This window comes from Desmodus rotundus, chromosome 1, assembly GCF_022682495.2.
Source record: "Desmodus rotundus isolate HL8 chromosome 1, HLdesRot8A.1, whole genome shotgun sequence".
Classification (NCBI taxonomy): Eukaryota; Metazoa; Chordata; class Mammalia; order Chiroptera; family Phyllostomidae; genus Desmodus; species Desmodus rotundus.
In genome coordinates this window covers 210,645,997-210,708,456 of record NC_071387.1, presented here as the reverse complement: position 1 = coordinate 210,708,456, position 62,460 = coordinate 210,645,997, and the positions used below count along the sequence as shown (strand labels likewise).

Here is a 62,460-nt window from a genome sequence, read left to right as displayed (position 1 = left end):
GGCGTGCTAACAGATTCCGCTCCGCGCACACACACGCGGGGACACACACACGCGGGGACACACACACGCGGGGGCACACACACGCGGGGACACACACACGTGGGGACACACACGGGGACACACACACGCGGGGGCACACACGCGGGGGCACACACACATGGAGGTGTCTCCACAAACACCGGCGGTGGTAGTGACAGCAAGCAAAGCGGCTCGCGGGAGCCTGGACGAGTGGGAGCCACCTCGGGACCCCGAGCGTGCTCACGGAGCAGCATGTGTCCAGCGGCCAGGGACTGAGTGCTCCGGCCACAGGGGTCTGCTCGCAAACACCAGCCCTGCACCACAGCGCACTCAAGGAGACACTATTAAACCACACCAGGCTTGTTCAAAACCCTCTCGCACTTGGAAAGGCACTTTTAAAACACTTCTACACAGCCCAGCTCCCAGAAGAGACTGATCATGGAACCTGAAAACCACTTAGAGCTTATGACAAAAAGGTCACTTATCGGTACCTGGACTTCTATACTCCAAAACAAGAACTCAAAATAAATGAGCTAAACAGCCATCTCAACTAGAAAGAACATATGCAAAAAAGGAGAAAAAAAAAAAGAGCAGTAATCAATAAAACAGGAAACAAACGTACAAGAGAGTGATTTGACAAAGCCAAAACCAGGTTCTCCAAAGAAACCAACAGGAACCTGCCAGAGTGAGGACGCGCTGGAAGACCGATGGGGGGCAGGGCGGGAGGGGAGAGACACCAATGGACCATATTGGTAATAAAGAGGAAAAGGCAACAGCCTTGAACACAACGGAGCTGCTGTTCAAGCTGTACGAAGTTCCAGTTATGCCAGATGGAAAGTTCCAGAATCTGCAATTCGATGCTGTGCTTCTAGCTAACAATAACACAGTACTGTACACGTGGAAGTTTGTTAGGAGGACATACATCATGTTATGTGTTTTGTAGCACAATAAAAACCAAAAACTGCCATGGACAACTTTATACTCCGAAATTTAAAACTTAAATGAAAAAGTTCTGAGAAAATTAACTCACCAAAACTGACTCAAGAAGCAATAAAAATCAAATTATCCTACAGAAACTGAATCAGTACTTAAATCTATGCACCATGCCTGATACAGTTTTACAGGTGAGTTCTACCAAACTCTCAAATAACAAATCGGTCCAACATAGCTCTGGCTGGTGTGACTCAGTGGATTGAGCGCCGGCCTGCAAACCAAAGGGTGCTGGTTCGATTCCCAGTCAGGGCACATGCCCAGGTTGTGGCCAGCTCCCCGGCAGTGGGTACTCAAGAGGCAACCACACAGTGATGTTTCTCTCCCTCTTTCTCTCTCTCTTCCCTTCTCTAACAGTAAATAAAATCTTTAAAAAAAATGAAATGAAGGATACCTAATTAAAATAAAAAACAATTTACAGGGAATCAACAGTACGGTGGATAAAGCCAAGAATCAAAACAGTGATTTGGAACATAAGGAAACAAAAAACTACCAATCAGAACAGTGAGAGAAAAAAAGCAGCCAAAAAAATGAGGATAGTGTAAGAAGTCTCTGGGACAAATTCAAGCATGCAAATTTGCATCATGAGGGTACCAGAAGGAGAAAAGAGAAAGCAAGGAATTGGAAACCTATTTGAAGAAATAATGAAAGAAAACTTCCCTAAGTTGATGAAGGAAATAGACATACAAGTCCAGGGAGTGCAGAGTCTCCCAAACAAGAGGGATGCGAAGAGGTCCACCCCAAGACACGTCACAATTAAAATGCCAAAGGTTAAAGGTAAAGAGAGAATCTTAAAAGCAGCAAGAGAAAAGCAGTTAATTACCTACACGGGAGTTCCCATAAGACTGTCCGCTGATTTCTCAAAAGAAACTTTGTAGACTAGAAGGGACTGGCAAGAAGTATTCAAAGTAATGAAAAGCAGAGACCTACATCCAAGATCACTCTACCCAGCAAAGCTGTCAGTTAGAATGGAAGGGCAGATGAAGAGCTTCCCAGACAAGAAAAAGCTAAAGGAGGTCATCATCACCAAACCGGCATCGTATGAGATGTTAAAGGGTCTTAAGATCAAAAAACACGGACAATAAAATGGCTACAAATCTATCAACCACTGAATCTAAACAAACAAAATAAACAAACAAGCAGAACAGAGACAGAATCACGGACACAGAACATTTCGATGGCAGCCAGACAGGAGTGGGTGGGTGGATGGGCAAAGAAGGTAGAGATCAGGAAGCACAGAGTGGTAGTTGCAGAACAGCCATGGGATGTGAAGTCCAACACAGGGAACAGAGTAGCCAAAGGACACACACATACGACCCATGGACACGGACAACGGTGTGGGGATGGCCTGAGGGAGTGGGGGGGCTGAGTGGAGAGGGGCAAAGGAAGAAAAACTGGGACAACTATGATAGCATAATCCATAAAGTATAATTTCTTTTAAAAAAACAAGGCTGAATAATGAAGTGTAACCATCACATATTAATGGCATGGCCCAAGTGGGAATCGTAAGTGCACAAACGTCTAAGCAGAAAGAGTGGTAACTGTTACAGTGGGAAGGAAAGACGTGTGCGTGGGTGTGCCAGGGAGGGGAGGGGTGAAACATCACGCTCCAGCCCAGGAAGTCAAGCGAGGAGAGCAAGGGCCAGATGGTGTCCATTATAAGCTGCCACGTTACTATTCGACATCTGAAACCCAGAGAGTGGGAACTTTTCGACTGAACCTGGGACAGAGTTCCACTACCCCAGATGACTCAGACGCCCCTGACCGTCATCGAGTAGAAGCAAGATGTGGTGGTGCAGCGCTCCGCTTCTGTGAAACCGACAGCGGAGAGAAAAACGCCTGAATGTAAATGAGATTGTGAAAAGGGTGTGAAGGAGAGAGAGGCGAGTGAAGGACACGCAGGGCAGCGCCCCCGACAAAAGGAGCATGTGTTGCTGGCCGCGGTGCCCTGAGAGCAGCACGCAGGTCTGGGGGCGTTTGCAGAGACCCGAACGTCGGAGTCAGCAGACTGTCCCTGCGGGCGAGAGCTGGGGGCCAGGACTTCAGATTATTTTATTTATTTTCACCTCTGTATTTTTAAGTTTGTGGGGTGTTTTGGTTTTGGGGGGTGCAAGAGGATATTCAGGTGTTGGTTTAGTAGACATTCATTGGCCTAGCACGTATCTCTAATGAAGAAAACGTGTTTGGTTAAAAGAGCTACAGAAGTGCTCGCTCTCCAGGAGAAGGTGCGCAGGCACCTGCGTCTCTCACTGCCTGACTTCCTGTCCCTGCAGCTCCGATGCTGCAAAGGGCCCTGGTTTTAGCTGGTGGCTCTTCCAATCTAGCTTCTTGAAGATTCCACCACAAAACAACGTTATGCTTTGATATGCAAAAGAAGTAAACTTTCACCCTTTTACAAAAATCGTATTCTCTCTGCACCTCAAGAATGAGGCTCCTCCCCATTCCACAGGGAGAGATGCAAACGGGTGTGCTGACACGTACAGGTGGCCCCTACCCACTTGTCCTCTGGCTTCTGCAAGCGCACACGCATGCACACAGTTCGAATGGTGGAGGCAAAGTCCGCCTTCCGCTCTTTCAGCAGCAGCAACTCCAGGAATGCTCCACACCGAACCACGGCACTGAGTGTTGACGAACAGCAACCACAGCTTGACAACGGCAGAGGCATCTCCACTCCACTCCACTCCTCGTGAGAGAATCGCTCTCAACTTACAGTGACCACGGGAATTACGTTTGCGCTAACCCTGAGGAGCTCTGACTTCCAAGTCCCCCACAGGCTTCCCACACGAGGGTGGGCTGCCCAGCCCGGCTCCCCTGACTGTGGAGGGCTCCATCTGGCCCTCTCGCCTCTGATGAGGGAAATGACGGGACTCGCTGGCGCCCCAGCCCTCTCCCTTGCTCCGGTTACTCAGGTTCACAGAAGGCGGCCTGAGGGCTGCCAGGGGCCGGCGGGGCGGGGAGGGTATAAGTGTTTCATGGGTGTGAAGCGTCAGCGTCAGTGTGGAGAGATGAGAAGGTCCCAGAGGGGAATGGCGGTGATGGCCGCCCGGCAGCGTGGGCATGTGCATCTCCCAGCACGGCTGGGAGTCCGAGGCTGTGGACGGCTGACCGCACACACTGTTCCGCGCTGTTTCACGCAAGGGACCTGAGCGTCCACGGACTCTGACCACGCAGCGTCAGTGCCCCAACTCCTGCCTCGCTCAGAGTCAGCTGGACTTAATGCCACTGGCCTGTACTCTTTAAAAAATGGTTAAAATGGTCAATTTTACATTACAATTTTTTAATGCAGTAGAAATAGCATTTCAGCCTGCTTTGGACTTCAACAAAATGCAAGGCCACCGGCATGGGGGCACCTCCTGAGCCCAGCCCTGTCGCTCCCACCCATCTCGCCATCCGCGTCAACACCACCCACACTTGGGTCAGCCAGCGGGACAGGCGGCGGGGGACCGACTGTGTGTGTCTTGTTCTCCTGGGACTTTCCTATACTCAGGGTCAGGTACCAGAGACACTGCTGGCACCCGCAGGAATGGCGGGTTTGGTACAGACAGTGGCTGTCCGGGCAGGTCACCGCCACTGTGCCGGCCCCACCTCCGGAGTCCAAAGGCCCACCCTCTCATCAGGGCCCTGGAGAGGCCCTGGCGGCCTGCAAGCTGAGCACGCAGCCTCCAGGCTGCGCCAAGGCCTTAGGCTAACCCTCCCAGCCAAACAAAACCCCTACATCACTGGACGCTCTCCTCTCTCCCTTCTCTGAGCGGAAGCAGCCCCCATCCCGTCCTCCAAGGAGGACGGATTCTCTCTAGGACATTTTGAAAACACCCCTCCAAGATGCCTACAAGGCAGCTCTCGTTCACGGGACAAAGCCCTTCACCTGAAAGGGCTCCACCTTCCGCCTTCGCACCCACCTGAGGACGAGACCGGGCTCCTGTGGAAAGTGTCTCCGTTCGCCCCAGAAGAACACCGGTCCTGTGAGGAGGAAGAGAAGACGAGTTTTCTACCCGGAATAACGAGAACGTGTCGTCTACTTCAGATACTAGCAAGTCTGAATCGGTGGGCTTTGTTCAGAACAAAACGATCGTGGCCTGTGAGATTTCCTGGGTCCCTGGATGTCCCTTTATCAACTGCCCCAAACCTTCACGCTGACTCTGTATGGAGAGCACATGAACACACCCCGTGGCACAGAGGCCGGCAAACTGCAGCCATGAGCCGAGGCAGGAAGCCGGCTGGGACCCGAGGGCCACCCTCCTCCATCGGGCGCGTCTGCTGCTGCTTCCGCTCTAGTCACACAGGCTGGAAGGTCCGCAAGGCCTACAGGACCCACCGTCCAGCTTTTTATGGAAAGAGTTTGCTGACCACTGGAGTGGAGGCTTAGCCACCCGTGAACTTGGGAAGTATAACCAAACACTATCTGTGAACGAGCGCTGACCGAGTGACACATGACACAGCAACGCTGCCCACGCACAGCCCAGCACTGGGAGTGCAGCTCGCACGCCCACTCGTCGGCCTGGTGCAGAGGAGAGGGGAGCAGAGCGCCCCCTACTGCACAGGGCCCGAGGCCTCATCCTGTGAGACTCCCCTCGTGTCTCTGCACAGTGAGACACGCGAGTGTGCTCCAGCCCCCAAGCAAACGCCCTTCTGCCTCCGGGAGCCGCCGCCTGAACCCAGGCCATGGCTTCCTTTCGCAGAAGCTTCCCCAGGGAGCCGCGCTCTGGAACTCCCATGGCAGCCATAATCAGCGCTTCCACAGGGGACAGGGCGGCAGGGCCTGCCTCCACGGCACCCCCTCCAGCACAAACCCAGAGCTGCCGGGAGGGCACCACGGCAGGTGGCCCCAGGTGACTTTCTCGAACGTCATTCACAAGAGACACGAAATGGCTTGCGTGAAGCTTGCGCATCTTCTGGTCATTCTCCCTGGGAACAGAAAGGCGCTCGAGCCTTTGATGCGCACGGGCTTTGGGCACAGAGAGAAGCGCAGGTTGTGACATCACAGACGCTGGAACCAACCGGTGACCTACTCTTCCCTTCTCAAAGGGAAACCCTAAAGACACTGTTTCTTCGTCAGGGGCCAGAGCAGTTCTGGGTGAAGAGAGCACCAGAGAGGGCTGGTTTTGTAACAGTTACAGAGCTGACACAGGCAGTGGAAGACTCCGGCATAAAGAACTGGAAACCTGCTATCAGGTGATCTTCAGGCTTGGAATTTAATATCCCACGTACACAGAACTTACCAATTTCAAGGAAAATTTTGAAACGTCAAAAAATTTGTTCAATATTATCAGTTCATCATAAAATTCTTAACCCTTTTCATCACCTTAAAAAGAACTGACGTCCTATTCCCCTCCAGCCACTGCCCCCTTCTCCAGCCCCCCAAGTCTAGCCTCCATCCTTCCTCTGCTCGGAAAGGCGAGGAACCAGGAAACGACGGACTGGATCGCTGCAGGTGGTGCATCCTCGGGGCGGCAGCCTCCCTTGGCCTCAGGAGCACACACCGCCCTGGTTCGGCCTGCCCCTGGCCGCCTGCTCCGCAGACCCGTCAGATCCCTCGCTGGCCTCTGATGCTGGACGGCCCCAGGGCTCACAGCTCCACCACCCGAGTGTTCCTCTGTCGAGCTCTACTTTTCCCAATCTCATGCCTTCAAGTCCCACTAACACACAGAAAACGCCAAATTTGTTTCTACAGTCTGATCCCTCTCCAAAGCAATAGCTCCATGGGACCCATGGACCGGCCCCCTTTCCAATGCGGGGTTGCACCGGCATCGCGTCCTGAACACGACATGCAGAGAAGCCCCACACCGTCCGCCCCCCAACCTTGTCACCCCCATGGAGTCCCCCCAGGGAATGGCACCTGCTTGGTTGCTGGAACTGGAAGACCAAGCCAGCACCCTGGAGTCCTCTTCCTCTCACGTCCAGCCCGTCCCCTCAACTCCGTGCCCACAGCTCCGGCAGGACCCAGCCCTCCTCCGCTTCCCTTTCCTTCCCCACCTTCCTGTTCTACCTGCTGGTCTCTCTGGGCGTTAGCCACACCAACCGTAGGAGGCTGAGCCCTAGTCCCGGAAACCTGCTGCTGTTATCTTACGTGGAGAAAGTCCCCACACACGTAATCAAAGACTGTCAGGTTCCTGGGGGGCCTCCCCGACCTCACAAGTGTCCTGGTGAGAGAAAGGCAGAGGGCGTCCACGAGGACACAGAGGGGACCGTAGGAAGGCGACACCGACAGAGATGCAGCCACGGAAGCGAGGGAGACAGCTGCCACCCTGGAGATGCAGGGACGCGGATTCGCTCGTGGAGCCTCCAGAAGCCTCGCAGCCCTGCGGACGCCTGCGCGGCTGACGTTGGGCCTGCGGGCCTCGGCGAGAACCCACTTCTGTCGCTGCGAGCCGCCCTCTCCGAGGTCACTCATCACAGCGGCCCTGGGACACTGCTCCTCCTGCTGCCCTGGTGCCCTGAGTCTGTCCCCTCCCCCTGGGGGCCTCTGCAGGGGGTGTTCTGTTGTCCCCGGGAAGCTTATCTTCTCCACCCGATCGCAATTCGCCCACCTCTGTCTGTCTGTGCCTCTCTCTGTCACACACACACGTCTCTCTCTCTCTCTCTCTCTCTCTCTCTCTCTCACACACACACACACACACACTTTCCTCAACTTTTTTCACGGCACCTCTCACTGTTGGTAATTATTGGGCTCTCGAGTGCACCTGTCCTCTCCCCGCCTGTAGGACACGGCGCCCCTGACAGCTCACCTGCGGACACGTCACTGTCCACCGTGCACAGCCTTTCCCGGCATCCGAATGAACCAGGTCAGAGATTCTAAACATGTACACGTGAGAGCACACGCAACCACAAGTGTTCCTCACGTGCAGCTGCGAACCATGCATTTGTTACAGTAAACAAACTTCTCTTCCCTGTAAGTACTCTTACTGTTTTCCATTATGGAATATCCTAGCTTTTGTAAGTCTTTTGTCTCTTCCAAGCGAATGAGTGCTGCTATTCACATGCTGAGTTGTTTTTCTGTTTAAACACAGCAGGTCTGCTACTCAAATAAACTCCCAGCTGGACAACTTACGAACCTTGAAAACACCGTCTCCTGCCCGGTCTAAGGCCCAGCGCACACAGCCCTGTGGTTTCCAGCCCGGTAAGGGCCTCTGCAAACACCACTTGCATTTTAGGCCCAGAGCCCCTGAAAGGCATCGGAGCCTCCCATCAGCCTGCACCAAATGCCAGGACCTCACCTCCCGGTCCAGGACCCGCATCAGAGAGCTGAGGGAGGCTGTCCAAATGCACTGAACAGACGGGTCACACCCGACGGTGCGCCACACACTGGAAAGTCTGAATGAATGCTGAGTACAGCTCTCCTCCCTCGGTCTCACACAAATTAAAGTCCCACGACGCAGACAATGCGGCCCTCCACCCCTCCTCTGACAGTCTGGACAGGGTCAGCCCATTCACGCCCAAGTGAAGTCCGGCCCCTCCTTCCACTCCTCCGTCAGCTGCTGTGTGCCATTAGCGGCTCCATCAGCACGGGCAGAGCCGACGACTCCGACCCCGAGCCTCACGTGTCGCTCGCAGACCTGAGTTCCAGGGGGCTATCGGGTCACACAGGACAGAGCAAAGCACCTCAAAGTTTAGGAATAACCACCAAAGCCCAGAAATAGATGTGACTGTTGCAAGAGCTTATAAAGCCAGTCCCTAATCTCTGTGTGAAAGCATTTTCCAAGTAAAAGCAATTGGCCCAAACAAAAATATGTAGCAATCAGAACTCATGCTGAGGCCATGAACCAGCGGCCCTGGTGGGAGCCACTGTAAGTACAGGCAGCACACAGGCAGAGAAGAGGAGAAAGAACCAGAGGCTTGGCTCCACCTCCTCCTAGGGGCCAGCCAGTCCCCGTCCCTTGACCAGATTCTGCTGTCTGGTTTCTGCCCATCCTCCTCCGAAAGCATTCACTTTTCACTCTCTCTGGACCAGCTCAACCAGCCTCTCCACCATCTTATAACCTCCTCGGGCCCTGTGGCCGCTCTGCCCTCGCCCCCCTCCTTTTGGACTCCCGGAGGAGCACTCCGTCCATCTCCCACAGCTGGCCCTATTCGGCACGTGTGATCTTCTGTGCCTCCACGAAGAGAGACACCATTCTCCAGCACCTCGCTGATGACTAGACTCAGAAATTGCTAGACATCTTCCTCAGGCCCCAGCACTTCAACTTCCTTAGGTCTGCCAGCTCAGTGACGTCCAAGGACCACACTTTCTTCCACTACTTCAGAATCACAGTCTTGTTGTGAGCGGACACGATGCACACTCGCTGACCTCAATGATTATTAGACCTTGCTTGTGGACGGAGCAATTCTTTCAAGCTGTTTCCACTTTAATCATGAGATTACGTGCCTTCTGCGACATGCCACAGCGAAGGCCCCAAGGTCAGAGAGAAGTGACCCCGGTGTGGTCCCCTAACGAGAGGCACTGCAGCCAGGAAGCAGGACCCACGCTGCTCCGCTCACCCCAGCAGCGTGCAAGCACCTGTGTGCTGAGTTGTCGGCACTGCACACGCCTTAGATTATCACGGGGGTCCCCACCTCACACCCCTCACTGCTCTGTCCTCAGGTGGCACACTCGCTTCAAAACAGAACCAGCACACGCTAACAGCGACCAGAAGAGGAGTGTCCGATTATTCAAAATTATATAATCACGTGTCAACATTAAATCTCCGAGCAGAATCCTGAGGCGCCCTCGGAAAAGGCTGATCCCAGGTGTGAAGGTGACGCCAATCCAAGGCGGTCTCAGAGACACCGCGAGTTTGACAGAAGGGGACTCAGTCAGAAAAATCACAACTGTGCCTCTGAAAGAAACTAGGCTGAATAAAAGACCTCAGATTTCCGCTACATAAAAATGTCATTTAAAAAAGTCACGGATTCATCCCTAGCTTTGGCCCTTTTTATTCAACCAGGGCAGGCAAAATCCTGTTAACTGCGCCATGTTCCTCCAGGTCAAACAGGCCAAATAACTCCCGCAAAACCCAGCACCAGGCGCCACGTCTGCAGACAGGGGGGAAATCTGCTACAAACTGGACCCACACAAATATGTATGAAGAGTCATAAGGTGGATTTGTTAACAGAAGTTATATTCAAGTGAATATTCCCAGTATCATGAAACGAGGTAGGTTAGCGAATAGCACAGAAGTTCTAAAAGGCACACTTGAAAGACCTGAGTCAGCCACACTTGATTTCAGACACCTTTCGCGATAAACACGCAGGACACGCTACGAGGCGGCGCACTGTTTGGAGAACACTCCCCGGAGACAAAATCTTAGACAAAGAAAAAATAGAAATCAGACAGCTGCCTACTGAAGTCCACTGAAGAGAGTGCGTCTGTGAATTAAACTTTGTATTATAACAATTCTATTGAGAATCAGGAGAAAAAAGAACCATAAAATATTCTTTGACCAAGTAATTCCATTAAAAAAAGCTCCCAAATTAAAGCAAATAAGCTATAGATATTTGTGGTACTGTTACAGTGAAAAGTTCACACCAACAGCAAATCAAATATATTTTAGCACAGCCTTTCCATGAAATGTTATGTAACCACAAGAAATTATTTTTAGGAAATCAATATGGAATGGTGAAAAGTGAAAAGGCTAGAATCAAAAATTGCAACTGCAATTTTACTATTATTATAACCTATATAAAAACATGTTTGGGAAAAACAGAAGGAAATTAACTAAAATCTAATAGGAGTTCATCCAAAACCTTCCCCCACGTGATTTTTCCACTTTGATCAAATCTGTAGCATTTACTAACTGTAAACTTTAAATTTTACTACCTTCTCAAATACGGGAACATAGGAAGACAGGTGGGGTGTGATGATTTCTGCTTCCCAGTCTTCGTCTCCCATGGTGGGTTTCTGTTCTGTTTTTGTGAAAACACAGACACATTTGGCCTCAATTACATCAGAACCGTGTCTCCAGAAGCGTCAGGGATCATCGCCTCACAGACACGTGAAACTTCTCAGTTAGGGGGTGATCTTCCCGCCGGTGTTTTTGGAAAAAAAAGGGACTAAGTTTTGTTTCTTACGGGGAGGTTGCATTGATAACCACCCTTTCCGTCTTTGAAAGTTGGTTCGACCACTTATGTAACGAAGGACCTGGGCAACCCCCGTGACGCTCCGGAAGCTCAAGCTGTGCCCCAAAGAGGCTGGTCACCAGGTTTACCTCCTCCTGAGAAGGGGCCCCAAGCGACGGGGAGGGGACGTTTTCAGGTCCCTTAAAAGGTAGATAAGGTGTTGGGCTTGGGATTATGACAAGTTTCTTAGGGAAGAGGGGCCAGAGACCAACGAACGCCTTGGAGTTGGCGGGCAAGGCGACAAGGGTCCCGAAGAAAGGCCAAGGCCCCAACAGAGGTCAAAGGGTTCCGAAGCAGCTTCTGCGCTGACCACCCCGCCCCTCAGCCGCCCTCCATCGGGACTCGCCCCGCGGCAGCTGGAACCCCGGGCGGGAGGTGCGGCCTGCAGGTGTCCACCCGCTGTCTCACCCGCCCGCGCCACGGGCCATGGCCGCTGCTCACCCCTTGCCTGCGACCCGGTCTCAGGTCCTCGCAGAAGACCCCTAAACGGCCACACGTGCAGGACGCCGAGCTGCGTCAGCTGCGTGCTACAGCCATAAATGGCTCCGACGGCACGCGCCGTCAACCAATCAGCACCAGACGCGCGAGGCCCCGCCCACACCACTCTGCCTTCCGCTCCACCATGGCCCCACCCACCACCGGCTGGGAAGTCCTTGACTCTGCGGCCCGTTAGGCCTAAGGGGGCAGGGCTAGCCGTAGCCACTTGTTCCTACAGTCTTGGGGAAGAGGGCCCTCGGTGTGCAGAGCCCCTGTATTTCCCTGTGCGAGCGCCACCACACACACACACACACCCTTTCCTAACACCGAATGCGACAGGGGACAGGGGCTGAGCTCGCTCCTACCGTGTCTCGTGCCCAGCACTGCTCCCCCCCACCCCCTCCGCAGCATGGCAGTTGGCCCCTCGGGTGATGTCTGAGGCTCCTGCCTCTTGTCCGGGGACCCCGGGGCCTGGTGGCAGGGTGACACTGCCCGCCGATGTCCCAGGAGGCTGCGTCCTACCGAGCTGGGGCCCACGTCTTGGCAAAGGAGCTGCCCTCGGACGCAGAGGAAGTTGTGCTAAGTGGGTGGTTCATCCAGGCTTGGATGTGTGACCCCCCTGACCCCAGGGGCACAGGTCGAACCAGAGTGGCCAGGATCCCTGACGCGCCTCCTGCTCCCATCGGTCACGTTGTGTGTAGGTGATGTCCAGCGGCTTTTGCCATAGTTCCAGGAAGCGTGGTGCTGGGGACACAGCTAAGGGAGGAAGTCAGCGGAGCCGGGGTTCAGTACACCGGCGGGCTCGGGGACACGGCGCCTCTGGAACTCTTCCAGCGACAGCAAGGCGACAGTTACCAATGGGGTTACACATAGCACTGATTTTAGCAATCTGTGGACAATTTTCACTTTGATAGTTATTTTTAGTGTTTGTACTTAATAATTAATGTGTATGAGAAAACTATAGCCCATCAAACCTGTGATTTCAGAAAATAATTGCTCCTTATGAAGCTAAAATATGAAGTTTTTTAATTAGTTAAATAAAAGCTTCATCGTATTCACTGATGCAGGAATGGCAAAATCCATGAAAGGGGTATTGAAAAGACGGTAGTGTGGTAACCATGGTTGTGGAGGGGAAAGCCTGGGGTCTGGGGAAGGTCGCTGGAGCATTCTCAGTTGTCAGGTGGAGCCCCCTCCTCTGCACCTGTTCTGACTCCACGCTCACTTAGCCCCTTCCTGATTAGCACTTCTCAGCTCCCCTGGGGCATTCTGATGATGAGAAAGGAGGTCCAGTGGACAAGACTTAATTGCTCCCCATTGAGAATTAGTACATGGAGGTTCTGGCTTAGAAATTGGTCTTGTTGGAATTTAACTGGTGTTCCTAGAGACCCTGCTTGTAGTCAGCCAGGCCTCCTGAATGCCATCTGTTCAGTGGTCCCTAAGCACTCCTACCAGGCTATTTCCATAAGAGCTTGAAATGAGTGCAGGGTAAAAAGTCAAATGCTGGGTTGGGGTCCCTTGGACAATCCTTTCCTCAGGGGAATTCTCGGCCCTTTGCAGCAAAAGTGTTTCATCAGTGAATTCTGGAATTGGCTGAACAGTCACTAGAAAAGCATAGTAAACAGAGGTCTAGCCCTTTCCGTTCCCACTCAACGTTAGCATTCCTAAGAAAGGTAGCTGGCTGTTCTGTACCAAATGGCGGAGGAAGAGGGATTTGTGAATGTCATCATCTTCAGTCAAGGTATGAAAACAGGGCTAATTCACCCTGAGAAGCAGGGACCAGGCCCCATTGATGAAGAGCGATGAGTCTCTTCTTGTCTACGCTTCTGAAGATGGAAGAGTCACAGCTTCCAAACGGGAATGGAGGAAGCAATCACTAGCAGTTGGCTGGAAAGTCGGCATTGGTGGTCTCTGGTTGTCCATTTATTAACCACGTGAACTTGGGCAAGTTATTCCAGACAACAAAGGCCACCAGACACAGTTCTGGATGTTAGGCCCTGCTCCAGGCCAAAAGACATCCACCCACGGAGTTGTAGGGTAAAAAAAATGTACCCTTGCTCTAGGTTGTCTGACTGATTTAAGACAGCTAAATTGACATAAGACAGATTAACAGGAGAGAAATTGAATTTTGTACATGCAGGAGCCCCATAAAAATATGAGACTTAAAAAGTGACCAAAGCAGGAAGTTTTTAAACCTTTTACATAGAGAAACCATAAATTCATGAAGAATTGACAAAACAAAACGGTTCGGTCTTGAGTTGCTACCTTGGTGAAGAAGTAGCAATGTTTGTCCATATACAGCCTTCCGAGCCCTGAAGTCCCTATCTTGTGATAAGGATGCCTTCTGCCCTCTGGGTGTCAGGGGCAGGGCGGGGGCTACCGCTCACATGGGAGATTTATCTCAGGAGTTCCAGGGGACAGAGGAGGGTCAGAGTGTCCTTGCTCTGCTGTTTCCCAAGCACCTTTAATTCATACCCTGTGCTGGGGTGGCATGTTCTACTCCGCTTCGGCTTGCTGTGCAGCTGTGCAAAGGCAAGAAGATTACCTCACGTGCAGGTATGGGGTGAGCACGAGGAAATATTACTGGGAAAGAGCCAGGGGCACAGTCTGGCATGCTAGCTTACATTCGCTTATTATATTCTTTAAGTAGACAGATAAACCAAAATGTATTAAATGCCTATCTAGGAGAAAGGAAAGAGGGAACAGGCTGAGACGGGTGAGAATGTGCGCTAGACTTCTCTGAGTGGATTTGATTGTGAACCCATGTGATTGTTATGCAAAATCACAAAACGAAATCAAAATCTAAAATGCAATCTTAAAATTTAAAGCAAAAAATTAACAAATACGCATAAATAAATATGTATTAAATTAATGGATTAACCACACAGAGAAGAGTTATTTCAAGTGATTTAAAATACGGTAATTTGACCATAGGTTCCCAGTAGGATATATTATAACGCAAAAAGAACTACAAGAAATAAATGAATTGTACTGTTAGCAATAGAATAGTATATAGTTAATGCTTTTGTGAGAGAAAAGAGATTGAAATAGAAAACAAAGAGGTGAAGAAATAACCCTATATTCCTAAATTTGAATTGAAAATATCAGTATGAACTAATGATATATCTCCTTTAAAAAAAAAAAAAAGGATTTCCCAACTCTGCCCACTGAAGAAAGCCTAGAAACAATACCCACCCATTAGCAATGGGCACGCTGGCACCCAGACTGGGGTCTCTAAACACCATTTCCCACTACGAGAAACCAGCGTCCTTGGGGGGAAAACAGATACCATGCAGTCGGGGGCCAGAAATATACAGGACCAGCCTGAAACATCAGCTCATATAAAAAAAGCAAGAAAGCTTCCCCAAATGATCAAAGCACCAAGGAACCAACTGAATGGGCTCCCCCAAGCCAATCGGGGACACTTTAAACATCAAAGTACAACGATGCTCATGGATTATGTAACACATTGAATAAAGTAAGAACCCATGTAACAGTGGGGATTGTAACAGGGGGAATTGTCACCTGCCCCACCACTCTTTTGGCCTTGTTTCTGGGAGGAGGACCTACCAAACATCATGGCTAAGCCTGGCCTGCCTCACACGTGTCCAGAACACCTACATTAACCCACAGGTGAGCACACCCGGCTAACACGATGGATACCCTGCAGCGTATTGGCGGTTCACCCTCGTGGTCGCGCTGCCGCACGGGAGAGTGTTGCACCGCCTGTCGGTAGCCTGGAAAAGACCAACATTCAAGACTGAAGTATAGTGTCCACTGAAAGTTAGCACTTTCACACCAGTGCAAAGTCAAACCGTCGTAACTCAAACCATGGGAAGTCAGGACCGTTCACACTCCTTATGAGACAGGGGAGGAAGAAACTGGGAAAATTCCTGGGCGAGTGGAACGGGGAAACTGAGATGAGAGCGGGAAACAAGGCCAAACCACTCGAGCAACTCAGGGCCCGCTGGTGACCGCAAGCCCTCACCTCCCCTGACCCAGGGCACTGGAGCGCGGCTGGTTTACGCCTCTCCCCCCGACCGGAGAGCGCTTAGCCTCCCTGGCCACGAGCCACGGGTGTCGGGAGGAGAGAGGGGAGCTGATGCAAACAGAGAGATGACACGAGCAAAGGGGGCGAGCTGGGGAAGGGGCTGCAGCCTCCCCTGTCGGTCCCCCTCCGCCTCTGCCCAAGAGAAACAGCAGGTCCGTGTCCCCCAGGAATTTCCCTCCCAGACCCCACCGTCCCCTGATGTAAACCTGCCTCTGAGAGCTCAAGGGAGGTGGGCGTCGGGGTTTGAACCCGCCACCTTCTCAGACGGACGGCTGGCCTCTGACAGTAATAAAAGCACAGTTACAGTCCCATCCCCGTCTCTGCCCGGACTCGGTTGTGCCGGCTCACCTGCCTCGTAATAGTTGTTTGGCCTTGGGCAAATCACTTACAGTCCCTGGGACTGTTTCCTCATCTGCAAACAGGAATAAGAGACACTTCCAGAATCGTGGTGAAGACCAAATAATGCAGGTAAAAGGCCTGGCACTCAACATTCGCTGTTTCATCTGCATGTGTTGCTTGGGTTCTTTGTCACACGACAGGACATCGTCGGGGGTTTCTGGCTGTTTTGTTTAAAAAAAGACCACTGGCATCCTATGGAAGACGGACTTGGGCAAGTTTCCATACTCTCTTCAGAGGACTCACCTGGAGCTGACTTTTTATAACGAGCTTGCTGATTTTACTCAGATTCTATGTTTACTTGAGGTAGCTTCGTAGAAATGCCTAGGGATGGGAAGAGGGTGCTGAAATCCTCCGGAACGTCTCTTTTAGCCTAGAGCAGGGATTTTTCAACCCGTGTGCCACAAGAATTTTTAAAACATGCAATCCCGGGCTATTTGGCCAGGGGCACTGACTTTCCCCTTACACTGTCAAATAAAAATGACAACACCCAACACAGCCACAGCCTGTTGGGTGTGAATGAATCAAAATTATACCTATTCTTTTTCTGTCAGATGGGCATAAAATATATTTTTGGCATGCGGTAGAATTTAAGAAGCTTATGGGCGCCATGAGATAGAAAAGGTTGAACATGTCCGGTGTAGACATGAAGTTGGCCACACATTTAAGAGGGTAAAAAGGACACAGTGTCTAGCGGGGAAGAGTGCTGACCTAACAGTTTTCTCCACACGGGCTTCCCTCCTGTGCAGAGTTCAAGCAGCACGTGCCAGAGCGCAGAACATCACCGGAAAGCTGGGGCCACGGAGCACGGAAGTCACGTGGCCTCCGGGCTGTAAGGACTGCCAGCGCGGGCATCCTTCCTCGGAGAAGCCTTGGAGCCTCAGCGGCAGGAATGTGACACGGGCGCCAGTGCGCGGCAGACGCTGAGACCCGTGAGCACCTGTACCGCGGTCCCCGCCAGAGCCGGGGGCGGGGGCTCCGCCCCCCGGGACCTGCTGCCGTCGCAGGGGCTTCTGGGAGTTGTAGTCCGCAGCGCGGCCCAGCGCTCTCCTAACTCGATTCCCCGACGGCCCCCGCGGCCAGGCCGTGGCCACTTCCTGCTCACGGTACGCAAAGCCGGGCTGCCCCAGGTTCCCAGGATCTGGGAAGGGTTCCCAATCTCCTCCCTCGCTCTGGAGACTGAGGGCTTGGCCCGATCAGGTAGAGCATATTCCCCGGTCTTGCAACCCGCGTCGCGGGAGGGGGCGGAGGGGAAGCGGTGGAAGAGCTGAGCCGGCGGAACGGCAGAGCGGGCGGTACCCCTGAGCCGGCGGGGGGGCGCTGGCTGTCAGTCGGGGAAGTTCTGGGGACGCGCGTGGAACATTGGCTTCTTGGGGGAGCGATGAGGCCAGAGCCGGGCGGAGATCGCTGCGGAGTGGGGCGAGCGCGGCTCCGGGACCGCGAGTGTGAGCAAGTCTGGGAGGGGCAGTGGGAGTGGGTGTCCGCCAGAGGCTCAGGGAGGGCCAGGTTACCTTAGATGCACACTGGCCGAGACGAGGGGCTGCAGGAGATCTGGGGGTGCGGGAATAGGAGCGTCCTTCTCTATCCCAGCAGAGTAGAGCCGCAGAGCTGGACGGGAGGAAGCTCCTTGGTGCCCGATCTAGGGCTGCAGGTGGAGTGAGGCCAGACAGGTAGGTCTTCCCCAGGTTTGTTTGGGCTCGGCAGGGAGACTGAGTGTTCCCCCTAGGTGGGCGGCTTGGCGTCTTAGCCTGAGAATACCTTGACCCTGGGGGTACTATGAGACCATGGGGGTACTGTGGTCCCAAGTAAGACCACCGCAGTAAAGCAAGCCACATGACTTCTTTGGTTTCCCTGTGCACACCGTAGCCTATTGAGTGTGTAATAGCATTACGCCTAACAAATGGACATATCCTAGTTGAAAATACTTTATTGCTAAAAATGCTCCCCGTCTTCTGAGCTTTCAGCGGACAATGTCTTTTTGCCTCCACGCTGACAGCTCTGGATGGTGGTTGCTCAAGGTGGGGGTGGCTGTGACAGTTCTCAAGACACGTGACGTTTGCCACACGGATCGACTCCTTTCACAAAAAATTTGTCTGTACTATATGATGCTGTTTGTTTTGTCTTTAAGCATTTCACCAACAATAGAACTTCTCGGATAATTGGAGTCGGCCCTCTGGCACCCTGCTGCGGCTTCCTCGGCTAAGTGTATGTGACATCCTAAGTCCTTTGTTGTCATTTCAACGGTCTTCACAGCATCTTCACCAGGAGGAGATTCCATCTCAAGAATCCACTGTCTCCGCTCATCCATACGAAGCAGCCCCTCACCCGTTAAAGTTTTGTCAGGAGACGGCAGCCATTCGGTCCCGTCTTCAGGCCCCACTTCCAGTTCCGGCTCTCTTGCCATCTCCACCAGGTCTGCAGTTGCTTCCCCCAGGGAAGTGGTGAACCCGCAGAGCACTCCTGAGGGTTGCAATCAACTGCTTCCAAACTCCTGTTAATGTGATATTTTCACCTCTTCCCAGGAATCACAAATGTGGTTACTGGCATGTGGGGTGGTGAGTTCTTTCCAGACGGTCTTGTTTTCTGTGCCTGGATCCATCAGAGGAGTCACAGTCTGTGGCAGCTCTAGCCTTACAAAGCGTGTTTCTTGAACAGTAAGACTTAGACACTGGGATTGTGCCTTGCTCCGCGGGCTGTGGAGTGGACGTGGTGTTAGCATGAAAGCAGCGTTGGTCTCGCTGCCCATATCCATCAGAGCTTGCTCTCGGGTGGCCGGATGCCTCATCAATGAACAGTCATTTTGAAAGGAACCTTTTTTTCTGAGTAGTAGGTCTCAAGGGTGGCCTTAAAATATTCAGTAAACCGTGCTGCGCACCGATGTGCTGTCAGCAGGCTTTGCCGTTCCATTCATAAAGCACAGGCTTTATGACAGAGTAGACTGAGCGTGTTCTCCAGGGCCTGGGGGCTTTTTAGAATGGAAAATAAGCGCTGGCTTCATGAAAGTCGAAGTCAGCAGCTGCATTAGCCCCTCACAAGAGTGTCGGCCTGTCTTTTGAAGCTTTGAGGCCAGGCACTTCCTTCTCCTCCGTGGCTAGGAAGGTCCTAGAGGGCATCTTCCTCCGGTAAAAGGCTACTGCATCTGCACAGAAAGTCTGTTGTTCAGCCACTTTCGTGGACCACTCGGCTAGATCTTCTGGAGGACTAGCTGCCGCATCTACATCAGCACTTGCTGCTTCACCTTGTGCTCTTCTGTTAGGGAGACGGCATTTCCTTAAACCTCATGACCCACCTCTGCCAACTTCAGACCTTTCTCCGGCAGCTTCCTCACCTCTCCCAGCCTTCACAGAGTTGAGGAGGGCTAGGGCCTTGGCCTGGGATAGGCTTTGGCCTCAGGGAAAGTTGGGGCTGGTTTGGTCTTCCGTCCTGGCCACTGAAACTTCCTCTGAGTGGCACATGAGGTAAGTAGAGAAGAGGACCAAGACTGAGCCACGGGACTCTGCTGTTTTAAGAAGTCTGGGAGATGAGGCACAAAGAGTGAAAGAGACAGAGGAGAAGGAGGGACCAGAGAGGTGTAGCGACAACCCAGAGACCTAGTGAATCTAGTCTGCTAAGGGGGAGAGTAATCCATTGTAGCAAATGTTTCAGATCGGACCAGTAAGTTAAAGCTCGAGCACCCACCCTGCCCGGGGCTTGCCCATCTGGAGGCCACCGGAGACCTGGCAAGAGCAGCCTCTGTGTGGTGATGAGGAAGGTGGCCTGATCAGCCGGGCCTAGGAAAGAATGGAGGGTCTTATCTACTCTGTGCTTTCCGTTTCATGTCCTACCTCTTTTACGTTTTCTTTTTCTCCTTTCTTGCCCTTTTTTAGACCAATTAATTTTTACTGTTCTCCTTTCCCCCTACTAGATTTTCAGGTATACACTGTTTTCTTTTATGGTGGTAGTTGCCTTTGAAATCGCAGCACGCGCCACATGTCACAATCATTCTGGACAATACGAGGCCCTTCGGATACCTTAATTCCAAGGCCTGCACTTGACGGTGTTTCTCTTTGGCCTGGAATTTTCATTCCTTTTTCCCCAACCCTGTAACATATTGCTTATTAATTCTGCTTGGACTCGTTACACTTCTTGAGTCTGCAGATGATCTTTTACGAGTTCTGGAAATTTCTCAGTACTATCTCCTCCAATGTTGCCTCCGCTGGCTGCTCTCAGGTTCTCCAATCACATGCATGTCGGACCCTCTCGCTGTGTCTCAGCATCTCCCAGCCGCTGCCACGCTTTCTGTCTTTCCCCCTGTCTGCCACTTCTGGATAATTTCTTCTGATTTAATCTCTCAGTTCCTTCATTTTCTTGTCAACTTCTAAACCCATTTATTGAGTTTTACGTTTTGGCTCTGTATTTTTTTTTAAAATCTTGGCCTAAAAATTCACTCTGGTCCTTTTCAAACATGCTAAGTCAGTTTTGGGAAGTGTGCCCTTTTTCTTTATTTGTCTAAACATAGGAAGCGCGTTGTTTTGTAATTCTGTTCTGATGGTTCCTCCAGTTCGAGTCCTCGTGGGTCACTTTCCGCTGCTGTTTCTTCTGGCGCTCGCTAACGGGACCTATTTCTTCAGGTTACTTTTGACTGTGTGCTACTCATTGTCCTTGACAGACCCTCAGCTACCCTTCTTTGGACCTGGGCTGAAGTGAGTCCTCACAGAAAAGGTTCACATTCTGCCGGGTACCTGGAAGCCTCTGAGTGTCCTTTGGGCACCTGCACACACACCTGGGGCGCAGTTTGCGGCGTATACTGTCCCCCGCCACGTGTGCACAGGCCACGCACACTCACATGCACACTCGCACGCACACTCGCTGTGCTCGATGTCAAGGAAGCCTGTCTTCGGGTCCCTTGTGGGGAAGTGAAGCAGTTTTACTTCTCGTTAGCCCCTAGTGGGATGCTGAAGCCGGACAGAGCTGTGTGTCGGCCCAGCCCCATTGCGGCAGGGACAGCGAGGGGGTGACTTCCTGCCGCAGTCATTCCTCACTCTGAGTGACTCCGGGCTTTGCCTCGTGCTTCCCTCACACTTCACGAGGCCTCGAAGACCTCAGCCCCGTTTCTCCCGGGACAGCAAACACCCTCAGTGCAGGAGCAGCTCCCCGAAGCCGGGTGCCTCCCTGGGCTCCTTAACTTGTCCTGAAAATGGCCTGACTTTTCTCGCTAGTTTTGAACTTTCCAAAAAGTGTTTATGATATTTTAGCCAGTATTTTGGGTTTTTTTTTCCTGCAGAACAATGGGTCCCAAGACTGTAATCTGTTTTATTACTGGAAATGGATTGGTCCACTCACTTTTATTAAGCTGAAAATAAGCAGTAACTTCGTTTCAACTTAGCAAGTTTCTGGTAAAATAAGTGTTTGGGGCACATGCTGCATTGAGATATCTTCCACAAATTCCTGTGTTTTTCCAGTTTCTTATGCATGCAAATGTATTATTTGTTAGGAGTAAAAACTAAATTATCTGTCTTCTCTGATTTCTACAGGAGAAGAATGGCAGGTATGGATAGCGACTCCAGGCATCTCCTCAGCCCCGAGGCAGACCACGAAATATATCCTGGACCTATGAACATCCAGTTCGATTCATCAGATCTAAGATCCAAAAGGTAAGTTATGAAATAAGTCACTACCACTTATTTCATAATTGGGGTTTTCCATTACTAAAATAGAGCTAATCATAACCAAACATACGTAACTTATATAATTACAAAATGTCCAGTTTCTTGTAGGGTCTGTATGTTTGTAGTGGGAGAGAATCAATACGAATGCTGTTTCCTCATTTGTATTTGACTTTTCGACTGAACTGAGCATCTCTGTGGGGGGTGGTTAGTTTTGTGAAGTCAGATGCATTTACATAATTCACTTAACAAATACGACCCGATTGCCTGCTTCATGCACGGTAATGTGTGAGATGCCAAGGAGGGAGCAGTGAGAGCAGTACCCAGTCCCGGCTGCGCTGCGCTCAAATCCAGCACATAGCTTACGATTTGAGTTGAACATTTGTTCCATCGCACACTTGGGAAACCCCAAAGGTACACTGGAAAGTTGTTATAAATAGTAAGAAGATTCAGTAAGGTGGCTGTTTACAAAATAGGAAAAATAAGTAGCATCCTGATGAGAAAGCATAATGGAAGAACAGAAAAAATTCGTAGGGATAGCCTTAAGAATGTGCAGGATCTGTACGAGAGAAACTTTGAAAGACCCCTGAGGGGCCTAAAGTAAGATGAGAGTATTTCCTCAAACCCGAGACTCTGACTGTAAGTTGCACTGTATATGGATGATACACAGATGCAGATACAGACACACAGATGCAGATACAGACATACAGATACAGATGCAGATGCCGCTCTGCGGTAAACAGCTCCCAGTATGACCGATGCAACATTCTCTTAGACTTAGTTTTTTGTTGTTAGTTTTTTATTGACTGAGGAACTCTGGGACTGACTTGGTATTTTATTGTGTTGTTTATCTTTTGTGCAACTATGAAAATGAAAGTAGAAACAGTATATCAGTGAGGATATTACTACTGTGATTCTTCTGAATCACTTTTTGGAGTCATCAAAATCGGTGTGTTTCCCTCATACAAAATTGTCCTCTGTCCCATTAAGAGCACTGATAACGTAGCATCTCTGGAAAGAATTTTCTTTGGAGTCACCGACACTTTTAGAGTTTCGATGCTTGCGCTTTCCCAATCTTACCAGAAGGTGTCACCGAAGGCTACCTAACAACACCGAGGCTCTATTTCTTGTGCAAATGGTCAGCAAACGTCTTGACCCCTGACAGGTGCAGGGAGGCATTCCTCCGAGGGGCCACAGGGAGTGGTTACCGGCTCACAGTGATGAGCAGGCGTCTGGGGCTGTGAGATGCGTCCATTCGCTGAGAAATGTTCCGACATGTGCACAGTGCTAGAACTCGTAACGCGTGACGCATAACAAAAAGGCGTGTTCTGCTCTCAGTGGGAAAACGAGAATGAAAATGTCCTGCTCTTTACAGTGTGAATGTAAAATTTATGAATTTAATGTGATCCCCCCAAATGCCAGCAGCCAGTTCCAAAGTTCAGCTGGCCCAGCAGATTCTCTTCAAACCATTAATTCCCAATGTTGGTCAATGCAGTATTTTTAATAATAGTGAAGATTGAAAAAAATGTCTTTTCCTGCAGAACTAGATAAATAAATTATGGCCTGTTGATACAATGGAATAGTTCCACCCATTAAAGGGTAGGAAGAGGCTTTAATACATACCCGAGTGGAACACGCCTTCGACTTCCTTTGCCCAGTGAAGAAGCGAAGTGCAGAGCCGTGTGCAGTACACCTCCGTTTGGGGAGAAAAGAAGTGGATAGAGTCAACGTGGTACAGCAGGTGGCGGTGGCTCCGTGGCAGTGGACGGGAGCCTGCGGGAGTGGCAGCCCCTCAGAGAGAAGCCCCGGGCTGCGCTGGGAGGGGAGGGGCCCTGCCCGGTACATGCCCGGCAGGCAGTCAGTGACCCCCCCCATTCCTGGCCCACAGAGCCCTGCCTTTGTTAAGGGCCGCAGGCAGGCACCGTCTGGGCGGTGAAGGGGGACTGGTCCGAGCTGGCTTCGAGACCCTCTCGGTTTCCCAGACACAGTCCTGTGTCGCTGACCACCGGGGCCTCCCTGTGAGAAACCTGTCACTGGGCGTCCTCTTTGTGCGATGTCCCCCTGCCCGTACGCAGACCTGGGCCACCTAGCCTCCTGCCCACGCAGGCTGGGCGGCCCACTCTGTCGCTCCTAGACTGGTCGCCTGGCAGCACCTTTTTCTGCACCACGGGGTGGTGGCCGCCGGGCTGTTACCCGGTGACAGGAGTCTTTCCTCCGTCGTAATCTCTTGGGACCGTTGTTGTACGGGCAGTCTGTGGTTGACCGAAATGTAGTTCTATGGCTCATGACCGGACTTAATTTTTCAGTCTTCCGTGCAGCCAGGGGTGGCCGTGTGCAGTTTATCACGTGAGAAATGTGTCGTCGTCCTGTGCGGTGGCCGTCAGAAAGGCTAAGGAAATGAATCTTGTAGTTTTCACCTGTGTTCCAATACCCGTGGCCACCAGAACTAGTAACGAAGGCTGACTGGATGCCCAGGATTTCTCCGAAACCTCCAAATTCCGTGATAAATAATTGGCCCCTGTGACAATGGAACAGAGGCCAGCACAGGCCATTCCACTGCGGTCAGTTGGCAGGAGCTCGAACAGTGCTCGGAGAGTTTGTTCAACCGTGGAGATTGAGAGGAGATACATTTTCTATAATGAAACTTGTCAAAATGAGAGGGAGTCAGCTGTTTCCAATCGCGGGGTAACTACCTAGGTAAGGCAGGTATTTGTACGGACTTAGCAGTATTGAGTGCTAATTTGTCTGTGAAATAATTTATGTTGAAAACAAACTATTATCTGGTAAAGGAAAAAGGAGTACCTTAAACATTGTTACTTCTATTGAGATTTGAGTTACTTCACTTTACATACGTAAATAAAAGTCAGACACATTCAGGAGAATTTATCTTCCGTTAGAAGACCCAGCGGAGACGAAAACTTCGGTTATTTCAGAGTGACCCTGTGACTTTGGTGACATCCCTTTACTGCCCGCAAGTTACTACATTTTAATGTGGTTTTTAGTTATTTACTTTTAGAAGTCAGGGTTCATGTAGCCTCATCGCCACGTGTTTGTGAGTCCTTCCTGGAGTATCACCTGCACTTTTTTCTAACGTGCACGGCCGTAAACTCCAGACCGTTAAAAGCGCGTTCGTCCTGGGCCACCTAAAAGCATCCTGCGTACGACCTCACTTGGGAAGACTGCCTTCAGCTCAGACCCCAGGTGGTGAAGTGAAGGTCTGACCGGCTGGACACCAGAGGCCACATCCCGTCTGGCCCACGGCAGGAGCCCAGGGGAGGCCTGTATCTATCTCTGGGAAGGGGACAAGGCGAGGAAGTGACGGTGAGAGAGCAGGTTGTTTCAGGCAGACAGGTGGCCTTCCTCCGGAGGAAATCGGGGCTCTACAGGCAGATGATGTCCCCGTTGTGACCTGGTCACTCCGGAGGGACTGGCTGAAGGTGGCCGTCCTGGGGGAGGCGGAAACACAGTGGTGGGTAGGACGCTGGCTCACCCCGTGGGGCTGAGCAGCAGGGCCTCGCTGGGGCCTGTTCGATGGTTTTAACAGCAGGGAAGACAGCGTCTGGTGCTCGAGCTCCCGGCCTGCCTCCTGCCTGCATACGGTCTGGCTCCCAGTTTACTCTGTCTGTGCCCCGGGGGCAGCCCACACCCTGTCACCTCAAGTGAAAGAAGAGGGTCTGCTCATCTTCTTGGTGGGACTGGTCCTGGCCAGACTGTCACTGTGGAGGGAGGGGCTTGTCCTCATCATTCGGATCATGGGGACTTTTGCCAACTACGAGAGTCCCTGTCCCTCTGCACAGCGGCCCCCCCATCAGTCTTTCACGGTGCTGGGAGGGTGAGGACGGACGGGGTAGAGATCCCTCTGCTGCACCTGCTGTTCCGAGGGAACCTTTTCCCGTGTCCCAGGAAGCACGGATAGAGGTGGCGTTCAGGGTCGCTCAGACCGCGTGCTGCTCCGGGAGTACCCATGCCAGCCAGCCCGAAACCCAGCTCTGAAGGGGTCTGTTTTCAGGCTGGCCTTTCCAGGTTGTTCTAATTCCACTCTTCTTCTGTTTTCCCGGGCTTTCCAGCCCCTCTCCCCATGCCCAGCGCCCCCAGGGTGGGAGCTCACTGCGGGGGTCCCTCCAGCAGTGCTCTGTAAGCCAACCCCCCCCCCACCACCTCAGTCCCCAGTGCTTGTCTGCCCTGCCCCGGTTAGGGCTGCTGTGGCGAATAATCTGTCCATCCCTTTCTGTGGCTGTTTACCTTTTAATGGGGAGAATTACAGAAATACAGAAGGCGAACCTAAAAGTGAGGTTTTCCTCATGGTAACTTTAAGGGCTCTGGCTGCCCAGGGGGTGGAGGTGGACGCTTCATGTAAGCAGCTCCCGGCACCCCTCAGACCCGTGGCGTGTACTGCGCCCCCCCCACCCCCCGTAGGTTTCAGAGTGGCTGCTGGCGGGCACATCTGTTCTGGGGCCCTTTGTCGGGGATGCGGCCCTTGAACAGCGGTTGGCTCGTTCTGGTTCTGGGGGGAGAGAGAGAGAGAGGGAGGGACAAAGCAAAGCGAGTTTATTGTTAACACACCAGGGAAACCCCAGCCCCCTGGGAGTGACTGGAGGTGCTCGCTGGGGCCTGCGGTTCCGTAATTGGGACTCACAGGGATCCGCAGCAGAGACAGGAAGGTCCCTTCTCCAGGAGGGCCCGTTCCAGAGCAGCAAGAACCACGTTCTGAGGAACTCGCTGTCCATGTTAAGTGGAAGGGATGAGGGCCTCGACCATGATTAGCGCCCTGCAGCTGCTGGCCAGCTGCTGGTGGTCTGCCCCCTGCACCCTTCCCTCTCCTCCTCCTCCTCCTGCTCCTCCTCTTCCTCTTCCTCCTCCTGCTCCTCCTGCTGTCTGCCCTCTCCTCCGTCTCTTCATCTCCCTCTTCAGACCTCTCCTCTCACCACTTGCCACCGTTGATTTCCCCAGTGCAACCCTCTTTGCTAAACACTTAGAGGAGACAGCGCCGGCCCTGGACTTGGAGATGCTCGGGACTCTGTCTGTGTGTGTGTGTGTGAGATTCGCATCTATGTGACTGTGACAGGGTGGGGTCTGACTTCCGGCCCATCGGGACCCTGCACTCTCTCGAGTCGCAGGTCCTCGCTGCAGTTCCTTAAGTGCAGTGTCAGACACCGCACCAAACATGGCGAGGTGCAAGGGGAGGCTCTGCGAGGTGCAAGGCTCGGTGAGAACGTAAGAGGTGCCACGTGCAGCAGAGACCAGCGGGGGTCCAGATAGCAGAGCTATCAGAAATAGGCTTTTAAAGCGCTACCACGTTCAAGGACACTAGAATTGGGTCGAGAATCTTGGCACTGGCTAGAAACATAATAAAGAACAAATTCATGGAAAATGCTCGTTGGATAAAAAAGAAGCAAATGGAAATTCTGGAGCTAAAAACCACGGTAACCGAACGTAAGAGTCGATCACCGACCACTGCAAATATTAGCTGTTCGTCAGTGAAAGTCGTCTGACTGGACCCAGTTCAGGGCGAGGTTTCACCTCGGACTCCTGCCTTCGTCCATCTGTCTGTTCTCTTACTCTGGGGTTGGTCTGCGGTCGTGTGCACCTACCCATCCGCCCCGTGCTGGGGTGTTTGCCACCTGAGAGATGGCTTTGTATGGGCCCTTCCTCGAGAGAGCCTTCCCGGGGCAAAGCGCTGTCCTGGCCTCTCTGGGGGCCACAGGGGAGCGGTCTGCGGCCGCCTGAGGTTACGGAAGATGAATCACAAAGAGGCTGTGTTTCCTGGTGATCTGTGTACAGATGAGTTTTGTTCGTGTGTGTGTGTGTGTGTGTGTGTTCAATTTCTGTGTAACTGAATTTGGATAAGAAGGCAATTTTAGTATGCATTTGAAGAATTGCATGTGTATAGTAAAAACAAGATCTCTCTCTGCATGTTGCTGAATTCTTTACCTTTTTCATTACCTTTCCAGTTTTTAAGGAAAGGAAATTTTAGTTAAAATGCTGGCCTTCCATTGTTCTTTCTTGCTATTTTTTTAAGTGGGGAATAGTTAGGTTATGAAACTGGAAATTTTATTTTTTCCAGAAATTCTTGTGATAGATTTGCGTGAGAGAGTAATAATTGGCATGGCATTTCAGGCAATTAATAACTTAATTATTAATAAAGACAAGCTCCTTATTTCAACATATTAAATTAATAATCTGAACTTGCCTTATTGAAGTTAATTGAGACAGTCTGTGATGGATTTTGGCATTCTCGTGAAGTGGATAGGGAGGAGCTGCTTGGAGAACCGGGCCCTCTCGGGGAGTCTCCCACATTCCTAATCTTTGTTGACTGTCCCTCAGCCTGTCCCATCGGGTGTGGCTTTTCCTGGTGAGGTGACAGTCCTGTGGGGGGGGGGGGGGGACTGTTTCTGTCCACCGACCCGACCCGGAGAAAAACTGCAGGCCTGTTAGTTCCTGTTTGCGGAAGGTGCTTCTGGAATCTTAATCCAGTGGAAATGTTCCTGGGGTTTCCATGATGCTTTTAGTAAAAACGAAGCAACTGCTGCATTTCTTGCATTTCTGTTACTGGTCATTTTGTAGCCATAAAAGTAGAGATGATTTGTTTTCATGACAGTAGAATTAAAACAATTTATGGATTTTTTGCAAAACAAAATTTGAAAGCAAAAATTGCATTAAAAGAGCCTGACATTCATCCTTAGCAAGAATCTGTACTTAATTGAGATGAATGGGCCCGAGAATCAATACTCAAGTCGAGTTCTTTGTCTATATGTTGTCGATGAAGATGTTTACCAGCAACTAGGTAGGAGCTCAGCCTTGTATAGTAAGAACCCATAATCCTAAACCAGGCGTTTACCAGCATTTGCTTTCTTTATCATACGACTCTTACAGTTAAAAAGTAATAGTAGCAGTCTTAAAATCCTGCGTGTGTGTGTGTACGGGGGTATGCATTTGCAAATGACGTACATGTACTTCTGTGTACATTATAAAACATGAAAATGAGAACTTTAGAATTACAAGATATAAAATCAATCTTGATAAAATTACCTTTTACTCGTTAGTGGTACATTACAACTTTTGCTTTCACTTTGTAACACTACCAGTAACAACTGGATACGCTTTGTTTATTTTTGAAAGTCAGGCAGCAGTTTGCCACTCAGTAATTCAAACTGCTTTGAATCCACTTCGTCTCATTCAACAATTAGGCCCAAGTTTTGGGTGGACTTGCCTGGTAAATTTCCACCTCCCTGATACCACTCAGTCCTTACGCTTAGTGATTGCAGGGCAGGTGTGTATATTCAAGTACCCTGCGCTGGTTTCCAAGTCCAGAATCCTGATGGTTTTGTTTGTTCGATACTGCAAATTTGGAGATGACCAGCAGCTCCGATCACCTTTCTTGGCTTATCCCTCCATGTCTCCTGTTCTGCAGTCCTGTCTTCTTCCTAGCCTGACTTCACTGCCCAGTTCCGGCAGTTACTCCCGACACACACACACACACACACACACACACACACACACACACACACACCCCACCCCCCCACCCCCCCCCAGGAGAAGGAAAGAACCAGCAGTGATTCAGAGAGCACGTTCTGGAAGGTGGCTGAGCTCTCTGCTGGGGGAGGGGAGGGATCCAGGGGCAGCACCGCCCTTCCTTCCAGGTTAACTGGGCGAGAAGTCACAGTAGCTCCCAGGAGAGCTGCCCTGGCCGGGGGGAGGGGGGGCCACCGAGTGCTTTCCCAAGGCCCTGCTAACTGCCCCTCATCCTGGCCCAGTTCCTTCAGAGGGGCCAGTTAGCAGGTTCCCCTGGGCAGAAGGACGTGCTGGAGGAAAAAGCATTACGTACAGTCACACCTAATAATTTACATTAGAGTTACAACTTTTTAGTGTTTATGTTTTTATAAATTAATGTTTTATTTGATGCTATATAATGTTTGCAAATTTCCATATTTGAAATATGTTGAATGTTTAATTTCACTGATTTTGAAACATGTTTTAGTGAAAATACTGCTAACAATACTTGCGTTACATGGAATAAATAGCAAGATACTAGTGGTGTCATTTGCTTCATTATTACAATTATTACCTTGACTTTTTTTATGTTTAATAATAGCCTTAAAGACCACTATTTACAGTCCTTGTTTGGAAGTTTTTCTACGTTAGAGAAATTTTAATCCACATGTATAAGATTGCAGATGAGTTTTTGTTCGTGACAGATGTCATTTTCAGCCATAAAACTACGTTAACAGTGGAAACACTTCTCAGCATCCATTATCAGAATATTCTTTGTATAACGTGACTTTTTAAAAAGCAGCTACTTTCTCAGTTGTTGTTGAAGTATCATCTTCGCCTTGAAGGGAGGTAGACCAGGAATGCAGGGCCTTTGAATTCCTGCCGTGTACCCCCCCACCCCCGCACCCTGCTGACGCCATGTCGCCATAGACGGGTCACGAGTCTGAAGCAGGTGTCTGTCTGTGCAGGAAAAGCAGGTGCTTCGTGTTTGAGTTGGACCAGTCGTGGTGGTGTTTTGCCACAAGACGAGGAGCAAACTTCTGTGCCCCACACAAGGTGTTGGGTCCCTCTTGACCTCATGACTCCACGTGGAAGAGCGTGTTACAGATATTTTTAAATTGTATCACATGTGGTCTGTACCACATGGACAGAGGAGGGCCTATTACATGTGTAGTTTTTAAATAATTATGAAGCCGACCCCCCCCCCAACACCAAGGCTGGAAGTGGCAGCCCCCCCAGCTCCCCCCTGCGCTCCAGCAAACCTCCCCTCCCCAGGCACTGGCGCTCCAGGTGGCGTGCGGTTGCTCCGTGCTTCTCAGACTGGTTCACTGTCGGCGTCGCCTGGGCACCGGTTCGTCCCACCTGCCGTGCAGGCCGCGGGAGTGCGGTCGTGCTGCCTGCGCCCTGGGTGACTTCCGTTTCCGCGCGGTGAGTGTCGTCTGCGTGGCACTGCGGCGGTCGCTGCCATTGACTCCACGGGCACCTGCGCTTCGCGGCCACCCTCCTGCGGTTGGGCTCCCAGACAGTGGCCCTGGCGGCGTCTGCGCTGGCCCCTTCAGCCACCACTCCGTTCGTCTCGCGCGTTCTCGCAGACGACTCCGGGCGGGCATTACTTACACGGGCCACGTGGGTGTTTTCTCCAGAACCCCGTGCAGACAGGCTTCTGGCCGGCCGCCCCGCCCACGCCCCCGACCCCGTCGCCCCGCTCCCGGAGACAGCCTCTCCTGGGCTTGAGGACGCGCACGACCTGACGTTCCGAGAAGAGCTGCTCCTCGTTTTGTGCGCCGTTTGCTACGTGGGGCACCCCCTCCGCCACGTGTCCTCCAAGGAGTTTTAGCACGTGGAGCCTACGGAGAGGCTGGAAGCAGCGCCCCCTAGTCTGTCATCAGCGTGGTCCCTGAGCGTGGAAGTAGCAGAGCAGGTTTTGATGATCCCGTCGATGCGGGTGCTGGCACGGGGCCTGAGAGACGCGCAGCGGCAGCTCTCTGTGCCGCCTCCCAGTTCCTGGGCGCCTCCGAAGTCGACCCGAAGCACATTTTCTCATCGTTGCCACATTTTCTCTCGTCACCCCTGCTGTCGGGGGGCAGTGGGGTCGGGACTCGGGAATTCAGGCTGCAGGGCATGGTTTGGGTGCTGGCGGCCTGCGCAACAGGCCGTATTTGCAGTCACAGGCCGGATGAACCCCTGCAGGCCCCACACAGCCTCGCTGCTCCTCCCCTAGTGGCCACTCGGCACTGGCGCTGCCTCACTGGTGCTCGCTCTCAGGATGGGAACTGCTCACCCACCTACCCCTCCGGCAGATCAGACTCCTGCCCTCAGCAAGTGTTCAGGGCAACGCTTCCTACTTGGTTGGCGCTCAAGGGATTTGAGCGCTAGTGGGACTTAATGAACCCCCACGGAAAGAGGAGGGCCTGGGGCGGGCCGGCCCCGGAGGCCGAGAGTCAGGCCCGGGTACCAAGCAGGTTTGCGAGAGGATGCGGTGTGGGCACCGGGGCGAGAGCCCAGAGCCAGCAGCGAGGCCGGGGTCAGCAGTGGTTTTCCTGCAGCACGCAGTGTCCGGCACAATGGCTCGATTAACTTCTTTTCTGTCCTCTGTGCTGGAAGCTGCCCGCAGACGCACGGTGCTGCCAAGGAAGCGGCATCAAGCACAGTGGGCTCATTATTTTGAATGTTTATTTGCATGAAATTTTTTGAATACCTGATTCCCTTCTCATTCTTTTTTTTTTTTAACAAACTACCCAATCTGGCAGGTGTTTGGGTGCTTCGGCCCTCAGGTATGTGAAGAGAAGAACAGTGTTAAGTCAAGGGTCTTCGTGCTGCGCATGGACCTTCGTGAGAGAATGGAGTTGTTGTTGAACTTCAGAGGAGCAGAGCTGGTCCGTGGAGGGGTGGGGACCGGCGGAAAAGCCAGAAAATGTTAAGGAATTTAAGCAGTGGAACCTAGAAAAGGCTTTGGGTAGGAATAAGGTTTCTTTGTTTATAAGTATATTAAGTGAAAATGTGGGGGTTTTGAATCATGTTTTAAAACATTTAAAAACTTTTGCTGAATGTTAAAAGCATTTTTTCTGCAGCATGCCCATAAGCATTTATACTGTGAGGCAAATAGAACTCCACAAGGGCTGTGGTTTATTTTCAGCGCGGGGCCTTCGGGCTGCAGGTCACCAGGAAGCAGCGACGGCAGGGCCTGGCCCCGGGGCGGGGGGGGGGGGGGGGGGGGGGGGTTGGGGGGGCTGCTCGGAGGACAGAGCCCACGTGCGGAGCCTTCTATTCTGAACGTCGTTCTTGGTGTCGTCCTGTTAAGTCTATAAGTGTTTTCACATCCACCTAAACTGAAGTTTACAAGTACGATTTACGTATAGCTCTCTCAGATGAAGCTTTAAGCATGTTTCTAGAGATTCAGTGAAAATATGCTGAGTCGTGTGTTTTTCAGAGGAATCTGTTTTGAAAAGATTCCCAGCGTTTGTTTGAACAGCGCTCAGCATCTCGGAGAAAACTGTCGGGAAAGAAAAACGTCCTGCTCTCAGACAGCCGAGCCCACACACCCGGCACGGCCCGTGCCCTGTCGGAGGCCTGCCGCTGCAGGACCTGCCCTGGCCCCCGGCCCCCGGCCCCTGGCCCCTGGCCCCCAGCCCCGGCCCCTTAGAGCTGGAGAGCAGCGCCACTGAGTTTTCAGACTAACTAACGAGTGACAGGTAGAAAGTCCGTCTCTTTCTGTCCCTGTCACACTCCTTCGTCCTTTCCGTAGCCCAGGATCCGCCTCCGTCTCGGCCTCATGGGGGCGCTAGGGCTGTAACTGCCTCCTGAGCTTCGTGGGGTGTCATCGCTGCACAGCAGGAAGGCGAAGCCCTGGCGAGGGTGGCCCCCCAAGTGTGATCACACTCTCTCCTGGACACAAGTATGCGGCATCGCTTTCAGCACGACTAAGTGTCACAAGGAGGTGGGGATCGTGTAGAACTGCAGGGTTCGTCGCAGGCCCCCCAGCTCAGGAGTCGGGGTGCTGCGTTCCGCCCGTTCGTGTTCACGGGCTCCCCTTGAGGTCTAGTTACACCACATGGTTAATCGAGCACTTGTACGCGTGTTTAGGGGGCACGTTGTGTCTGGCTCTGTCCCCACGTCTGTGCTCCCCTAGGGGCTTTCCTCGGACATGGGTCGAGTCAAACGAGACAGCGCGTGCCCTCCCCCCCCCATAAGTGCTGTGGCGGAGAGTAAATAGTAAAAGAAAGGTTCGAAGATTCTGTAAGCTAGCTACAGAGACAATTACTTTAACATCTATCCGACCATTTCTCCAGTGGCACAGAGTTGCAAGAGCAGAAACTAAAGTTTTAGTCATTTGGTTTTTCAAGTGCTTCCCACAGGATTAGATTAACGGTGTCTCCAGAAATGGTGGCCCCACCCTAACAAATGTCACGTGTGGAGAAGAAACCAGCGACCTTCCTCCCCGTCCTTGTTTGGGTCTGTGTATAACCGGAGATGGCTAGTCGCAGGCCACGTGGGGTGCAGAACCATTTGTGACTGCAGGGCACCCGAGGATCCGCAGAAGGGTGCGGTCCTTCCACGCACCTCTGCCGGCCTGTCCCTTTCGGACAAGGGGACTGACCACTGGAAGCCTAGAGAGCAGATGGAGGGCGTTTTGGCGAGGCACTGAGGGGGTTAGTGACCGAGCCGAGATGACAGTTGAAAGGCAGAACCCGCCCTAGTCCTTAGGTTGGGACGTGTTGTGGGAAGGAAGCACACAGGTAGCACGCCGGGTCTGTCGGTGAGTTCCAAGAACAGTGCACCGTGGCCTGAAGGAGACATCACGGGGCCTTGGCGTCCCACGTGACAGTCCTCGGGGTAAGTCTCACAAGGGACACGGGTGCGAGGGCTGGTCCTCAGTGCACAAGCCCAGAAACAGGAGGTCTCCTTGTCATCGGAAGTAGCTTCAGGCCAGAAAGAAGGAGGACAGACTCCTTAGCACGGGGACATTGGTCTGTAATTTCTCTGATTTGGTGCCAAAAGCTCTTCGAGAGAACAGTCAAAGCTGCGTCTGAGCGTCACTGCTGAAAACTGGCAGCTGCCGTATTATTTCTTTTTAACAACCAATTGAAGCGCTCTCTGTTCTGTCCCGCTGTTGCTAACTTTCTTAAGTTTAAAAATCAGTCTGTTTAGAGTAACAGTACACGACACAAGAGCGTTACTCTGTGGATCCGATAACACTTCTTTTGTGCCCTTTTCTTTCCCACGTGTGGAGTGAACGTCTTCCCGTGGTGCGTCCGTCTCGGTGGAGGACAAGAAGTTACTTTCCTCAGTGGCCGACTTCCAGGATTCCTGGCTGAGTGTCCTTTGTCAAGCGTGTGTTCCCTTCTCCAGGCCTTTCTGCATAGAGCCCACAAACATCGTCGGTGCGGATGACGTCATTCCGCGGGTCAGCGACCAGGCCTCTGCCATGAACAAGAGGATTCAGTACTACAGCCGGCTCACCGCCCCTGCGGACAAGGCTCTGGTAAGGGGCCCGGCGCTGCCCGTTGTCTGAGGTTCAGTGGGAAGGGGCCGCGAAGGACAGAGCCTACACCAGCCCCTCGCAGTTGTCCAGTGACCACTGGTTCTTGAACTGGCCCTCGGCCCGGCCCATCTTTGCTGGCACTCCTGCCTCCTTCCTCCCAAACCTGGAGGGAAAACTGCCTTGACAGAGGCATATTCCAGAAATTCGTTCTCATTTCAGAGGAACAGTCCATTGCATAGGGTCCTTCCATTCTCGCTCTTCGGGTCTCTCCTACACTTAAAGGAGGGCTGCATTTGTTTCTCAGGGATGCCTACTATTGTTTGCTCGTGACATTCAGAAATGGGTCTGGCGCCAGGGCCCCATGCACAGAAAACACCCTGTGGTGCGCGTGTCCCGGCTCTCACGCTTCTGTCTCTGTCCGCCAGCTCGCCCCGGACCATGTGGTCCCGGGCCCCGAGGAGTGCTACGTGTACAGCCCCCTGGGCTCCGCCTACAAACTGCAGAGCTACACGGACGGGCACGGGAAGAACGCCAGCGTGGTGACCATGTGAGTGCGCTGCGTGGGGGGCGTGGCCGAACCTCGCGCATGTGCAGATTGCCAAGCATCTGCCGGCCCTGCGCTGCGGCGAGCAGCGCGCCTCCCTGACCCGCCGCTGCGCCTCTGCTTTCAGCTTTATGATCTGGAACACCATGATGGGGACGTCGATCCTCAGTGTCCCGTGGGGCATCAAACAGGTAACGAAGCTGTTCGGCGTCATTTCCACCGGGATTGTTTCCTTTTCCCGTTGTGAGTTTTACAGGAGAGGTGGGTTTTTTAATGACTTGGAGGTGCGTTTGTTGTTAATTTGTATTAAATGTATTGGAGTGACACGGGTTAGAGGGTCACGCAGGTTTCGAGTGGACATTTCTGTGGTCCACGGTCTGTATGTTGCACTGCATGCCCACTCCCCAAATTCAAACCCCCCGATTTCGCTCGTCTGTGGGATATAAAACTGAAGCCTGTGGACACGCACAGTCATACAGTAGAGGTTTGAATAAGCCTACGTCACTTTGTAAAGAAAACAGGTGATCATGTGTAATTTTACACTGAATACAATGGTTTCACCGTAACTGTGTCGCGTTGCCCCGGGATAACTTAGGGCAGCATCACGGGATGACATGTGTGTGTCCCAGCGCTGACACGTGTTTTCCGTGTTCCTGTCCTCACGCAGGCTGGATTCACCACGGGCGTGTGTGTGATCGTGCTCATGGGCCTCCTGACGCTGTACTGCTGCTACAGGGTGGTGGAGTCACGCGCCATGATCGGTGAGCTGGCCACAGGGGACGCGCTTGGTGCCGCCCATGCCGCCTTCAGCAGGGAGCCTGCTGCGCGCCGGCTCTCTGTTTGTGCCCCGGGACGTGCTGCTCCAGCCCCCAGCGTCTGGCTGACCGGAGCGGGGCTGCCGTAGACATCCTGAGAGGCTGGAGTTCTTTGCGGAATGCACTCACTTTGCCACCCATTTCCTTATAAGGACAATTTTAAAAGTCATGTTTTAAAAGTAAGTTCTTTGCGAGAGCTAAATTGAGAAGTCTGTGATTCTTGGTCAGTTAATGGTGACTGTTTTGACCTGTTCCTACTGAAAGGCCTCAACGTTGGAATCTCCTAGAAGTAGAAATTACACCTAGAAAAGTAGGAAAATGTGAGCAATGGTCCTTTGTAGTAAATTCTCAGAATTACACCAGCACATTTCCTCGACTCATCTCTAAGTTCTGGAGCAGGGGATACCTTCTCAGGTTGTTTTAAAGTAATTTAGGACCTAAATGGACGTACATTATTGAGTTGAATCTTAGCGAGTGTGAGTCCCCAGGCCGGGCTTTGTCCCAGTTCCTTCTGTCCCTCCGAAGCAGGGTGTGCTTCCTCTTACTTATCTGTCCACGTCCCTTCCTTGGCACCCGCCGGTCAGTCCCTGGTGCTCCTGCAGGTCTGCTGAGTTCTTCATGCGACTCGGGCATGAGCCCCGTGTCCGTTAGCTCTGGTCAGGTGTCCCAGTCGGCGTGTGACCGGCTTCTGTACTCCACGAGCATGTTGACACCGGCCGCCTTTTCCTCTGTGAGTCAGCTGACAGAAGAAGGGTAAACGCTCAGGTTCTGCTTTCACGGGCTTCTAACTTCCCTGTTACTTGATTTTTAAACTCAGTCGTGTGAACCCTAAATTGCCATGTGTGGTAACAGGATCACTCAGGAGAACGTTTCCCATATCATTAGTTAATATTCCCAAACGTTATCGGGGGGGCGGCTTCTGTCCCTTTGCTGGCGATTTTGCCCGGCCCTGGTTTTACCACTTGCTCTTATTGTACGGTGACCCGTTTCCCAGGGATCTGTACGATTTCGTTGACCTGCATTTCTTTTTACGTGTTTGTTCTATAAGGTCTCCGTTTCTCCGGTTTCCTAATGTGGTCCTAATGCCTGGTGGTGGAACACCTGTCATCTTTACCTGAGTTTGGGTTGATTCGGGGAAAACAAACTAGGACAATGGAGTATGAAATTGGCATCTAACCTGCTGCTTTCTCCTGCTTCCCCAGCGTCAGTGGACACCGCAGCCTGGGAGTACCCCGACGTCTGCAGATTCTACTTTGGCTCCTTCGGGCAGTGGTCCAGCCTCCTCTTCTCCCTGGTGTCTCTCATCGGAGCGATGATCGTGTACTGGGTGCTCATGTCGAACTTTCTTTTCAATACCGGAGAGTTTATTTTCAGTAAGTACCCACAGCGTACGTTCTCACACAGGTGCCTCTGGGCACAGTAACTACGGTGACGTCTCAGCACCAGACTCCGACGCTGGACTTGGGAGAAGCACAGTTAGAAGCACTGTTCGTAATTCGGTTTGTTTTCTACGGTTGTGATCTCAGATTTAATGTGTATGTTTATTTCCAAGAACTAATTTGGGAATAAGTAATATTCCTTCAACTTCTCAAATTAATGTTAAACATTTCTAAGTTCCAGCAGATATTTTAAGCCTTGTTTCGATCGTAATCACAAAATTTTAGTATAACAGCACTCGGCGTTCACTGGTGTTTGTTACTCGAGACTGTGCTGCGTGGGCTCCTGGGGAAGCAGGCTACAGTCCCGTTTTCAGAGCCCTGGGACCTGGATTAGGGGACGGCCGGGTGATGGGGCTCTCGCGGTGAGCACCTTATTTACGGGACTTGTCGTGGGGTATGGGTGCACCTTTGCTCATTTAAAGATGCTCCTGCCTATTGTTTTCCTAAGCCTTTTTATAATGTGTGCTGGATTTTATCACATACGTCATCCACATCTCTTAAAATGATCTAAGGTTTTCTCCTTCAGATTGTTAACATAGCAAATTGAACACCTTTCGTAATGTTTAAATCATTCTTAAATTCTGGGAAAACTTTAATTTATTAGTCATGATGTACATTTTTTAAATTTCTTACTGGATCCCGCTTCTTGTGGGAGGCATGGGGCTAATATTTTATTTAGAACCTCTGCCTACTCTCGTAAGAGCTGCTGGCCTCGGGTTTTTCTTCCTCGTGTTGTCCTGGCTGAGGCAGGGCATCTGTTTGGCTTATGAGAAGGGAAACGGCTCCCCTCTCATGGTCCCAGAGACCTAGAAGTGCAAAGTCGAAGTGCCATCCTTGGCCATCCTTGGCCGGTGGCTCCGTCACCCCAGTTTCTGCGTCCGTCTTCGCAGGACCATTTTCCCTCCACGCGTCTGTGTCCAAACCCCCCTGTTCTCTCTGAGGACGCCAGGCATTGAACTGAGGGCCACCCTCACCCAGGCCGACCTCGTCCTGCCTGCACTGAGTCTGCAGTGACTCCGTTTCCCAATGAGGTCACAGTCCAGGCTCCTCCTGCACGTGGGTTTGGGGAGACCGGTCCGACCTAGTGCACCCGGCATCCAGATGTCACTGTTTGCTCGCCTGAGGTGAGTCTTGGCTTCAGGAATTGCAGAATGAGGCCGAAGTTCTGACCTTAAACCACCAGTAGCTCTTGGAGACGCTGGAAAAACTGGAGCCTGAACTACACTTCCTGTTCTAGCCTGACCAGCGTACCACGGGGGGGAGAGTTCACGTGTTTACTAATGTACGGCCTTACAGCTAGTCCGTCGTCTTCACGTCTCGTTTAGTTTCAGTCAAACACTTCTATTAGTTGTTACTACGGTTGTAAAGGTTGCCGTCAAACAGAATGGAGTAAGTTCCGCCAGGCCCACAGGAAACACAGCCTTCACCCACTCTCATTCGCCGTCCAACGATAAATGTCCAGGTATCACACGGGCCTCTTTTTTTCTGCTTCCTGTAGAGCTACTGAGAGCGCGTGACAGTAACCACTATGCAGCCCTGGTCTGGAAAAGTGTTACTATACTTTGTATGAACTTTAGAGATTTTCCAGATAAATTCGGCCATTGTAAGGGTTGGTTTCCCCCTCTTACAGACTTTAGAACTTGGTCTAAGCTGTAACGGTACTTCCATAAGTCAGTGAGAGCGCAGGGGGGGGGGGGAATGCACACATTATCTTCATTCTGGGGCTTTGAACTAAATTCTGTCTCCGCGTAGGTTTTTCAAAATGCTCGCCAGGTGCGAACGTCCGGAGCAGGGTGCGAAGCTGAAGGAAGCGCTCCCCTGAGCGCAGGGAGCTGCCACGGCAGGCGGGCCCATGCTAACAGGCGGGCCCATGCTAACAGGCGGAGTGGGGGCTCGGGCACACACTGGCGATGCCACACGGCGGACCTTAAACTGTTGTCACAGATAAAACACTCCCGCAGCGGCCAGTTTAGCATCTCCCGTTCAGTGTCAAACTGTCTTTTTCCTTGATTTTTAGATTTTATCCATCACATCAATGACACAGATGCCGTGCTGCGCACCAATGACAGCAACCCTGGTGAGTAGTTTGGATTCGAAGTTCAGCCTGGTTGTTTTCCTCACCTTGCTTTGAAAAGGGCTCACGGCCGAACCTCTGACTTTGTCTTAGGTCAGTGGTTAGCACGAAATCATTATCACTACGTTAACCGGGCCCCTATTAAATGGTTGGCAATCAGTGTGTTTAAAAAAAAAAAGAAAAAGAGCAACTCCACCAAAGGCTGTGTTAACGTGAGCGAGAAAGCACTTAGTTCATATCATACAGTCACTGTTACAGCTCACGTCTACTAGAAGCATGTTTACCTGTGAATAATCAGTACATGTTTTCAAGAACCTCTGTCGCTGCTGATTGGTTTGGCCCGGAAGCAGAGTTCTCCGTTTCTTAACTCAGTGTTGGGCTGTTACTATTTTAGTTACCGATGTTTAAGACACACAAATCTGTATCCTTAGAATAGTTAATTTCCTAATAATGAGCAGACATTAATAAATATGGACAAATAAATTGAAGATTTGGCAAAAAAATATTCTTAATGTTTTAGGAAAGTTCCTTTAACTATTAAACATAAACGTCAGGGGCCCACGGGTTTATCCAGTAAGGCAGTCACAGGGGAAGTGAGTGTAAAAGTTAAGGTGACCTTGTTAAGTTACGCTGGAAAGTTCTGCGGTGAACCTTGCCCTTTGCCTGAAGCTTTCGTGGGCAGGGGTGTTTCAGAGACACCGACTCGGCACCATTTCGATGGAGAAGCGCAGTGAATCACTGAAGGACAGGGCTCACGACACAGCCGCTAAGCCTGCTGTGTGTCGGGGCTGCTCCGGGCTCTGGGGCACAGGGACAGCGCAAGTCTCTCCTCTCGGGGCGTGCATTCCAGTGTCTGTTACGCAGCGTCTCACTTTGCCCCTGATTAACTGTTCTCCTGGAAGACGAGTGAGTGAAGTGCTAGCGGTTACTTCTGTGGACACCCACACGTACATCTTTGCACAGTGCCAAGATATTTTAGTGTAATTTTTAAAAATACGTCCCTCATGTCAGAATTTTCGCAGGACCAAGTGGCAGCCTTGTGTTAAAGAGAAGCCCTTTCTCTGTCACCATTCTGGCTTCAGTTGGGGGTAGTAGTTGGTCCATATCTAATAGCGTCCCTTCAGCGGGTGGCAGCCCACTGCGAGGGCCCGAGCGCCCTGGTCGCACCGCTGTGGATGGGGAGCGCAGCAACAGCAAAGCCAGCTCCCTCCGCGCAGTGCCGGAGCATGCGGACACCAGCGCCTTTTGGTTCTTCTGGTGATTTTGCACAGGGCGCCACGCGGTGGGAGCAGGGCGCAGTCCTCCTCCGTGCGTGCGAAGGGCTGCAGCTGGCGTTTGTGGGCCGCCGGCAGGGCAGGCAGTGTTCCGAGCGTCTTGCAGCAGCCCCTCCATAGGGAGGCGCTGGTGTCCACACCTCCGAGATGTGGAAACCCAGGCGAAGAGCAGCAGGTTCGTCTTTCAGCCAGTTTACTGCCACTGCCTGTGCTTGTCGCACTGGAATTACTGCACGAGAGAAACTCGCGTTAGTTTCCTTCTGTCCAGGGCTCAGTGGGAAAAAATGCTCGTGGAAGTGCTGGCTGAGAGAGGAGGAGACAGAACGCGGAGAGTGTGGCTTTGCGGCGTGTGCCACGTAATGGAGACAGAGTGGAATTAGAGCCAGAGCTCGCGAGGAGTCTGTCACTCCCTCTGACTGGTGGCGCACAGGGGGCTGCTGGGCGTGAGCAGTGTTCGCCAGCACCAGGAGCTCCGTGCGAAGAGCTGATTATCAGCAGAAGTCCTGTTACAGAATCAGAAACCGGGAGAAGGGTTTGGCCTCTATCTACTGGGAGAAGAAATTGCTGCTTGTAGTCAGGGGCAGGAAAGTAAGCATTTCCGCCCAGCTCCCTGCTAACGTCTGAGCCCCCGGCCACGGTCAAGCTCCCCGACTTCCAGGAGGGTTGCTCTGGCCGGCTGGAGTTCCGGGCTCTGAAGCTCTGCTCAGTAGTTTGGTTTCGGCGATATCACGACAGCGGCCTCCACCACGTCCACTCTTTGTTCCAAAGCCAGAGGTTTGGTTTACTGTGTTCAGGAGCCCGTCCTTTGGCCCTGATGTGGGTTATCGTCACAAAGAGCACGAGCCTGAAGGACGTTCTCACGTCCTTGTGGGCATCAGGGCGAGTGCCGCCCAGCCCAGTGTTTTCTGTCTGGCAAGGGAGCCAGAGGACTTTGTGGTGGGATGATTTGATAGTTTCCATAGAAATTAAGGATATGCCTCAAATTTTCTAACATTATTCCCCCTCTAGTTAATGTATCGATAAGAAACTTCTAATATGTCTAAATTCGAGCCTCAGTTTTTTCCAGAAAAGAGAAGCTGAGCGTCCTTGGTAAAGGCTGAGGGTGGTGAGCAGGTGTGGGTATCCGGGGAGCCATCCTTGTCCCCCGTCCCCTGCACTGTGCTCTGACTGGACGGTCTCCCGCTGCAGTGATCTGTCCGGGGCCGGGGAGCGGCCGTCCCGACAACAGCTCTGTGGTCGTGCATGCCAACAACACGGGACTGCAGCAGTTCGAAAAGTGGTGGGACAAGTCCAGGACGGTGCCCTTCTACCTCATAGGGCTGCTCCTGCCGCTGCTCAACTTCAGATCACCCTCCTTCTTCTCCAAGTTCAACATCCTAGGTGAGCCACGGCCGAGCGCCGAGCCCCCGGCCGCGGGTGGGAAATATGGTCGGAGGCGGAGAGAGCCGCGTTCCGGGCCTGTGCCTCCATGTTTAATCTGTTCGTGCTTCCATTACCCTGCTTCCGGGTTTTCTTGGTGGAGTCTGGCCCAGAGAAAAATGTAGGTGAGTGTTTCAATGCCAAGTGCCTTAGACGGCAAGTTATGGGGCTGCTGCTGTGCCATTGCTGAGCATGGCTCCCTCATTTTCTCCGAGTTGTGGGGCTCCTGGAAGGCATGAACAGACTTCAGGAGGAGGCGTCCAGGTGGATGGTAGAGGATTTCTCAGTTCCCAAGGCTGGAAGCATGAGGACCCACTTAGCGAGGCAACAGCATTTTTTCCCTCTGTCTCTATTTAAGAGCTTAGCCCGGCACTGTCACCGGACTTGCCGCCTGGACGCTGTCCTATGGCCCCCATTCTGAGGTCAGGTCCTCCTCTGCTCTTCCTCATGCTGCCTCGTTCTCAGAACACCCGCCTCTGGGGAGGAACAGACATCTTTCTGTGAGCCTGTCTTTCAGAGACTTCTGAAACCACCACCGCGGTATTTCGACCACATCTTCTCTTGCAGCCTTAAGATGACGGGAGAAACCCACCTGAGAGCTCAGGTCGGGCTCACTGTAGACAAGGGTGTCAGCCGTGAAGAGTCGATAACCCCGGTAGGGCATGCTGGTTCACCCTCCCCCGGAGAGCTAGCCTCCCGGCAGGCAGCCGAGAGTATGAAATGGATCACAGGGGGCCTCAAGGAGGTGGTTTGGGGTTTCCCGCACCCCAGATGGCGAGGCCAGGTTACTCCCCACACGCCTCAGCCTCACAGCAGCGCCCACTGCGCAGACACGTGGAGAACAAAGAGCGATGGGTGTGCGTGCGGCAGCCGCTTATTTGTGCCCTTGCTGAGTCGGCCCGTGTCCAGGCCCACAGCAGAGCCCGCGCAGCTCACCCGTGGTTTCCAGATGGGCTGGCCTGCCGACCTCCCTGGGGTGCAGACTGTGGAAGGTCAGCGCACCCACGTACAGAAGCATACCCTTAGCTGGGTCGGCAGCTGCTTTAGGGGAATTAGCATCCGATCCCTTCAGAAACCTCCCTGGCTCGGCTCCATGCTGCCTGGGACTAGCTCCTCAACAGGAGCGCCCTCTGGCTTGGAGACCACCAGGGAGCTCAGCCTGCCCCTCTGCCCTGCGAACAGTGCCCGTGAATGGGGCCTGGCATCCGCCCCCGCAGTGGGTAGCCCCAGCGGCCAGAGCCTCGCCTGGTGCGGGAGCTGACTGCTCCAGGCTGTTGGGCTCGTCACCTTCTCAGATGGGCTCGTGGCCCACACCCTCGGCTTGACTTTCTGACTGCGGCACACCAAATGTCGTGACAGGCTCTTCCGACCTGCCGACCGTGGTGCTTCCAGTGCAGAGTGCGTCAGTTTTGTGTTGTCTGCTTTCTCCCACATAACCCGGCGCTGCCGTAAGAGCCACGGCACGCACCCTCCGTGGAGCTCGGCTCCGGGGCCACTCGGGCGGCCGCTCAGCTTTGAGCCGCACTAGAGCCGCCTTCCCCTGCGCCTGTCGGGCCTCCCCGTGGTTTCCTTGTGTTTTTCGGTAACACCTGGAGTGAGTTTCTGTCCTCAGGTCCTGCCGGGCCTCCCTGGGTGTCTCCAGGGACGGGACGGGCATCTCCAGGGACGGGACCCGCATCCCAGGCTTGCCCGAGGGTGCGGGAACAGAGGTGGACTTTTAAACAGTCTGTAAACATGAGACGTGACAGGTGGTGTCTGACTTTCTCTCGCAGGCACGGTGTCCGTCCTCTATCTGGTTTTCCTCGTCACCCTGAAGGCTGTTCGCTTGGGGTTTCATTTGGAATTTCATTGGTTTACGCCGACAGAATTTTTTGTACCAGGTGAGCTGCTTTAGCCAAATAAGGAATTAAGAAATTGCAATAACGTGACCTTTAAGTTAGCTATTTTTGACCGTTGGGATTCTAAATCCAGTGATGGCATTTCTGTGGTGGGCGTTTTTCTTAATGCTGTCTGGCTGAAACCGCGTCCAGTGGGAGTGGCTCTGGCCGCCTTGCCCTTGGGGGTGGCAGGCCCTTTGTCGTTTCTGCCTGGGGGCAAAAGTTCACCCAAGTCGAAGCGCACCTGCAACGTCAGGAACGCAGAGTCCGGACCGGGGGTCCAACCCACAGCCCGCGGGCTGCATGCGGCCCAGCACAGAATCAAAAATTTACTGAAAACTTTATGAGATTTTTTGTGATTGTGTCGAAATGTATTGAATGTGTGGCCCAGGACAACTCTTCTTCCTCCAGCGACGCCCAGTGACGCCCAGAGGCTGCACACCCCTGGCAGACTTCCTGAGCAAGCCCACCCCAAGGTGTCAGAGACGAACCCGGTCGGTGGCTGGCGCACGTGGTCAGGATTGCTCCTCGACGCCGTTGCTCCCCTTAGGGTTTTCCTTTACAGTCGCTGTTTTTCAGGCTAACGGCGACTATTAAGTGTTCCCTCCCTTATTTTTTCATGGTTGTAACTTGGCGATTCCTCAAGTTTCACCCAAGTTTAGAGGGTCTGGACACACTGAAGGCCCACGAGAGAATGAACGGCTAGTGCTGAGTGAGTACGGGTTAGAAGAAGGAGGTGACTGTCACCCTGGTGTCATGGACATGAGTAAGGGACGGTGGCACAAAGTTCTGCCGCTGGTTTAGAAGACGGCTTTGTTTTCAGTCTTCGCCTGCTGGTGCGGGCCGTCTGGGGCCTCCAGTCTCTGTCCGGTAGCAGGGGTCCCCTCTGACGGCAGCGGTCCTGTTGTGTGCCGCCCCTCTGCTCCTCCGGTGTCAGTGTCCCTGCGGTTTCCTGGTGGACTGACAGGTGCTCACCGGAAGGTGGTGTTTCTGTTAGTTACCGTGGTTACTTGTGTTCACATGGCAGGGCTGCATTAGCTTTGTTTTTTGTTGGTGGTGGAGGGTTTTTTGTGTTTTCTTTTAGAAACCTGCAAAGACTGAAAGGTCTGTGCAAATTCAGGACAAAGGAGGCGCTGGGGCTCCACCCTCCCCCACCCCCGAGTGTGTTCAAACTGGGTGCCCATGAAAGTGGAGACTCGAGCGGGTTCTCCCATCGGTGGATAAAAACAGTCTCGGGCGCTCACTTCGAAACTTAGGTCCGTGCTGGTTTGTTTTTAGAGTCTTGGTGATAAAAGTTTCTGCTAATGGTGGGAGGCAGGAGATACACAGGAGGGAGCGGAGGGTACGAACGGTTCCTCAGAAGATGCAAGAGCCTGTTTGACTAGTCACTAAGCGTCCGTTCCGCCTCACTTCTCGGTGACAGGAAGGGCAGAACCGTGAGGACTGGAGAGGGGCCTAGTGCTCTCAGGAGATAAATCACTTTGTCGTCACAGGAACCTCTCAGGAATGGAAGCTGGCTGAGAACCAGGGAGCTCTGGGGGTGTCCGTCTCCACTGCCCTGACGAGGGGTTCACGTCACCGCGTAGTGCTGCTGGAGTCCTTGTTGTTGTTCTCGTTCCTAAAAACGTCTTTTCCGACACCGTGGGTCCTGTCTCCCACCTCGCAGGGAGCCGGGAAACCAGGAGAGAGCGCTTCCTCGTGTGCTTAGCCTGTCCTTTCCTGCCCGGAGCTTCAGCTTGCTGTTGTCCCTCCTCCGAAATCACGTGTGCGCCCTCGTTTTTTGTTTCTTACTCAGCTCTTCCTATCAGTGAGCAAGCCGGTCTCCGCATCTGCCAAACCCGCAGCTGCCGCTTCCCTTCAGAGGAAACACCTTTGAGAGGGTGCCTGCTCCCCCCCTCCCCCCCTCTGCCTTGAACTCACTTCTGTGAGCTGTTGCCCAGTCGCTCCTCTGACAGCCAGGCCCAGCAGACACTCCTCACACTCTTCCTGCTCGGCCTGGGCCGCACGGTCACACCGGGCCACCCCTGCCGTGGCCACACGCTGCCTTTGCCGCACACTCGGCCCCACCCTCCCAACTCTTGTGCATCATTGTGCCTTCTCGTGGTTCCGACCCCTGCATAACGAAGTCACCGGGGCTGAGTGCTCACACCTCCTTCTCTCCCTTCTTCCCTAAGTCATGTCACCTCGACACCTGGCTTCAGGCCTTGTCCGGATGCTGACCAGTCTCAACCTCGTGTCTCTGGCCCAGGGCTCTCCGCTGACGCCCACACTCACATGTCCGCCTGCCCCTGCACATCCCCACTGGGATGTCCACTAGTGTCCCAAACTTCGAATTTTCAGAAACCAAACACCTGTTCCTTCCTCATCCACCCCATCCCACCCGCTCAACCTGCTCTCCCTCGGCGTCTCCAACTCAGAAAGCGGGGGCTCCCATTTCCCACGTGATCAGGCCAAAAACCCGGGAATGCTACTTGCCGGCTGTAATTATTTCTACCAGAAAGAACCAGGTCAGGCCACCGACCTCTTCCTGGGACTGTCACAGCCCTCGACTCGTCTCACTGTCCCCGCTCGTCTCCCCCGGTGGTCTGGTCTACACCCAGCGGCCCGAGCCATGTCCTCAAACCGCCACCTTCAGAAGCCTTCAGTGTCTCCCCCGTCACTCAAAGACAAGCCACAGTCTGTGGGCGCTCGGCTTCCTCTCCGCCGCCGTTTGCTGCCACTGTCCCGCTCTTCCCTCCCCTCCAGCCACACTTTCCCCCCACTGTGCCGCAGGATGCCCAGCAGCTCCGTGGGGACACATCCTCTTCCCTGTGCGGAACACACCCTGCCCATCCCCAGGGGTCCGCTCTCCCCCTCCTCGTCTTCCTTGTCCCTCCCAGCTCTCATCACTGCCCAAGTGCACGTGCAGACGTCCCTGGTGACCTTGGTCTGTTAGGCTCCCAGTTCTGGCGACGACTGGGAATGTTGAAGATCTGTTATTCTCAGCGCCTTGGTCCCTGAGTTCCAGATAGAAGGGAGCAGAAGTTACGATAAGAAGGGATTTACCCAAAACTGTTCCCAAATCTGTTTGGTTCTGGGACTCGGACGGTGAGCGTTCAGCTGGTAAGCAGTGAATGGCCAGGCGCTGACGTTGTACCTGTGCGTCCGTGTCGGCTCACTAGGATGTCTGCCCTCTGAGGAAGGGCTGCTCTGGTTTCGTGTTTTTATTCTTCTCCGATCCTGTCGCACCCCGAGGCCTGTCGTGTGTAGTGAGTGCTTAGTACCTACTCGTTGAGTGAATGAATGTTGTTGTCTCCACCTTCCCCTGAATGCATTAAAACATCAGCAAAGAAAGAAAGAAACCAAACACAAAGAGGCAGTAGAAGAGGCGACAGCAGACAAGAGAGGGGGCGGATTGTAGGAGGCGGAGAATGGCAGGCACCCGGGGCTGGGCAGCAATGCCTGTGAGCGCCCTCAGGAATGGGCCACCGACACGGGAGGCCCATCTGAGCTGCGGTCCCTGGAGCCTGCATGTCTAGAGGCATGTGAGTGACTCTGAAGGGTGAGGAGAAGGGCTAGGAATGGGAGCATTCCTTAAAGGGTTCGATCAGGACGAGCTAGACTCATCCTCCCCCCTTCCCTGCTCAGCCGAGCACGAGAGAAGAGAGCGAGCCCTGGCTGGAGGGTCGGCCCTCACACCAGAAGGTTGTCAGTTCGATCCCCAGTCGGGGTGCATGGAAGAGGCCCCCGATCCACATGTCTCTCTCACGTCAAGATTTCTCTCTCTTTCAATCTCTTTCTGTCTCTCTCCCTCCCGCCTTCCCTCTCTCAAGTCAATAAGCATGCCCTCGGGTGAGGATTAGAAAACAGAGCCCCCAGCACCCAGAGGCCCTCTCGTCTCCCTGCCACTGTTCTCTCCCTTCAGAGACACCCACTGTCCTGCCCTCTGCCCCCGAAGGGTCGTTTGCCCCTTTGTTTAACTCAACACAAATAGAGCGCACAGCGCGCAATCTTCCGAGTCTGGCGTCCGTCAGGCCACGTCCTGTGGGGACTCTGGCCCCGTCGTGTCTCTCATCAGTGTGCCTGCGCCACACCCCCCCCCTTTGCTCCCTCACCTTTGCTGGTCTGCTCTGTCTCTGCCCTCCAGCCTGGCTGCTGGGGGCGGGGTGGCGTGTGGTTTCCACCTGCGTTTAGATTCACTGACAATTTGCATTACCTCCTTTGCCCAGTTCCTCTTCTAGTCTTTTGCCCAATTTTCTATTTTTTAAATTGACTTCCAAGCATTCTTTGTACATTCTAGATACACATTCTTTGTCAGACTAAAGTATTACAGCTATCTCCCTGCTCCCAAGCCCCACCCCAACGCTTCCGTTCTTCCTCAGTATGCCTTCTCGAAGGGTCCAGTGGCAGCTGGAAACCGGCAGAAGTCGGGGGCTTCCCAAAGACCCTGGTGTCTAGGAGGCTGAGTGCCGCAGTCCCCTGCGCCCTGTGGTCCCGGGCCTCCCCGGGCAGAGCATGGCCCCGCCCTCACTCGCTGCCACTGGTGGCCTGTGGTGCCCTCAGTGCTGGCGGAGGCCCTGGTCAGCAGCAGCTAGTGGGTCCTGTTTGGGGCGTCTTGTTCTTTTTGGTTGTTGTTATTGTTTAGTTTTTATCCATTCTGCCACTCTGTGTCTTCTGTTTGGAGAATTTAGTCTGTTTACATTTAAACTAATCATTGGTAGGTATGGACTTGGACTTCTGGTCATCTTGTAATTCCTTTCTTTTTATTGGTGATTTGATGACTTTTTGAGTTCTTACTAAAAAGTTTTTCAGTTGTTTCTCTGCAAATAATGTCATATGTAAATAAGAACTTGATGGTCTTTCCAAAGTCAGTGCCTCCACTGTAATTCTGAGAGTAACCTGACCTCTAGGTGCCGTCTTTACTGTTCTTACAGTGAAGCGACTGTAGGTAAGTGGCTGACGTGGAGTGAGCCGCGTGAGCCAGGGACAGACGGACGACCACTCCCCGCACTTCTGAGCCCCCCCCCCCCCCAGGCTTTCCCGTGTGCACTCGCAGGTTCCGCCCCGAGAACACGAGCCCTCACACTCAGCCTGTCCCCGAGCAGCTCATCCCACTGGCTGCTTTCCTCCCTGCAGACACGTATTTCTAGCAGCTTCAAGCGATGCTTTTTAGATTAGCCACTAAAAAGGCACATGGCCGATTCTTCCTTCCATGATTCCTGTCCTAAAGGTGCTTTCCCAGCAGATTAAAGTAATAGAAGGGGAGGATCTATAGAGTCACACAGGCCCTGGATCTGACCCCTGCTCTGCCGCGTGCTGGCGCGGTGACCACAGACAGAAGTAACTGGCATGGGGCGGGGCAACAGCGGGTCCCGTTGTTCATATGGAAAGTAGCGTAGTAGCTCACAAAGAATGACGCAAGAACAAACTCCGTGTTTCATGAACTCACCGCTGAGATTTGAACCTTGCCCTGCCGCGTGCTGGCTCAGGGACAGCAGACGGGAGGGACTGCTGTGAAGCCCTGGCACACAGTGGTGGTTTCCTCGCTCCTTCTCGTCCCTGTCCCAGCACGTCGCTCGAGCAGAGCGCGAGCCTTGAGGAGCTTTGGGAGGTGTTTCGATGTTCTCCGTCCCTGGACAAACAGACACAACTGGTCTTTAGTGATCAGCTTGTGGTAGCGTATGTTCATTTGCTAGCTGTCCGTTTTAATGTGGTTCCCCTTCTCTTTTTCTCCTAGAGATAAGATTTCAGTTTCCACAGTTGACTGGAGTGCTTACCCTTGCTTTCTTTATTCATAATTGTGTTATCACACTCTTAAAGAACAACAAGAACCAAGAGAACAATGTGAGTAATTACCTGAGGAATTGATTTTTGTTCCTGCAACTTAATCTTTAAATTTACACCCTAGAGCAGTGGTCGGCAAACCTTTTCTGTAAAGGTTCAGATGGTAAATATATTAAGCCTCACGGGACATGTGGCCTCTGTGACAGCTGCCAGGTCTGCCGCAGTGGCACCCAGTAGCCACAGACAACGTGCAAACGAGTGGTGGTGGCCGTGTTTCCAGAGCATTTCATTTACCGCAACAAGGAGTGGGCCAGATCTCACCAGTGGCCTCATGGCTTCCCAACTCCCGCCTGAGCAATCGCTGACAAACGAAGAGGGACGGCTAATAGCCAACAGTGGTGGTAAAATCTTTAAAAGTGCCCACGTGACCCTAAAAGACGGGAAAAGGGAAACCAAGAATAGACGAGACGAATGTCAAGGTAGCAGATTTAAGCGAAATAATATTGATAATTACCTTAAATAAAATGGTCTAAATACTGCAATTAAAAGACAGGTTTCATTTTTTAAATCAGTTTGGCAAATTCTAACTACAGTACATGCTGTCTATAAGAAAGTTACTTTAAGTATAAAAATACCCCATAAAGGCCCTAAAGGTCAGGAAGGTAGAATGGCTATTTTAATTCCAAGGTCGACTTCAGAGTGAGTAGTATCACCAAAACAGAGAGGCATGTTTCATAATGATCTTTAGGGATCGATTCACCAAAAAACTCAAATAATCCCAGACTTGAGTGCACCCAGTGGAAGAGCTTCCAAACGACTCTCAGAACTGAAAGGGGAAGAAGGTAAACCCACAGCTATGACTGGAGGTTCAGGACCCCTCCCTTAGTAACTGACAGGACAAATGGAAGATGCGGAAGGATGCAGAAAATACAAAGCACCAGCAGCCTGCTCGATCGAAGTGGCACTTACAGCCCTCTCTCCAAACCAGCAGCGGGGTGGGCGTTTGTCTCGGATGCTCGGAGACATGCGCCACCGCTGACCACACGTTGAGCAAGTCTCGGTACATTTACGAGGTTTGAATTCGTACCAAGTGTTCCTCTGACTGCAGTGAAGTTGGACATCAATGAGAGAGTAGAAATTTTGGGAATTGACACATATGTGGACATTAAACTGCGTACTTTTAAATAGCTAATGGGGCAAAGAAGACATTACGAGGGAAAAAAGGAAGTACTTTGCGATTATTGAAAATGAAGACAAAACACATCCGAATTTATAGGATGCGGCTAAGCAGTACTTAAAGGGAAATGTACAGCTGTATACACCCACGTCAAAACGATTTCAGATCAATAACCTAACCGTCTACCTTAAGGCAGTGGAAAAAGAAGAGCAAACTAAACCCCAAGCGAGCAGAGGTCAGCCAGCTCCCTGGGGCCCGTGTGCAGGTTCTGCACTTAATCTGAAAGCGTGTGACTGTGCAAGCAGGTCGTGGCGAAGCTCTAACAGAGGCGCCACCGTTGTTAGTGACGCGCCAAGCAAGGAAGCGCCCCCTGCATCTGGGGACTCCGAGGAGGTTTCGAGTAACGTTTGGCAGAGCCAGTAAGAAGGCAAAACACTAGGTAGCAAGAAGCTAGCTCTCAAATTAGGCCAAAAAGGTATGTCTTTTACCTGGTAACATACATATGGCGTATTGCCTCTGAATGGAGTTGGAACTCAGTAAATCTGGACTTCCCAAATTCCCTAACTCGGTGACCTTCAAATTTCATTTTCTTCCTGTGCCTCCCAGAGATGGGTCCTTTCACTTGGGTGACGAGTTGAGACCCGTGTCCTTTGTGTCTCTGGTCACGTCAGCACACACCCGCAGGGGTTTCATGTCATGGCTGCCTAGCGTCATGTCACCCAGTGTCTCCTGACCCAGCTGTTCCTGTGAGTGCAAACAGCTGGCAGCGGCAGGGGCAGAGCCCGGGCGCAGCTGTGGCCACGGCTTCCTCAGGTGTCCTGGTGTTGTCACTGTCCCGTCCGGCCATGCAGAGAGGACCACCCGCCCCTAAAATTCTGAAATGGAAATGCTTCTCTGGCAGGTGAATCGATCTGATGCGCTCTGAATCAGAAACTACACTGCCTTTTTGGTCTTGTTTTGCCTATCTTCATTAAGTCGTAGGTCCTGCTTCCTTCTTTAAAAACAAGTGGCAGTGCTTCACGTCTTAATTCGTGTACTTTCTGCTGCTTCCTGTGAACCTGTGTGGTTTAGGTACCCATCCATCAGCAGAGGCTTTACCTAGGTGTCCAGGGTGGGTCAGTGGGGTCGGTCTCCCCAGTGCTGTGAGTCCGGTCTCCAGCGGAGAGGATTCCCACTGTGAATGGGATGCAGGACAGACGAGAAGCCACATCTGAGACACAGAGCGCGCTCCTGACCCTTTGCGCCATTGACTCTGAGCAGACATTCCCGTCACTCTCTGCGACCAGCCCTACGGGCCCATCCGTGCTCACACCAGATGCAGGGGACAGACCTTCTCTGGGGGGACCCTCGACACATTACACTTCAGATTGCCACTTGTACCTCTTCGCAAATAGGTGTTTTTACTCGGAGCCTCGCTCCAAGGAACAGATAGCCTTTCCTGCCATTTCCCACTACGTGGGCCTTGAAGAGGCTGCATGTCCTCGCCGGATACAGTGACGGCCCCTGATCAAGCCAGAGAGTAGCAAAGCCCGCGCGTGTGTGCGTGTGCGTGTGCATGGAGGCGTGTGGCCCGGGGCCCTGCCAGCCCTCAGCTGCTTCTGTGTTGAAACAGCCTTTCTGTTCATCGGAGCACTTTCAGATGGAAGCAGATACACAGCTCCCGACCTCGTTCTGCTAGAGGTGCCTTTGGTCTGCCCTGAGGCAGAACTTTGCTGTTAGCATCTCTCTTGCATCTTCGAGTGTGTTCATTGTGTCTGTGTCACTCACAACTTGTTTCCTCTCACTGTGTCCTTGATTGCTGTTTGTCAGCCATGACACAGTGTGTGAGAGCCGGCCAGCTCTCCCGCACAGTAGCTAAGGGCGCGCAGTTTGGAGCCTGGGAGACTCGGGCTGACCCTGGACTTCACCAGCTGCCACTCTGTGAGCACAGGCAAGTTCTGGAACCTCACCGCACTGGTTTGCTCGTCTGTGAAATGAAGGACGTCAGTGCGCCCGCATTAAATGAGATAACGGGTGCAGTGAGTGTGCCCGCGTTAAATGAGATAACGCGCGCAGTGAGTGTGCCCGCGTTAAATGAGATAACGCGCGCAGTGAGTGTGCGCATTAGCACGCCAAGCACCTAGACGCGCCTCGTAATCGCAGCCGATATAGTTGTTACTTATCGACACTCACCCTACTGTGGTGAATGAGTCCCTACTATGTGCCGGAGTCCCGGAGACAGAAAGATGGGAAAGGCACAGCAGCCCCCGTCTCCAGGGTCTCCCAGCCTAGCGGTGTGGCCCAGCCTCGATGCTGAGTAATGGAAAGAGGAACGTGACCTAAGAACTATTGACCCTGGCTGCTTTGTGGGCGTCAGGGACATTCTCTTTCCACTGCAGATGCGTGACGTGAGCATGGATTACCTTTATAATGACAGTGGGTGACAGGTCATTGTCACCGTGCCGTAGCTGAGACAGGTAACACGGTGCAGTGAGAACGGGGAGCAGGGGAGCGCCCCCTGCTGGGCAGCCTCGCACATCCACCTTCCGTCTGTGTCAGCTTCCCCCCGAGTTTGCCGAGGGGCGCATCTCTGCAGGAAGCCTGGCCCCAGCGATGCGGTGACCGGGGTGCCCAGGGTGAAGACTGTCCCTGGGGTGGCAGCTCTCCCTTTTCTTTGGAGCTCTGTCTGACACAGCTGCGTGGCCCCCAAGGCTTCGCGCTTTACGAGACCGCCCTATCCTGGAGCGGCACTGATCTGGCTGCAGGGGCACGGATGGCTTCGGAGCATCGCAATCCGAGGATGGGCAGAGGGGAGTGGTGGGGTTCATTTGTTTGTCCACGAGGCAAGGTCGGGGGGTGCCAGAGTCTGTCCTGGGTGAGCCTAGCGCTTCATGAACTTTGAACCCCCCAGGGGTGGGGTCCGCCTCTCCCTCCTTGGCCCTCAGTAACTGGAAGCTCTGTGAGAAGACTGAACCCCCTACCGAACCCCGGTTCCCAGGGCACCACAGCAGGGCCATGCCATCTGATTCAGGGGGGACCCCTGGTGTGTGTTCCCACTGGCTGTCAGCCCAGGCCTGACATCGGGACCGCTCAGAGCACATCACGTGGTTTGCAAGTGCGTTTACTGACACCCAAGTTCAACTCTGCTGCCACTTTAGCTCATTTAAGGAGGAAAGTCATCCAAAAATCAGGGGTGTTCCCTAATACCCAATGTCCAGTTACCGTTGTATGCAGTTTTTCTTACCTGCCTCCTTAGCTGGCAAAGCAATTTGTGTTTGAAATGAAAGTGAGGAGTCTTCGTGCTATGATTCGGTTGTGCTGAACTGCTTGGCTGCCACTTGAGTGCTGATGGAGACCAGCTTGGGGAGCCGTGGGCCTGTCCGGTGGGGACCCGACAGCCGGCTGCCGTCAGTGTCTTGGAGCTTTCGACGTCGCTTGGGAGTGGGAAGCCGGGTGGGGGGAACCCCTGGGGAGAGCGTGTGCTGCATTCGATGCCCTGCCGGTGTTTACTGATTCCGGCAGTGACCTCGTGCAGCCGTTTGAACAGCTGCCCTGCAATTTCCTCCTGTCTACTGTTTGGGTTGATTAGGCGTCTCTTTAATGCCTGCCTACTGTCTGCCCTTTAACTAGCTTTTCTTCTTTATTTAATGTATTTTATCAGGTAGCAGTCTCTTTTGGTCTAGGCATGCTTTGAAGATTTAAGTTAATTTACTAAAAGAAAAAATGTTTAATGCCATAGGTCATAGGTGGTTTAGCCTTGCTTTCTTGTTGTCCCTTAGCTTTATTATTTTACTTAAATATTTTATGACTTAGTAAATAAACTAGGTTTTGAAATTAGGCCAGTATTTCTGTCACATTAAACCACCATTTACGTAACTTTCTAAGGCGGCCAGTAGGTAGCTTAGTGGGCATGCTCCAGAACAGTAAAAGTGGTCAGGCCAGCCTGAAGCGCGGTGGCTTTGGCTCAGTGACACTCTGGGAGCGGTGGGCCCTAGCAGGTCTGTGTGCACACGGCACGCACACGGCACACACACAGCCAGAGAGAAGTGCCATGGGTGCCAGCCTCCCCCTCCCCGCCCTGCTCCCACGGACCCACCGCAGGGGCCCCTGCTGTGAGATGCCGCTCTCTCTTCCCAGGTGAGGGACCTGTCTATCGCCTACCTGCTGGTGACACTGACCTATCTCTACATTGGAGTCCTGGTTTTCGCTTCATTTCCTTCACCACCGTTACCCAAAGATTGCATCGAACAGGTGAGCTCTGTGCTTCTGGCAACGCCACAGCAGGACTGTGCTGGCTGCCACCTCCTCCTCGCCCTGGAGCGCTTGGTCCCGTCCCCAGCCTTCCTGAACTTCCCCGTGCTCTCCCAGGGAGAACTGGGACACCGGTGCTGGAGGTTTTCCCCTGAGCTGTCTGAGGAAGCCTGACTCCTGCTGGCACCCGTGACACAGATAAATGGCCTCTGACCTCTCTGGGAAAGGCTGCAGCAGCGGTCACGGGCTCACAGCACCTCCGCCGAGAGCATGTCCAGCTCATGTGGGCTCGGAGCCCAGGCCCCGGGATGTCCTGGGTGAGCCGGCCTCAAGGCCAGCATGTCCTACTGACGGGCAGCAGAGCAGACAGAATGGACAGACAGACAGAGCCCAAGAGACGTGTTTTTGCCAAGAGGTTGCCAACAGTCAGATTTTGTCCGACTAGGCCCGTCACAGACTTAGCCATGGTGTAGTCTGGGGTTTAACGTGACGGTAGAATTTCTCACTAAAAACCAGTAGCCTTTCACAGGGGACCTGACTTCTGGTCAGAAGGCAGCTTCTCTGAGGGGGTGCAGTGGAGGGGACAGTGTGCTGGACCCTGGAGGAGCGATGGGGGCCCTGCAGCCAGCCCGGCACTGGGAGCGAGGCTCTCGCCTTCCCGGGGAAGCCAGTTTGCACTCCTGCTTCCCCAACTCCAGAAGTTCCCCGGATGTAAGCGGCCACGCCAGGCTCGCTCCCTTGGGGACGGGAATAGCTGTGGTGTTTCATTTCTCACGGGGAAAAGTGAGCGACAAGCTATTTTTTCATTTGCCAAGCTAAAATGGGGAGAGGCCTGAAGGAAGTGGACACAAAGCCCTTCCTGCTTAGTGGTGGACTAAGTGGCGATGCTCGTGGTGGCAGAGGTTCTCTGTGGTCTTGACTCTGAAAGGCTCCAGCGCGTCAGAGCCAGTGCGGGCATAGCCGGAGGTCTGGTGAGCACGGAGAACAGTCAGGCAGACTGTCACTGGACCTCCCAGAGCAGAGCTGCTCTGCTGTCCCGGTGAGGATGAGGCCTTTGTCATTTAAATGTCCAATCAGTGGCAACCTGGTCCTTCTATAAACCAGAAGAAAAATGTGCCGACATCACGTGTCTGTAGACGTCACTAAAACCCGTGCACTTCTGAGCTCTGTGCACGGAGGAAGCCACCCGGCCGCAGCGCACAGCCTGGGGCCCCGGGCTGAGGCCGGCAGAGGCGTCCCGTCTCCCCGTGTGCGTGCACGGAACTCGAGTTCTAACTCGACTCCGTTCTCTCTCCCGGGTCAGAATTTCCTGGACAACTTCCCCAGCAGCGACGTCCTGTCTTTCGTCGCGAGGATCTTCCTGCTGTTCCAGATGATGACCGTGTACCCGCTCCTGGGCTACTTGGCGCGAGTCCAGCTCCTGGGCCACGTGTTCGGGGACGTTTACCCCAGGTAAGGGCTCCTGTCCTGACCAGCAGATGCGCCGCACAACCAGCGACGGCACAGGCAGGCCGGCCGGCCGGAACCGCGACCAACCCTTTCGCTATAAAAACCTGCCTCGTGAACATGGTTACACGGGAAAGGTCATTGCTACTCCTCCCCCTGAAGAGCTTTAAAAATGGAAGACGCTTCCTTGACTGGGATTCTGTACAGTTCGTCCTGCAGAGTTGTATTAGGTCTGGTGCCAGCTGTATTTATCTTATGATTTGGTTGCCGTTGACCTACAGTTGCCAAGAAGCTAACAATATAAGGAACCTGCACTAGCTAACGAGAAGCAGCTCGTTAATTGGAACTAGTGGTTATTGGAATCACTGGTTCGCGGTAAGTTTGTGAACATCCATCCGTTTTTACATAAATGAGGGCTGATCGCTGAAGGAGGGAGTAAAGTCTGTTTCCGTGACTACCGCTGTGACGCCCCTGCGTCATCGGTGACGGCGGGGTCGTGAGCCCCCCTCCTCCAGGACAGGTGTCCAGGTGCCACGGCAGGCCCCCCGAGACTTCTCTGGGGGGCCCTGGCAGACTCCCAGCCTCACTGCCCGTTTCATCAGAGATTCGTCCGCGTGGACAGTGCCTGGCCTTAACCCGTCTTATTGGGAATAAATGATCGTAGATGAAGAAAACTTGTGGATAAAGTTTGAAAAAAACGTCACATTTACAGTAGCAACAAACAAACGGTCTTTAACCAGTTCTTCCTGAAGGGAACAGGTGTGGTTGGTCCCCCGTTAGAGAAGCACTCAGTATGCCTGTGTCAGATCAAAAGCCAAGAGCCGTTCACAGGAAGGTCCAGGGTCACCAAGCCCCCAGCACTGAGTGCAGCAGCCCGGTGCTGGCGACGCTCAGCTGGAAGACCGGACGCGGGCAGACAGCAGATGCCCGCCGGGTCTGTCGCCTGTGCTGCGCCCACACGCGGCAAGGCCAGCCGCGCACAGCGAGCTCACAGACGGGAGTGTGCTGGGAGAAGGCGCGGTTCCTGCTCTCTGCCGTTGTTTGGCACAGTGGCGGCTGTTAGAGGATTTTTCTTCTGGGAGAAGCCTGGACTTTCCCCGGCTCACACTGTACCCCCCTCCCCCGACCACCAAGAGCACACCGTCGCCCCCCGTCCAGCCACAGCTGTGCACAGGCTGCGTCCGTCGGGCACACGGTTTGGTTGTGGGGCCCCTTACACTCTCAGAGCTTACTGAGGACCCCAGAACTTCAGCTTATATCTGTCAACGTTTAACATAGAAAAGTCAGCACCAAGAATTTTTAAAATGTCAATTTTTTTAAAGAGCAGTAATAAAACCATTACTTGTTAGCAGAAATCATGTTTATGAATAATGACTATTTCCAAAATAACGTTCTGTATTTTCAGAACTCCTTAATGTCTGTTTTATGGTAATTGGATCCTTTTATCTTCTGCATTCAACCTGTTGTAATATTGTTTTCCTTTAAATGTCTGAACAAAGGGCCCCCTTCACAGAGACGCCTACTGGAGAAAGGAGGGCTCTAACAGCCTTTCCAGATCACTGCGCTTTCTCCTCTGATGCCCCGCCAGCGCTGTCGAGTCCTAGTTCCTCGAGAATCAGTTGACTCTGAAGCTCAGTCGCATCAAACCCACTGGTCTGTGGCATGCTCTGGTCCCCCCACGCCGGCTTTTGCAGCCTCGTGTTTAGTCACTGGGAGCACGCTGGCTGCTGGCGCTGAGACTCTCCCAAATGCCGGCACGCTTCGTTGTGCGGGGCCAAACACGCGTTCACGTCCCATTGGCTTCACTGTGTCTTTAAGTGTCGGGACCGCCGGGCTCAGGGTAGCAGTGACAAGGGCTCCAAAGCCCTCTCTTCACTTGAGAGCTCCAGTGTCCCTGTGGTGACGTACACCACCGTTCGTTTTCTTGGAAAGGCAGGTGTCACTCATTTTCAAGACAATGTCTGTCAAACTCCAGCATCCGAGGAGCCGTCGTCTCTTTGCCCTCCGGTGAAAACAGCGTTCTTGGGGCAAAGGGCCGGGCCGTCCCGCAGCTGGGCAGCGAGTCCTTACCTCCTGACAGCCGGTGAACCAGAGCGCGGCAGGTGTGCGCCGGGCTGCACTTCCCGTTGGCGCGGCACACCGCACCAGAGATGCAGCACAACCAGCGATGTTCACCTCTTTCTCAGGGACCGCATCAGGGCGGCATTTGGGGGCGAGTTTGGCACCGAGGAGCACGGTGGAGGCCGCACAACCACTAGGCCCCGTGCATGCCGCTGCTTTTGCTAAGCGGTAATGCCTGGGGTGGCCCTGAAACAGTTCTCACCTCCAGGACCCCCTGGAAGGGTGCTGGGGACTCCCGCAGCTTGTGGTCAGGCCTCAAGGGCCACGAGTGTGGGAAGCACCCGCAGCTGCCCCCTGTCACAGCACAGGAGTGACAGCAACAGGAATGACACCCTCTGGGGCGGTGACAAGGTTGGAGGCTCTGGATAGACGGTGTGATTGTGGGAGCCTGAGCATCTTCGCAGTTCATCGGAGTGCGCAACTAGCCACTTACTTGTGTGAATAATTTTTCGTGTTTCAATTCTCTCTGTAATCTCTGTCGGGGACGGACTCGCCTCGGTGACTCGGGCTCCAGCGGCGCTTCCACGTGCCAGTTTGGCTCTCAGGGGCCCTGTCTTTGGGAAAGGGACCGCCTTCTTGAGCAGCAGACTCATGCGCCGCGTTTTTGCGTGCGCCCACACTGACTCCCAGACCTTCAGATGGCGACATGGGCCCAGGGTTTAGTCATTTCGTCCGTGGTAAAGACTGAAGCACAGTCGGGGCCGAGGTGAACAATAAACCTGCTCACTCTGCCTTTGGCGTGACCTGCCTCCCGGTCAGAGCAAACACCGGAAATCGCCTAGCGCACAGGAGGGAAAACATCACCCCGAGTCTTAGCGCCATCACTACTGCCTTTTCAGTGTCTCCCCTGGGGTGTTCTTTCCAGTGCTTTCTGATTCTGCTGCGCGGGAGGACTCTGATTGGCTTTTCCCACGTGGCGCCGGCAGAGCTGTGCCGTGGAGGTGACGGTGGTGAGCGAGCTGCATGATTTTCAGCGCGTTCCGTCACGTAGATTGTGGCCCTACTGTACGTGGGGGCACTTCTGTTTTCTCACGGCCGCCTGGAGGGCCACAGCTTTTTCAAGACCTGACTGCCTTCTTACGGCACCCGGCACCCGGATGGAGCCGCGGACGCCAGCGCGAGAACTCGGGACAGGCCGCAAGGCGGCTCCCGCAGAGCAGCACTTTTGCGGCAGCGCCCCGAGGGCCGGGTGCCGTCCCCAGCCCTGGCCGGGTCGCCTGCTCTGTGCTGTGACGACATTGTCAGGTTTAAGACATTCGGACGTTAAAGATGTGCATAAAGAATTGCATTCTCATTTCAAGGGTTATAATTTACCTGCATTCACGTTTTTTCTTTCCCCCAAACTCTCAACCTCTAGCATCTTCCACGTGCTGGTTCTTAACCTGCTGATCGTGGGAGCCGGAGTGGTCATGGCCTGTTTCTACCCCAACATCGGCGGCATCATCAGGTACGGAGGGCCCTGCCCCGCATGGGGCCCTTTGAGCTTTTCCTGCGGCTGCTGTGGCTGTGGCTTTAGCTGGGTGGGGCACCAGCATTTAGGGCTGGGGACCTGCGGGCGCGGTTCCCTGGTGTCGGTGACGGGCTCGTTAGCTTCCCCTCTGCGTGGTTCTAACTGGGAGCACCGTGTCCCTTAGCTCGGGGCACCTGTGCCTCTCTTTTTTCCCTTTTTCTCGTTATTTTCTACTGTATTCCTGTCTTCTTTCCCAAAATAAAAACTTAACATTTAACAAATACTATATAACTTCTTGGGATACCTGGGAAGTCTCTTATCTGTCAAGGCTACTTCCTAATTTTCTTAATCCGTTTCTACTCAAGTGTATTTCAGTGTCAACTGCAGTCACAAAGCAAGAGTTCGGGGAAGAGTTCACATCCCAGATGGCTCTTCCCTCAATATGCTTTCCTCCAGACACTGGTTTGGAGGAGACCAGGAGTAGGTTGGGGGTGAAGTTGTGACCTCAGAGTCTCGGGAACTCTGGGGTCACCATGAGCTTCTCTTCCAAGCCCCTCGAAAGCGGGGCGGAGTGCTGCTGCTGGAGAGCCAGCCTCACCTGAGGGAGCAGCGAGGAGCTGAGGCTCCTGGGGTCTCCCGGACTCACGAGTCCTTAGCAGACCATCCCCGGGAGAGCGTGGAGGAGAGAGCGCAGGGCCCGCGTGCAGGTGGTTCTGTGACTGTCTTTGCTATTCAGGCTGCCTGCCCGGGGTGCGCCCGTCCTCCTCCTTCAGCAGACGCTCAGAATGCGTAATCAGTTCCTAAAACATCAAAGATGGAAGGCCCATCTCCAGATGTTTCTGAGGACGCGGCCACAATCACAGACACTCAGAGGAATGGTGGAGATTTGAGAGATGAATAAAAATCTCTTTGTCGAGCAGATGCCCTAAAGATGAACAGGAAATGGTATTTTATATTAACTTAGCAAGTAAAATGAATTGCTTTATTTATGTCAGCAAGAAAGGACTCGAATAATTCTGTTCTCTGAGACTGAGGAGGGGATGAGTCCTATTTATGTGTCTTACTCGTAAGTGAGAAAAGGCAAAACGCAAGACGGAGACGAACTCAGAACGCTCTGCCTTTGCAGGTACTCGGGCGCGGCCTGCGGCCTGGCCTTCGTCTTCATCTACCCGGCGCTCACCTACATCCTCGCCCGCCGCCAGGAGGGCCGGCTGACGTGGCCCAGGCTGCTCGCGCACGTGGCCATCATCGTCCTGGGCCTGGCCAACCTGATCGCTCAGTTTTTCATGTGAAGCGCTCCACGGCTCCACGAGGCCCTTCACGGCACTTGGGACTCCGACAACGGCTCCCCGCCCACGTGCTTGGAAACGCTGCTGTTGCCACAACTCTGGACGTGTCGCCGAGGGAGCTGGGAACGGGAAACGCAACCCTTCCCGAGTGGCCGTGACCAGAATGGGAAAGGGGCAATGAGAGCGACCGTGGTCCCCACCTTTTCCGTAGCCCCTCTCCGCTGCTCCCCGTTGTTCTCACTGTCTGCTCTGCGTGGGGCGTTGCCCCTGGAAGAACGAGCTGTGTTTTGCTTTTCGATGTGAGGCGGGCGGGCGTACTTGCTACAATAAAGATCCTCAGGGAGCCACACGGCAGCGCTTCGCCGGTCCCGTTTCGGTCCCGTTTCTGTCCCGTCTCAGTCCCGTCTCAGTGCGTCCCCTTCCGTGCTCACTTGCTACACCGTCCTGGCAGCTCTCCCAGCCCTTTTCTGTTCAGGACGGGAAGCCAAATACCTCATTTTTGAAGAGCCATCTCCCCGACACTGGTATAACAGAGTGAATTTCTAACCGTGTCCTCGATCTCTATTTGGGAGAGAGAAAGGGAGGTGTCACCACAGGCCCCACGGTCTGGAAATTACGCAGAATAAATGAACTCGTGGAGTTTGCTGCTGTCCGACTTTTGTTTCCGATCCAGGACCAGAGGCTCAGGTCAGAGTTCCAGTTCCCCAGCCAGGTTTTGTGTGGGCCAGGTGGGATTGCTCCCACAGACCCAGGGCTGCGTTTGGGTGCAGCGGGGCAGGCCCCGTGGGGAAGAGTGTGGGAAGCCAGGCCGAGGGCTACGTGGGGTCCCCTGGAGAAGGGCGTGGAGGAGGGGCCGGGCAAGGGCTCCTTCCTGGTGTATTCTCTGCTGAAATGGTCCGTTAC

The 62,460-nt window shown here is 53.0% G+C and overlaps 1 protein-coding gene across 5 annotated transcripts; it reads left to right on the top strand.

Annotated features, from left to right (window-relative positions):
• The first annotated feature begins 16,823 nt into the window (after positions 1-16,823).
• SLC38A9 (solute carrier family 38 member 9) lies at positions 16,824-62,200 on the top strand. 5 transcript variants are annotated; one of them, XM_024571969.4, is made up of 17 exons: positions 16,824-17,221; positions 17,615-17,691; positions 18,150-18,226; positions 21,535-21,654; positions 34,507-34,639; positions 35,065-35,186; positions 35,311-35,374; positions 35,851-35,944; positions 37,201-37,371; positions 39,455-39,514; positions 41,974-42,165; positions 43,977-44,084; positions 49,798-49,904; positions 55,138-55,251; positions 56,555-56,703; positions 60,176-60,265; positions 61,395-62,200. In XM_024571969.4, exons 4-17 carry the CDS (start codon positions 21,542-21,544, stop codon positions 61,558-61,560), a joined length of 1,683 nt encoding a protein of 560 aa, XP_024427737.2. In that variant the 5' UTR covers positions 16,824-17,221; positions 17,615-17,691; positions 18,150-18,226; positions 21,535-21,541; the 3' UTR covers positions 61,561-62,200. The 5 variants fall into 5 exon arrangements, with proteins under 5 accessions (XP_024427737.2, XP_024427736.2, XP_045060756.2 ...); XM_024571968.4 differs by having other exon boundaries at positions 17,612-17,691; XM_045204821.3 differs by lacking the exon at positions 16,824-17,221 and adding an exon at positions 17,422-17,466.
• The last annotated feature ends 260 nt before the right edge of the window (positions 62,201-62,460 follow it).

Bases quoted from the DNA above. Each gene is read 5' to 3' on its own strand.
- SLC38A9 (XM_045204820.2), top strand. The intron at 34,640-35,064 runs GTAAGGGGCCCG...TCTGTCCGCCAG, and splicing joins CCCCTGCGGACAAGGCTCTG to CTCGCCCCGGACCATGTGGT. The intron at 35,187-35,310 runs GTGAGTGCGCTG...CTCTGCTTTCAG, and splicing joins AACGCCAGCGTGGTGACCAT to CTTTATGATCTGGAACACCA.